At 34.3% G+C, this 72089-nt stretch overlaps 4 protein-coding genes and 4 long non-coding RNA genes across 10 annotated transcripts in view; 4 read left to right on the top strand and 4 right to left on the bottom strand.

Moving 5' to 3' along the window:
- LOC110920671 (heat shock factor protein HSF8) overlaps nt 1-814 on the top strand; it is a 3120-nt gene extending 2306 nt beyond the window's left edge. Inside the window, exon 2 of the mRNA XM_022164856.2 lies at nt 1-814. This exon is cut by the window's left edge and continues 531 nt beyond it. Within this exon, the coding sequence (XP_022020548.1) occupies nt 1-576 (576 nt within the window). The 3' untranslated portion in view covers nt 577-814.
- Nucleotides 815-2016: 1202 nt separating this feature from the next.
- Nucleotides 2017-7323, bottom strand: LOC110921473 (cellulose synthase-like protein D3). 3 transcript variants are annotated; one of them, XM_022165798.2, is made up of 4 exons: nt 7127-7323; nt 5344-6271; nt 4464-5271; nt 2017-3923 (listed from the first exon to the last, which is right to left on the bottom strand). In XM_022165798.2, exons 2-4 carry the CDS (start codon nt 6207-6209, stop codon nt 2163-2165), a joined length of 3435 nt encoding a protein of 1144 aa, XP_022021490.1. In that variant the 5' UTR covers nt 6210-6271; nt 7127-7323; the 3' UTR covers nt 2017-2162. The 3 variants fall into 3 exon arrangements, with proteins under 3 accessions (XP_022021490.1, XP_022021491.1, XP_022021492.1); XM_022165799.2 differs by lacking the exon at nt 7127-7323 and adding an exon at nt 6621-6769; XM_022165800.2 differs by lacking the exon at nt 7127-7323 and adding an exon at nt 6617-6728.
- Nucleotides 7324-26516: 19193 nt separating this feature from the next.
- LOC118489096 lies at nt 26517-28079 on the bottom strand. The gene is made up of 2 exons (XR_004886185.1): nt 27942-28079; nt 26517-26681 (listed from the first exon to the last, which is right to left on the bottom strand). It is a non-coding gene; the product is annotated as an uncharacterized LOC118489096 (long non-coding RNA).
- A 3716-nt stretch (nt 28080-31795) lies between these two features.
- Nucleotides 31796-33358, bottom strand: LOC110925953. Its single transcript, XR_002584881.2, has 2 exons — nt 33221-33358; nt 31796-31960 (listed from the first exon to the last, which is right to left on the bottom strand). It is a non-coding gene; the product is annotated as an uncharacterized LOC110925953 (long non-coding RNA).
- A 3222-nt stretch (nt 33359-36580) lies between these two features.
- LOC110923710 (kunitz trypsin inhibitor 4) lies at nt 36581-39129 on the bottom strand. Its single transcript, XM_022167771.1, has 2 exons — nt 38762-39129; nt 36581-36797 (listed from the first exon to the last, which is right to left on the bottom strand). Exons 1-2 carry the CDS (start codon nt 39127-39129, stop codon nt 36581-36583), a joined length of 585 nt encoding a protein of 194 aa, XP_022023463.1.
- A 22265-nt stretch (nt 39130-61394) lies between these two features.
- LOC110925577 lies at nt 61395-63890 on the top strand. Its single transcript, XR_002584576.2, has 4 exons — nt 61395-61808; nt 63095-63217; nt 63512-63585; nt 63702-63890. It is a non-coding gene; the product is annotated as an uncharacterized LOC110925577 (long non-coding RNA).
- Nucleotides 63891-63950: 60 nt separating this feature from the next.
- LOC110923709 lies at nt 63951-65698 on the top strand. Its single transcript, XM_035986139.1, has 7 exons — nt 63951-64056; nt 64143-64433; nt 64528-64576; nt 64672-64854; nt 64953-65063; nt 65154-65222; nt 65621-65698. The coding sequence occupies exons 3-7, from the start codon at nt 64538-64540 to the stop codon at nt 65696-65698; spliced, it is 480 nt and encodes a 159-aa protein (XP_035842032.1). The 5' UTR covers nt 63951-64056; nt 64143-64433; nt 64528-64537.
- A 30-nt stretch (nt 65699-65728) lies between these two features.
- Nucleotides 65729-66152, top strand: LOC110923536. The gene is made up of 3 exons (XR_002584142.2): nt 65729-65833; nt 65904-65960; nt 66043-66152. It is a non-coding gene; the product is annotated as an uncharacterized LOC110923536 (long non-coding RNA).
- The last annotated feature ends 5937 nt before the right edge of the window (nt 66153-72089 follow it).

The raw sequence follows: 72089 nt of genomic DNA, 5'->3' as shown, positions 1-72089 counted from the left end.
ATGCTTAAACAAATCATGAAACTCGATAATACGTCACGTTTAAATCCTTTTAGTTCGGGAGTTACTCTTCAAGATGTCACGCCACCAGCTTCGGGTCAATCATATTTACCAGCAGTGACGGATGTACTTTCGGCACCTCTAGAAGCGAATTCCGGAGTGGTCGCAGCAGATCATTTCCCGGATACAAGCCCGATACTCGACAGTCAAGATTTGTCCGATGTGTCCGAGCTCTCACAGTTGCAAGAAATGATGACAGACGTCAACATATCCAGTGACAGTTACATGAACGCCGAAGCACAGAATCAAGCACTGATGGATGAAAAACTTGCGTTAGATATAGGGAGTTTTTCTCCTGATGCTGACGTGGAATGGGATAGTAATTTGCTGACGGAAATGGAGAAATATCTGACCGCATATGACCCGTCTTGGGAGCAGTTTCTTGAACAGAAACCAGAGGGCGATGCGAATGATGAAATGGACTCAGGGACCGTGGCTGTGGATGATAATATGACGGAGGGAAGTGAAAGCAAGCTGTCGGAAACCGAGTTTGTTTCTTCAAATACGAAAAAAAGTTGACTGTTTTTCGAATATGATTTGGGGTATATGATCAAAGTAATATAGTAGATGTTCTACTCATCAGTCTGTTGTGTTTTTGTGTTGACCTTAAAAGGAAGCTAATGCTTGATCAGCATTTCCCTGTCTGTCCCCTGCAACTTTCTATTTGCACGAGGTAGTTTTATACTTGGTATTTTAGACTCGGGTCATGTCTTTCGAAAACACGTATGAAATCTCCTAACTTTTATGTTTGGAGTGATTGGCGTCCTAAAATTGCTTGTTTGAAAATATAACGGGTGAACCCATTTTGATACGTGTTTTTAAATGACTTTTTCAACCACAACCTATGTACGCGACCCAGAATGACCCAACCGATGATCCAACATGCCCTTTTGCAATGCTTACGGGTAACAATGTCGATAGCGACCTTCATTTTATTAGAAACATGCCCAGGTGTTCTGCTAGATGCCAAGGACCCTCTATTACATCATGTCTTTTAAAGTTGCAAGCCAACATAAGAAAAAGAAACCAAAAACCTTCACCTCCTTCAATCAAGAAAAGGATAATGTTGAAGTTATAAAAAAAAAGGATGAATCTCTTGTGTGCTAAAAAGTACCGTGTGTCATGTGTCATCTTCTCATTGCTTCCTATGCTTTTTAGGTTAGTAACGTTGTGTACATGAACTAAGCTCTAAGAAAAATACAAATAATGGTTCAATAGCATTAATTTATTTTTTGAATGTTTTATTATAATCATAATAATGGTAGTATAAAAAATTTATCTTGATTTTTTTTTTTGCGAGTTATCACGATTTCACAATATTTAGAGTTGTCGTTTGAAAACAAAGACACAAATATATGAATATAAATAAATAACTTACTTACGGAGGAGCTTTAAACAATCGAGTTCGAAACTAATTTGATTTTAAGCATCAACTCTTAGCTAAGTGAGCCGAACTCAAGATTAGTCAGTTTCAACTTGAGCGTTTTTGGACTTTTTTTTTCAACTCCGAAGCAGTCATTAACATTAACAAATACGTATAAAACCAATCTTCTAACTTTAAAGCGTCAGAACCTTTTAACGGAAAACTTACTAAACTTCATTAATACCATACTAATCAACAGTATTCGGTAAAAGTTAGTGATACAAGAAACTTCTTTTAAAAATTAACAAAGCACAAATTATGAAAAACAAATTATTAGTTAATAAATGAAAATGTCATCAAGAAACAATTATGTCCAAGATTTGTTAATCAAAGGTAACCCATGTACCCTCTAATCACCTTTGTTAATTGTCCAAGATTTTAATTTTAATACTCAAGGCCTTAAACCTATACATTTTCATGACACTTTTACCACTAGGATACAAACTCATTGGTTGTACTACAAGCCCTTTAAAACATCTCTTTTTTTTTTTTTGGTAAAAAGCACATTTAAGAAAAAAAAAAAAAAAGACCACAAATTAAACAACAAAACAAATCAACTCTTTTTGCAACCATTGTCTATCAAGAGTACAAAGAAATGAAGAATATGTGTAGCCCACCCACCCTTCTAACCACCAACAGTACAAAACAATAAACCCTAATTCACATATCTAAACCTTATATCTCAAGGGAACTGGAAAGACCCTCCAATTTCACTAGCACCCGCAGGCGGATTAATCGCAACCCAAAGAAGCGAAATCGTGATCGCAATCAGCCCGGACCAAACAAACACAATCGTCGGTGTCCTCCCTCTTCGGCCCATCAACCCCTTCGCAAACGGATACAAATGGGCCAACACCCAAAAGCTAAAGAACACCCCACCCAATAGTCGGCTCCACTGCGGTATAGCACTGTAGATCGTTCTACTCACCCCGACTGCTATAGCGATAAGATTCGTCATCATAATCACAATCGGTGGTATCATCAAAGACGTCCATTTTATGATGTAAAGATCAGCGAATTCATCGTCGTTATCATCACCGCCAGATTTTGACGTTAGAGTAAACGAGATCTCGATTCCAGCCACCACTTTAAGAAGACCTTGAAGAACAGCAGCGAGATGAGCACTGGTACCGCCAATGAGCCAAAACTGTTCATTTCTCCACCATTCTTCTAACTCGATACCCGACCATTTGATCTCGAGAACCGCCAGCATGCAAAGCGTTATCGTAATCGAAAGAAGGTAGACGAGAAATGTGACATCGAGGCTCTGAACAATGAACTGACCGGAGAAAAGCGAAAGAGCTGGGAGAAAGCAGTAAACGATTAAAAAGATGGAGGTGAACGGGTAAATCCCGACGTTAAGATAAGCGATTCGTTGAAGAAACTTCATTCTCGAACTGGCTAAAAGTGCGTTGTTTTTTGAGAAAAAGATTTCGACTGATCCGGTGGCCCACCGGAGCACCTGGTGGAGACGATCCGTCAGGTTAATTGGGGCGGTCCCACGGAAAGCGTCTCGTTTGGTCACGCAATAAATCGATCTCCATCCGCGGTTATGCATACGGTAGCCCGTAACCACATCTTCAGTTACCGATCCGTAAATCCATCCAACCCGGTTTCCCCATTCGGTTTTATCTTCATACCAGCACGAAATCACGCTAATCGCTTCGGCAACAGTAGATGCATCTAGAAGTTCTCTAGGAATCGTGAGTGCACCGGGTGGTCGACCGTTTTTAACCGCAGGGTGGTCAGCAAGCGGTCGGCCTTGGAACTCTGCTATCGGGATTGTGTCTATCAACAAATTCGAATTACCAAACTTTTTCGGGAACGAGGAAAGATTCATTTCATCGTCATCCGAATCTCCCATTCTCAAAGCTCGGTGTTCATCCGGTGCAGAAGCAACCGAACCGGAGCTTTTCTTGCGCCGAGTAAAACAACAGCTGCAACAGCCCGAATGGTATTCCTTTGACCGGGGCGGGTCAAACCCGTAAAGCGCAGTTCTACGAAATAACGTTCCAGTCCCAACATAAACCGGGCCTTGAAGACCGTCGAGCGCCCGCATGTTTCCGTCAAAGAAAACAGTGTTGTGATTGGCATAACGATCGGAAGGATCGATACCTTCAAACCTTTGTGGGAACTGTACGTAACAGATGCGGTCCCCACCTCGGTCCATCATGAAACACATCCCTTCTCGTATGGCTTGAGAGTTGTATATATAATGATCACAGTCGAGGTTAAGCATGAACGGGCCGTTAGACATGATGGCCGAGGCCCGAACCAGTGCATTCATGGCTCCAGCCTTTTTGTTATGATCATAGCCCGGTCGTTTTTCACGAGAAACGTAGACCAAAAGAGGAAGTCGAATATCAACTTCACTGAAATCAAGCGGATGCGCCTCGTCATCTGTGCCATTCAACAGTTCATCACTCGGTGGTTTCAGCATCACCTGCAATTTCACACACAAACAGTTTCATACTACCGTAACAGTAAAATAAAAGAGTAAAATGTCATTTTCGTCCCCCGGAGGCTTGGCCAGTTTTGTGACTTTCGTCCAGAGGTTTGTTTTTCCGCATCTGGATCCAAAAGGTTTAAAATCTTGCCATTTTCATCCGAATCGTCAACTCCGTCGATTTTTTCTCCGTTAAGTCAAGGGTATTTCCGTCTATTTTGTTAACTTAAAGGGCAATTCGGTATTTTTCACTTTATGTACAAGCATTTAGCATAATGTACAAGTATTCAAATGACCAAATTGCCCTTTAAGTTAACAAAAAAGACAAAAATACTCCTGACTTAACGGAGAAAAATGGATGGAGTCAACAAGTCAGGTGAAAATGACAAGATTTCAAACCTTTTGGATCCAGATGCAAAAAAACAAACCTTTGGCCAAAAGTCGCAAAACTGGCCAAACCCCAGGGACAAAAATGGCATTTTACTCAATACAAAATTACCAGATTACCCTCTATTTCGAATAAATTGTAATAATCACCTGTATGATGCCTGCATGATCACCCTTTGAGTGTTCGGGAGACGGAATCATCCAGGTACCGGGCCAATGAGTAGCATCAGCCATCCATGTTGCTTTCGGGATCTTAACGGGCTGCAAAAGTTCATCACCAACAGTTTCTTTTTGAAGTTTCATGGCTTTGATTTCTTCTCTAGCGTTATAAGCATCCGAACGTCTCCTAATGGAATCTGGAAGCCCGTTAATCCTCACCTTAAACTCATCATACTCCCGTTTAACTCGCCTGCGATCCCTCACAAAGTCCTGTCTCACCTTATTCTTAAACGGATCTTTTTTCAAACTAAAATAAGACTCGGGATTTCTCGGCTCAATAGCATGCTTCCGACAAAACGGGACCCATATGTTGGCAAAACTTGCAGCTTCCGCCATGGCTTCAAACGTTAAAAGGGCCCCACCGTCATCAGAAACATAACACGATAACTTATCAACAGGGTAATCAGCAGCGAGAATCGACAAAATGGTGTTTGCGGTAACTAACGGTGGCTCTTTTTCGGGATCTGCTGTAGAAACGAATACGTCTACCCCAGGAAGATCAGATTTTCCCGACGGGTTATTCGGGCTCGGGGTTTCGAATTTTTCTTTTAAAACATTTAAATCCGTTGCACGGTTAACGGGCGCGAGTTTCGGAAGTTGGTCAAGCAGCCAAGAAAACGCAAACCAAACTTCGCAGATAACCGACATAAACCACAGCCATATCGCGTCTTCATTCGGGTGAGTGATTCTCCAATGAAGGAATAATCCAAGAACGACCATCCGAATCAATGCTAGAAGCCTACATTAAAATAAAATAAGATGATGTCGTAAATGAGAACCGAAAGTAAGATGATGTCATAAATGTACATACCGATAAGGACTTATAACAGCAGCAGGTATCTTCAGTTTGCGAGTAAGAGGCCGCCAAGGTTTGTTAAGAAGTTCCAGTTGTTCGGCCCCACTTACGCCTGTTCTATCCTCGCTTATTCCTTCGTCTTTCGGCCAAAACGCATTGCCATAACCGTAGGTTCCGTTGGTCTCAAATAACCAACGGTTATGATCGAAATCACCCGTTTGGCTCCTAACCAAAGCTGACTTAGTTGACTTCATTAACGACAACCTCCTCTCCATCTTTGATGACAGCCTTCGCTCCATCTTAGAATTCAGAGTGTTTGACGGGAGAGATAAATGTTGTCGGGGGTCAACGGTGTTTTTATCGAGATCGGTTTGTTTATACGGCTCTTTACATCCCGGGCAGATCCCGTCACCGGTTCTCACAGCATCAACATAACAATCCCGACATATTTTGAAATCACATTCGCAAGGAAGGATATCGACACCCCGCTCGTCACTCATCACAATTCCATCGCATCCCGGTATTTGACACGAAGACCCTTTCGCACCAGCCATTTGAGGATGAGTAGTTTCGGAATCGATCACTTTGTCCATCAAGTGGGCCCGTGTTACACTGTTGAACCCACCTGTGAAAAGTGAACTTGAGACGTATTGTTCCTCTACCCTTTGTGAAATCGATGGGTCCATCGGTTGATTATCGGGTGTGGGCGGTATATGGACTGTGTAGTTCATGAATTCACCGCTGCCAATTTCGCTATCGAGATCTTCTCTTGAATAGTTTACGTATCGGCCCGACGAGGTCCTTCTCGCAAAAGTCACCTGTGGAGGAATCGCACCGCGTCCCTGTTGTAGCTCTACCGCTTTCGGCGATCTTGAAGACATCTTTCACTAAATTTTGTCACCAAAGTTCTAACATAAAATATCCCAAAAATTCCACAGATCAACTGAAATAAAAAAAGAAAACAAAGATACAGATCATCCAAAAAAAAAAAAAAAAAAAAAAAAAAAAAAAAAAAAAAAACCTATAACAAAAAGCATGCTTTGATCAGATACAAATATATAATGATATAAGAATGTCACACCAACCCCCCCCCCCCACACACACACACACACTCAGATCATGTGAAAAAAAGACCAGATTGATTCAAAAGCACAAAACACATGACAGATCTTTGTCTCATCATCAAAAAACAAGAAACCAACACACTTAAAAAAACAAGCACATCAACAGTTCAAAAAAAAACAAGAAAATACACAAATCAAAATCATTATGTGATATCAAGACATACATACACAATGACTAATTCAGATATCAAGCACCATCCATGGAAGAAACAGAGCAAGCAGATGAACAAATACCCACAGATTTCTTCATCATATATACAACTAAAAAAACATTATATTATTATATAATAAATTTATAAAAACAAAGAAGCCGCTTCCCACAGAGCGTGTGAGGAAAAATTCAAACCAAACACGTACAAAGACAAGAAAATATTTAGACATCTTCCATATTACAACTGTAATTAACAAAAAAATAAATAAAACTTTATATCATATTAATAATAATATCTTTAGATTACCTGAACCAACACTTCAAAAATAAAATAATATTATTATTAATTAATTAAATAGGTAATCACACTCATAATCAGAGGTTTAATGAGGTTTAAATATTCAACGAAAGAGACATAAATAAACATGAACTGGGTCAAACAATCGCCGGCTCCGGCACTCCAAATTTAAGGAAACAAAACCCTAAAAAAAAAAAACAGTTTGAATAAACAAGATTAAAGTACCTAAGTAAGCTTGTGTTGTTAAAGGGGTGATGTTGACAGATGTTGTCGGGATACTAATGAGATGGAATCAAGGATCTTAGGACGAATCGCCGGAAAAAAAGGATGATCCAAATGGCGGAATAGAGTGTCCGAAATAGGTGAAATGTGTGTGTAAGAGAGAGAGAGAGAGGAGAAAAGGAAGGGTTTGTGAAAAATTGAAAATGGAGAATGTTGGGGAAACTAGGAAGAGATAAAGGGAGTGGGCCTAACATTTTGCGGATTTCATGTTTCAATTTGATACATGATTACATTCTATTGTGATGTTATTTTAAATTTTTTTTTTAATATTGTTTGGAATGAACATGGTTTTGAGATGCCTGTACAAAAAGCTCACAGCTCGTAGTTTGTTTGAAGCTCGCTCGGATTTAGTTTAGAAAAAACTCGTTTGATGTGGTTTGGTTTGAAAGTGAGCGGTTAGAAAGTGAATCTAGCTCGGCTCGGCTCGGCTCGTAACAAGCCGGATTGGCTCGGTTTGGCTCGCATACCAGCTCGGCTCGACTTAGCTGGGATTTTTTTTTGATATATTTTATTTTTATATATATTATAATATTTCACAAAAAAATGATTATTATTTACATGTGATTAGGAGTATAATTTAATATTTATATCACATTTAAAGGTTGATTACCATGCTAATGAACTTATATTGTATTTCGTTGAAATTAAGAACGTATTTTGTGTTATTAAACTTGATTTTGGCTTTGTAATGTATTGGGTTGAGCTTATTTTGGATACGCACTTTTGAATTATTGAATAATATTTGAGCCAAACCAAGCCGAGCCCAAGCTTATATTTCTTTTCAAATCGAGCCAAACCAAGCCGAGCCCAAGCTGAGATTTCCAGCTCGGTTTCAAATCCGAGCCGAGTCGAGCCAGTTCGGTTTATAATCGAGCCGAGCTCAAGTTTTGCCCTAGCTCGGTTCAGCTCGTAAACAGTCCTAGTTTTGAATGAACATTCAATAGTGTGTATGTTAATTAAGTTGAACATAGGTAACTGAAATCAATTTATAAAAAGTTTTACTTGAGACGAACTTAAACAAGCTAGACTTGACTTTGAGCTTACTTGGATCTCGTTTTATCGAGCTTGAAGTTTATGTATATGTACAAAGAAAAAAAAGAAATTCGGATATATTAAACGAGTTAAGTATGAGTTAAACTTAAGCTTCTAGACACATGCGTGAGTTCAACTCAAGCCTTACATCTCCACAATTAAAATTTTATAAGTTAAAGTTTTTGAGTTTGGAAATTTGTCTTTTAAATGAGTTATATTGGATTTAAATAATCCTAATTTTTATCATTTGGCTGATAACACTTTCAACTTACGACTGTAACACGTTACTCTCAATTTTTAACTTATTTTCCTTTGGCACTCCCAAACTAACTAAAACGCGGTTAGATTTTTTGCTGATGTGGCACTTGTTTAGTGACGTGACATCTAAATGGCATTTTTTTGTTGACGGGACATCTAGCGTGGCTTTTTGATGACATGGAATCTTATGTGAAACTTGTTTAGTGACGTGCCATCTAATGTCAGCTAAATGGGTTAGGGCTTAGTTAGTTGGGAGTGTCAGAGAAAAATAAGTTGAAAGTTGAGAGTGACGTGGTATAATTCATAAGTTGGAAGTATTATCGGCTAAACGGTGAAATTTTAGGTTATTTAACTTTTATGATGAGCGATGTAGTATACTTGGAAATTTATGTGATTAACGAGGGGGTTTAACTTATATTTAGTTTAGAAAAATAAAATCTCACAAGAATAATTATGGATAATTACTAAATCAATATGATTAGGCTCTTGTTCAAACTTCAAATCAGTACAATATCTTTTCCCTCATTATGTTAAATAATTCAAAATTCTATATTTATTTAATTCACCAAATATCACTATTTTGTATTCAACGAAAAATGATAATGCAATTGACAATAGTACCCTTACCCTAAACGCAACTCTCAAAGGTTATGCGGACTACAAGTAGAGGTGTACAAATCGGTTTTTTTCAAACACCGGTTTCGGTTATTAACCAAACCGGTTTTTTCATCCAAAATGAAAACCGTTTTTTTTTATAACCGGTTTCGATTACTAACCAGTTTTTCAAGTCCAAAACAATAACCGGTGTAAGTGGTTAGGACTGGTTTTTTTGGTTTTTTCTGGTTTTAACCGTATTTTTTTTAAACCGGTTTCGATTATTAACCGGTTTTTCAGATCAATATTAGTAACCAGTCACAAACCGACGGTTTGGTTATAAAACCGGTCCGGTTATAAAAAACTGGTTAAAAAAAAACGGTTTCAGTTTTTTTTCCCGGTTTCGGTTCTAAAACCGGTTTTTTTGTACACCTCTAACTACAAGCATTCTCATAATACCCAAACTGCCCCTCATGTTTAAACTTTTTAAGCAAGATAAAAGAAAAAGAAAAAGAATTAGAAAAAGAAAACAACGGGCAAAAACGGACGAGAAAGCAATGTGGGGCCACCCAACGCGTTTAAAAATTCTTCGATTTCGCATTTAAAGTATCTCTTTTTTTCCGGCAACTTTGCCGACCGGCGGAATTTCCCTTTCAACTTCGATATAAAGTTACAATGTACTATTTATTCAATAGGGTAAAGATCAAATAGGAAGTTAATTTTCTCTAGGAAGGATAGGAAGCCATAGGATTATGACATGTGGCAAATTTTAAAATAAAGAGAAAGGGTATTTTAGTCAATCCAACTCTTTCTTCTTCCTTTTTCAAAACCCAGTAAATTCAAAAACCCATCATTTTCAAAATCCACCATCTTCAACTATTTCTTCACTTTATATCTCAATAATCACTACATTATAGTGCGATTTTCATCACAAATCAATGATTCAGAACCCGATCAACGTGTTCTTCAGCTTTTTTTTTGAAGAAAACCCAGTTTAATTTCATAAAAAAATCTCGTTTTTTCCGGTGATTTTGGAGATAATCACTCGATTCGTTCGATTCGAGCGTTGATAAGTGTTTCTATCATTCAAATTCCGTCAATTGATGAAGAAATCGGCTTCGATCCATGTAAGAAATTCTTTAATTTCATTTTCATGATCTGGGTTTTTTATTTAGTCATTGCGTTTTACGATCTTTGCGGGGGTCCGGGGGCGGCAGCCCCCGGTAGCGGGGTCCCAGGGGCGGCAGCCCCTGGCGGGGTCCCAGGGGCGGCAGCCCCCGGTTTTTTTTTTTTCTATTAAATTGCTGTACTAAAAACGCATCAGAAAAATTAAATTTCCATAAATTGGCTCATTTCGAAGACAGTAATTCGTAGACAATTCAGACAGTTCACAGTGACAGACAGTTTTATGTGTCCATTGCGTTTTAGAAATAAGACAGTTCACAGTGACAGACAGTTCACAGTGACAGACAGCTATTGCGTTTTAGAATGAGTCATTTTTAAGTGTTTTCTGGCCATTGCGTTTTACATATAAGACATTTCTTTGTGTTTTTGGTGCATTGCGTTTTAGGTAAAACACTTTTTTATGTGTTTTCAGTCCATTGCGTTTTAGAAAACAGACATTTTTAAGTGTATTCTGGCCATTGCGTTTTACAAATAAGTCATTTTTTTTGTTTTTGGTGCATTGCGTTTTAGGTAAAACACATTTTTATGTGTTTTCTGGCCATTGCGTTTTACAAAAAAGTCATTTCTTTGTGTTTTTTGTGCATTGCGTTTTAGAAAAATGTCATTTTTTAGGGTTTTTTTTTCATTGCGTTTTACGATACTGGGGTTTTTTCTATTGCGTTTTACGCAACTGGGTTTTAATTTTTTTTTTCAAAATATAGCAATAGTATACTCGTTTTAAAGATAAAAAAACACTCGTTTTTTTGGTGCAATTTTTATAAAAAAATAATGTCGTATGAAAGAGTTATTAACGTTTAAAAAATGAGGGGAATTGGAGGAGAGAGAAACTATTGGCTTGGATTGACTAGATTGCCCCTGAAAAAAGTCACGCGCCTCTTTTTTTACTTTCAATTTCCCTGATTTAATCTTAGCCCTTGATTAAGTAAATAGATGGTCAAGATCACTTCTTAGCCTTCCTAGCCAAATAAACTTCCTATTATATCTCCACCCTTATTCAATATTATTTTTCATAAGTATAAAGAGTACATGATGTATGCATTATTTTCCATAAGTATAAAAAGTACATGATGTAATAATGTATGCATACATACATATATGTGTGTGTGATATTTATGAGTTTAAGGTTTTTTTATGATAAATGAAAAAGGGAAAATTATAAGTTTTGTTCTTTGTCTTTATACCACTTTTCAGGTGGTGTTCTTTTTAACGAATGTTGACAGGCGGTGTCCTTTACTAGGTATTTTGTTGCAAGTTTAGTCCTTTACATCCAACCCAGTTAAAAAAACCTTGTTAATTTTTCGGACTTGCAACAAAATATCTAGTAAAGGACACTGCCTGTCAATAATTAACAGAGTTTTTTAACTGGGTTGGGAGTAAAGGACTAAACTTGCAACAAAATACCTAATAAAGGAAACCGCTTGTCAACATTCGTTAAAAAGGACACCGTCTGAATAGTGGTATAAAGATAAAGGACAAAACTTGTAATTTTTCCAATGAAAAATACGGCAAATCTTAAAAGTATAGTGTTTGAGATAAACTTAAAAGAAGTATTTAGGTGAAAAGCTATGGAGAGTGTGGGTGAATAAACGTTTAGCGGTTATAACCTATAAACTACGATGTTTGATAACTTCTTTCCTGAAATTATACTCACACAACTACTAACGCGCACGAGGAGCAAGTTTTAACCCATAACCTTTCCCAGGGATAGGGCTGGTCCAACATTTTTGGAGGCCTAATCGGACTAAAAAGTCGGGGCTTTATTAAATTGGTATAAAGAAAATTAGCAAATCAACCGTTTTATATAACTAACCTGAGTAGTGTCTTTCAAATAAGCAAATCACCAATACCTTTTTTGACTCTTGAATACTTGGCAACTCTAAAAAAATATCAGCAGAATCAATAATACCAAATCAAAGTCGCAAATATTATAAATTAAATCATTCCATTTGCAAAACTGAACAGTGATTTAGTGATTTAGTGGAGTTACTCAGTATATATACACACATACAGATTAGTAGATGATGAAAAATTAGTCGTTACCTGTTGAAAATCTGCAATTGAGATTGAGATTTGAGAAATTGAATAACTACGACGATTATTAGTTGAAATTGATATATGAAACTGATTGCATCGCTGCTTTTGGATTTGGAATGAAGCGTGTGTGGATAATGTGGACTCCAGGAGTAAAATCCTAAATATTGAGATTAGAAACTTTGTTTAAATGGGCCAAAAAGTGGACTTTTAGAGTAAAATCTTAAATAGTGGGACTAGAAACTTTGTTTAAATGGGCCAAAACATGTCTAATTAATGGAAAGAAAGAAAAGAAGTTAAAGATGACGAAAAATTAGCCATTTTGAAAATTTGTAATTTGAGATTTGAGACATTGAATAACTACAACGATTATTAGTTGAAATTGATATATGAAACTGATTGCATCGCTGCTTTCGGATTTGGAATGAAGCGTGTGTGGATAATGTGGACTCCGGGAGTAAAATCCTAAATATTGGGACTAGAAACTTTGCTTAAATGGGTCAAAAAGTGAATTTCTAGAGTAAAATCTTAAATTGCGGGACTAGAAACTTTGTTTAAATGGGCCAAAATAGGTCTAATTAATGGAATAAAAGAAAAAAAGTTGGAGGCCCTTGTTATTTGGTGATCCTATGCCTTAACGTAGGTTTATAAACCCAACGGGTCTGCCCTATTTTTTCCAGACCCGTATATCGACTCTTAAGTTTTATGATTCACGCTAGTGGTGTTTATTGTTGGTTTCTTCATTTTTTAAGATTTTTTTAGTCAAAAGCGGAACCAACTCAAATTCATGCAATTCAAACCCGAACGGAAAAAACTGAAATTCGAATTCGGTTTTGACCAAAAAAAAAACAAAAAAATCTTTAAAAATTAAAACTTTATAAAAAAACTTAAAATAATATTAAATATTATTTATTGTTCAGGTTTTGTGAAACCAAAAACCGACTCAAAATCCAAATTTGTGATTTGGTTGGTTTTAATTAATTTACGTTTGATTTTAGGTTCGATCGATATTTAATCGAATAATGAACCCTCCCTAGTTGTAAGTTTGAATGTTTAATGTGAATGGCTCCGAATTAACGTTTGTTATTAACTAAACTGCGTTTTTGTTCAACCATAATAAAATTTCTGAGTTAATTACATAGTTAGTCCCTGTGGTTTGCACAAAGTAACATACTTAGGTACTAATAGTTTAAAATCACATTCTAGAGTATTAACTTTTCATTTTGTAACGTTTGGAGGTATTAACGTTATTTGTAGGTTTAAAATCACATTTTATTAGTACCTAAGTATGTTATTTAGTGCAAACCACAAGGACTAACTATGTTAATACCCTAGAAGTTAATACCTCCAAACTTTACAAAATGAAAAGTTAATACCCTAGAAGGTGATTTTAAACTATTAGTACCGAAGTATGTTATTTTGTGCATACCACAGGGACTAACTATGTAATTAACTCTAAAATTTCTTGATGTAACTAATTTTCTTATTACAATACTAATTCATTATGTTTTTAACGACAAATTTATTTTAATTCTTGATGTCTGTTGGACCTGAAACCAATATCTACCATTCCTAAAATCAAGTGTTTAAAACTTTGTCTTTGTTAATGGACCACCGTCCAATTAGTAATATTAATTCGTCATGTTTGTTTTTCTTCATATTTGACTATAAATATATTGATTGTTTTATTTTTTAAGAAAAAATAAATACAAAGAATAAATTCAAACCTATAAAGAAGAATAAGATGACTCGTGTATTTTGTTACATTTCATAAAACAAGAGAGTAAAGTCTATTCTGCATTCGCAAACTCGTAAATACCGATTAGTTCTCATTCTTTTCTTAAAAAGAAAAACATATATTGGAAGGTGAGTTCATCTTGCAAGTACAACTACCACTTTTTTTTGAATGACAATTTTGGATCACTGACGGACCACTTGAGTATTATCATGTTATCAGTTGAATCACCCGATTATATTCATCTCCACTAGGCATAATGCCTATACACCAATTCAGGAGGAAACCCAATAAATATGGGAAAAAAACCCTTGTGGGAATCGAACCCAGGACCTATTGGTCCCAAAGTCTTATCCCACCATTAAGATACCACTAAGCTATAAAGCCATAGACACAACTGCCACTTTTGATGTTATATCTTTTGGGGGGACGGTATGGTCTCGGTGAAGGTTGCGGGGTGTTGGGTTGCCGCGCGGGGAAGGGGCTGCCAGCTTCAAATAGGTGAGTGGGGAGTGGTGTTTGCGGTGAGTATAGAACGATGTGTGGGAAAAGAAGATAGAGAGGAGAGAGATGGTGAATGATGGGCCCCAACCCCTTTCAACCAATCATATTTTTTTTTAAATTCTTTACCACTCTCCATGAGTTTGACCATTGCCAATGATTAAGTGCAAAATGGGAAGTGTAATGTGGACTTGACATGATATGACATGATATTATTGGCTAGAAAATAACTTAAACACTCACCAGTGATTGATCACTCCCTCCACCCTTAGACAAACTCAAATAGTTAGGAATTATATGTTTAATGTAACAATCTGCACAAAAATTCATCTGGAATCTCACTAGTGTAAACGGTCCCTCGGTAATTTGTGGGGGAGTTTGGATGTTTCCCTCCTCACGATTCGTCAACGAAAGTCATCTTTTTTCTAGTTTTGGCTACATGTCGTTGATCCGTCCGGTAATTAAAAAAAAAAGAAGACCGGCTGATGGTTCTACTTTCACTTATTATCGTTGTGGGATTTGTCGTTGATATGTCGGTAAGTACTGATGGATTGCAGGCGCTAGTGATGTGTCGTTGGTGATGGTCAGTTTTCTAGTATTGTAGTGATCACTATCTACAAACACATAATAGAGACGATAATATGTTATATTATGAGTGGCTAAACCTTTCTAAAGGCATAATGTTGCACTTAAATTGAAATCTTTTTGAATTTCATTATTAACAACCCCAAGAACTATTAATATGGATAAACCGTAACATAGTTGAAGCGTGACTTATTGAGAACTCTTGATGTTCTAGGTATTTCTGGTTCAAATACTCAAAATGGCTAATAAGATTATTTGTTGACACTGTCGTAATTAGCTTTGTGGGCCGAGTGACAGACCCTAAATGCTACCATTTATGATACCAACAATCGTGTTATTTGTAAACTCTTGATCTTGATTTTCTTTAGAACGACTAATTCACACACTCATTAATCGTACCTAAATGTATATCTTTTGTTTACCATGGTACTACCATGCTAGAAGTCTTTAGTTCTTGTTCTTGATATGTGTAGAAAAATATAAGATCTATAAACATGAATATTGATTTGTAATTTTCAAAAACTATGTAGTGCTCCAGTGGTGGCCATGAGTATTTAAGGTCCATCTATGGTGGCGTGGGTGAGTTTTCCTCTATAGGTCTCAGGTTCAAGTCTGTGTGATAGGGGTTTCTTATTGAAGAGTTTAAATTTTGGATCTATTGTGCGAAGGGGCTCTCTAACGCGGACCTGGTTAAAACAACGTATGCTAGATCTCCCGACATTCGTAAATAATTCATAGTTTTCAAAAAAAAAAAAACTATGTAATTATTTATTACAAAGAATTATTTATATAGTCTAGAGTTAAATGTTAAATGATAAATCTTTAGTGTCTTCTATATTAAATTAAGCTACCCGTAATGCAATTGACTTAATGAAGGTAGGCCCACCGAGTTAACGGAGCGACTTAGGGAGGGATAAAGGAAGAATATCCAAAACGCCAACGTGTCAAACGATAATTATTGCTCTAATCGCAACCAAGTAAATCCCAAATAATTTCATTCTTACACCACTCCTAGTGGGTTTTTTTTTTTTTTTTTTTTTTTTGGAGGTTTTTTCCCAACAATAAACGCCCAAACATGCCTCAAAACCGCTACATGGGTTTTTTTTTTTTTTTTTTTTTAAGTTGGACTGTACTTTTTTAAACGCCTTCACCTGTTTCTTTGGTCAATAAGACTATTGCTAACGGTCAAAAATAATGGCTAGTTATTTTTTTTGTTTCACTTTTATATATATATACTTCTATTACACCTCATTTTATACAAAGCAAAAAACAAAAACCTACACATACAACCTCAAACTCTAAACCATTTTTATAAAAAATGGATTCCCCCACGTCCTCGTCTTTCGCTGCAAATTTTTATTACAAAGAGTTTTTAGCGGATTAGAGTGACTCGACCGATAAGGAGGTCGAGCAAGAGGCGGTTACGAGTGCGTGCGAACACGCGGCGCGGTATATAAAGCATTGTGGGGTGAGGCATTATACCACTACACCCGTTTTAAGATTGGTTGGGGCATTATACCACTACACACGTTTTAAGATAATACCCACATGTTGACTAGACCACCACATAACACAAAACACCCCTCACACTACATTGTCTTATTTAGTTGTGCATAAAAAAAACTATAAATTTCATTCTTATTTAGTTGTGCATAAAAAAACTATAAGAGCAATGTTTTAAAGTATGATTAGATTTAGAGAACACTCACAGTCTAGTTCCATCCTCTTTTTCTTATCTAAACTAAGGATGAGCAAATGGGGAGGGGGAGAGGGGAGAGCTATTTGATACAAAAATCTCATTTTGGACAAAAATATTAAACATGTCCAAAACTCAGAGACGATATTGGCAATTAACTCTTGTTTTATTTTTAATCTTAGAGGTAATTTAGTCATTTCTGACACACTTAACTAAGAAATTTAACACATGTTATTGATAAAGATCATCCGAGTTTAAAAATTACAATTACTAGGATCACCTATGTGATTATTGAAGTCTCGTAACCAACTTTGCAAAAATTGAAAACCACACGAACCAACAAGGCATTTAACCCTCTAATAATTAAATAGAGATAGAAATAGGAAATGGGATATACAAGGTTTTTAAATTTATTAAAAATGATTTTTATTTAATTTATGGAGATGAGAATGAAGATTCCATTCCGGATGTTATTATGGGGTAATGGAATGGATGAGGTAATGTAATGGACGAGGGAATGCAATGGATTATTACCATTCCATGTCTTGTTTGGTTACCATGTGTGAATGAAATAAATTATTATTGTGTATTGTTCGATAGGCAAGAAAAACAGAGTAATAAAATCAGCGGTGAATGGTGGTGGTGGTCGGTGGTAGTGATTGTGGGTGGTTATAGGTGTCGGTGGCGACGATGGGTGCGACGGTGACGATGGTGGCAGTGCGGCGGTGACGATGGTGGTGGGCGGTGGCGGCGAATGACGTTGGCGGTTGGTCGCAGCTATGGGTGATAACGGTGGCGAGTGGGTGGTGGCGACGGTGGTGGTGGCTGTCGGGGGTGAGGTGGTGGCGGGTGGCGGCGGTGGCTGTCGGGGTGAGGTGGTGCCGGGTGGCGGCGATGGCGTCGGTGGTGGGTGGTGGTGGTGGTGGGTTGTGGCGAAAGTGGTGGGTTGTTGTGTTGTTAATGAATGGTGCAAGAGGGGATGGAATGGAAAAAAACATGGGGGTGGAAGGAATGATTTTGAGGGAATGAAATGCCTCTTGGAATGGGTGATTCAATTCCACTGAACAATCAAACACATTTTTCTTCATTCCCCCGTAATCATCTATTTCATTCCACCTATTATTCCTGCATATCAATCACTACCTTACTAATTTAACAATTGTAAGATAGTGTTAACCGTTCTTTTTTATTGGAAAACCTAGTTTACTAGCACATAACATTTAATTTTGTTTTTTTTACTTCCACACAACATTTCGTACATTTCGAATATAAATTTGGAATATGCTTATTAGTATCTACGTTTTGATATAAACTTTATTCAAAACCGAGCCCCTCTACGTTTCAATATAAATTTATTCGAAACCAGTCGGGTAAAAAACTTCATTTTTTAACTCGGCTTTCGTGTTTTTAACGTTTAAGCAGTCGGGTAAAATATGATATATTTTTACTTCATTTTTTAACTCCGCTTTCGTGTTTTTAACGTTTATGCTTACAACGACATGGTATTTTATGATTTTCAAATACTCATTGCGACATGTTTTCGATATTCAAAACTGAAGCATAGAGTCCTCGCTATATTACACTTTCTTATTTATAAGAGTACTCTATTTATAGTTGTTAAATATGTATACTTGGTTTGCAGTAAAATATAATATCTTTAAAGTGTATTTGATCTAATAAACTTTGTATCGATCATCCATCTTTCCTTTTTTTTCATCTCTTCTCTTGTATGCATTTCGTATGTCTACATTATTCTTACACATGTACTTTATTTTCTCTATATATGTGCAAAGTGTGCATTTTTTAAGTAAAGCATGACACTCTAAATATTTTTTAAGTGACATTGAACATAACATGGGCTGATTCAAATCAGAGGTGCTCAGGATGCCTCACAATTTTTTTGGCAAAGTGTATTTTTTTTCTCTAACCTTTGAATGTATGATAAAAAGAATATATCTATTTTTTTTTTTGTTTTATGAATGTACATTAAAAAATCATGATACCTCTGAATTTTTCTATAGATCTATCACTGGAACATAAAATAGCTATGTAAAAGTTGTTCATGAACTTTTATGAATTACGAACAAAATATTATTTAGCGTAGACAATGTCATAAATACACATAAACTAATATTTATATGGTTTCCACTAAAAAATAAGATAAGATTGTTATAAAATGATCTACTTGACATTACACTTTCTGTTCAAAAAAAGAAAAAAAAACCTTGACATTACACTTAGGGTATAAGGAGTGGTTAAACAGGTTAGAGTGGCAAAACATTGAACCGACCAATCAGAGCGTGCCATGTCAATTAGGCAAAAGTGTTTAAACTTTGGTGAAAAATGTTGGCAATGGTTTAAACACTTGGTGAAGTGGTAAACTATTTTTAAAAAAAAAAAGGAAAAAGGTGTGATTGGTTGAGATTGGAATGGACCCCACCCCACACCCCCCTCTCTCTCTCCCCTTCCTCCTTCCCCGCGTCGGTAATCCATCACCGCACACCCCCCCCTTTTTCGGTAAACTGAAAGCGGTAACACCTTGGCAATGGTTTACCGATCGGTAAACATTGTTTGCCGTGAATGATGTTTTCCCACACCGTATCCCCTTAAGCATTGGATACTAACCCAACAATTATATTGAGACTGAAAATATGACCTTAACCACATCGAATAAGAAACAAACATCATTTATGATCGTGCCTTTTGTTTCAACTTTAACATCATTTATTTTGTCTTTTCATAAAAATTGTCAACACCAACTAATTAAGTCACCAATTTAAACTCAGTGACTAAATATATTCATTTAAGAAAACAAATCTCAAAATACACCCATTTATAAAGTATATTAAAGCAAAACATTCTTATATCACTTGGCTTGTTAGTGTATTGCTTCTACTAAGGGCTGTTTGGTAGTCTCTTAATGGTCATTTAGAGGCTATCTCTTAATGGTTTAAAACCTCTGAATGAATAAGAGGTAACCTCAAGTCTGAATGGTTAAAAAGTAACCTCTGAATGGTAAATCATCACATGTCACATTCTTCTAATTTCTCATTGGTAAAATTTTTAATGGTTCCATTAAGAGATAGCCTCTTAATGACCATTTAGAGGCTACCAAACAGCCACTAAAGCTTTAAATTGCCAAACACTAATTTATATAACCCCTCCTTACACAGACAAAGAGAGAAACAAGATCTACATAGTTAGCTGATGTCAACTGCTACATCATTAAAAATGTCATGTCAGCTACCACATCATCTGCCATGTCATAAAAAATATCACGACAGTCACCACATCAACTGGTACGTCATAAAAAATGTCACATAGGCCATCTGTCATGTCATAAAAAAATGCTACATAGTCCATTATGGATGAATTCAGTTTCGCCGTTGAAAAAAAAAAAGAATTCAGTTTCAATTAATAGCCATTTATTGAATCGAAGTATTTAATAATAGTTTTTATTATCAAAATTAATGTCCAAACGCAGCAGGAATAGGAGTTGGGTTGCTTTGGCAACTTGTGTATTATAGTTGTTTTGCTTAAACGTGTTGGACTCGTGTTCCACTTTTGACATTCGAATGGAAACTGATCCGTCTTATTTCATGTTGTGAAGTCATAAAACTTGTGCATAATATTATTATTATTATTATTATTATTATTATTATTATTATTATTATTATTATTATTATTATTATTATTATTATTATTATTATTATTTTATTTAACTATCTACGTGTTGTGAAGTCATAAAACTTGTGCATATTATTGTTACTAGGTTAGAACCCCGTGTATTACACGGGTTGAATACATATAATTTTATATACTAACGGCAATAAAATAGTTACATCTTTTAAAAACTGGTGTATTGCACGATTTGAATAAAAACATGTCTTACACGAATAATGTAATCTGTTAAAACATTTAGTCATCAAAATGTGTTTACTAACAAAAGGAACTTTGAGGTACTAATTACTTATTGTAACATCTCACTTTATTTTTTATTAGGTTAGAGAGCTGTGTATTACATGGTTTATAATATTTTACTTTGTTTTTTTATTTATTATTAGATTAGAAACTTACGTATTACCTGATGTTGGATAATCAGCAGAAAAAAACAAAAGAAATATTTTTTTTAAATATTAAATATACAAGAGATAAGCTGGATATTATGATTTAATATTATTATTTTATTGGAGTGTAAAACGGGATAATGAGATCCTTTATTAGAAATATGATCCTAAATATACCATGTATAAAAAAATATATATGTTCTACATGTATTGAATAAATCCTTTTAACAAAACAGTTTATTAAAATAAATATTTTTATTTTAATATGTAATTATCAGTTATCCTTATCTTTATCGTCAAATACAAAAACAATTAAAACTACCAATTAAATAAAATCTTTATCTTTATAAATATTTAAAACGCTAATATATTTTTTTTAGATTTTAATAATTAATGTTGGTGCACTACATCTGTCGACTTCGTCTTGTATCGAGTCTTACATTGTTTTGTATAGATTAGTGCGCGTTTTACTAGAAAACTGGAGAGTATTTGTGTTTTGGTAGTTAGGACACGATCCTACAATTAATATATTTTGAGGTACTAATTACTTATTGTAACATCTCACTTTATTTTTTATTAGGTTAGAGAGCTGTGTATTACATGGTTTATAATATTTTACTTTGTTTTTTTATTTATTATTAGATTAGAAACTTACGTATTACCTGATGTTGGATAATCAGCAGAAAAAAACAAAAGAAATGTTTTTTTTTAAATATTAAATATACAAGAGATAAGCTGGATATTATGATTTAATATTATTATTTTATTGGAGTGTAAAACGGGATAATGAGATCCTTTATTAGAAATATGATCCTAAATATACCATGTATAAAAAAATATATATGTTCTACATGTATTGAATAAATCCTTTTAACAAAACAGTTGATTAAAATAAATATTTTTATTTTAATATGTAATTATCAGTTATCCTTATCTTTATCGTCAAATACAAAAACAATTAAAACTACCAATTAAATAAAATCTTTATCTTTATAAATATTTAAAACGCTAATATATTTTTTTAGATTTTAATAATTAATGTTGGTGCACTACATCTGTCGACTTCGTCTTGTATCGAGTCTTACATTGTTTTGTATAGATTAGTGCGCGTTTTACGAGAAAACTGGAGAGTATTTGTGTTTTGGTAGTTAGGACACGATCCTACAATTAATATATGATTATAATAATTAATATATTATTATCAATTATCTTTGTCTTTATCATTAAAATCTCTTCTAAAAATTTTAAATTTAATATTATCAATAATTGTTTTTCCATAATAAATATCTAGAAAAAATAATTAAGACTGACTCATAGAACGCCATGTGTCCCTAACATGGTTTCTTTTATTATATGTATAGATTGGAGTAAACTGCAACTTTATCCTCTGAGGTTTAGGTCATTGGAGTAAATTGCGACATAACATCAACGTTGGGGGGGGGGTGTAAATTGCAATTATTTCGCTAGGTGGAGTCAGTGTGCCATTTGACCTAAACCCCAAGGGGTAAAATTGCAGTTTACTCTAATAATTATTATTATTATATTAAAATAATAAAGGTATTGAAAAATATATATATGATTAAAATATATTAAAAACACTATTTATTTCATTTGCTTTATTAATATAAAGTAACAATAGTAATTATTATTATTATATTTAAAATAATAAACGTATTAAAAATATATATATGATTAAAAACACTATTCATTTCATTTGCTTTATTAATAAATAATAAATAAATAAATAGTAAAGTAATAGTAATAGTAATAGTAATAGTAATAGTAATAGTAATAATTATTATTATTATTGTTATAGTTGTTATTATTATTATTACTAGTGGGGTTTCTCCTCGCTTCGCGGCTAGACTTTAGCCGACATCGATTTGTTTCGTTATGATACAAGTACGTGCTACAACAAAGGAAAAAGAATCCAAAAATAAAGTCGAGATATACCCTCGTCACGTGTTATACGTTAATAGAAAATAATAAAAACGAATACCGGTTTCGGTAATATTATCAGTACCAATGTTGCACAATCCAATGTGTTTCGGTTTGTCGTTAGTCACGGTATCGATACAATAGTGACGCTCATATAGTTTACGATACAAAAGTATATTTTACCTCGGGTACAACTTCTTTATATATATATATATATATATATAATGTGTAGGAAAAAGTATTAAACAAAAATATGAACCTTATATGTTTTTGTATTGTTTAGATACAATTCAAATAACCTCATAATTATTTAATATCTTATTTATTTTTATGCTAAGCCACTTATTTTTGTTGTTTGACGATTGGTAACTTGTTATTAACTTATTTCAGTGCAACTGATTAAAAGATATATAGGAAAAAAACTTTTAAATTAAGGGTCTTAATAACTTCTTCTTTTATATATGCTAGTATTTAGGACCCATGTTTCGCTACGGGGCCGTTAAACAAAGCAAAGGTAGACGTAATAACGTTGAACCACGCACGCATGTTGTGACGTGTTAACTCTTAAAAAACTAACATAAAACTTAAAACATATAAAAGAATAACTAAGTTGACTTAGGATCCGCGTGTTGCAATGAGGCAATTGATGCGCAAAAACACAACCGTAAAAATGTTAACCTACACGCACATGTTACAACATCTTAATTGGCAAATTTATACCCACTTACTCGAGATAAAAATCCCCTACATTGGAAAATGAAATGAAAAAAGCTAAAAAGATTTTAACTGAAAATAACAACAGTAAAATAATAGTCAAACTCATTTTCATAAGAGTAAATTTCATTTTTTATCCTTTATGTATTATCTGAATTTTGAAACGTGTCCTTTAAAAGTTTTAATTTCATTTTATGTCCAAAAAAACACATGTTTTATATCACTTTAAGTCCTTTATACCAAACCGAGTTAAATTACTCAGTTAGGTTTTATTTAAGGCAATGACAAAAATAGTATTTTATAAATAAATTCCTAAAATTTAGAGCACAAATTGCTATAGCTTTAAACTCATCTTGAAACTTCTATCTGTCTTATCATAGTCATCTTCTTTCCAAGGTCCAATCCAAAACCAGACTCTCACATAGTCTCACGTTCCTTACTCTATCTCTCTCTACAAATCACCACACTAACCCCCACCCCCTAATCTAATGGTAGAAGCCTAGTCCTGGACCACTCGCCGGAGCAGCAACCCGAGGCTCGAAACCTCCATCGACATCCCCTCCACCCCCACCGGCGAACTCCGTTACCGCCCCACCAACAACTTATTCAACCCATCCTTTATCTTTCCGACAATCATAACCGCTCTTATTATAGCATCATGGCACTTCTCCAACATCGGTGTCCTTCTCCTCAATAAATACCTCCTCAGCTTCTATGGTTACAAGTACCCTATCTTCCTCACCATGTTCCACATGTTTGCCTGCTCTTTCTACAGCTTACTAGCAATCCGCTGGTTCCAAGTTGTTCCATTCCAACAATTATTATCACGGAGACAGTTTTTCAAAATCCTCGCGTTATCAGGTATATTTTGTTTCTCAGTAGTGTGTGGGAACACCAAACTGAGTTAAATTACATGTTTCCGGTTACCGAGTCGATGGTTAGGGTTTTGGACTTGCAGCTTTTGCAAGAACTCATTGATTTGAAACTGATTTAGGTGTCAATTTTGCGATCAAAGGGTACCTTGTTTCACCCCTTTGACCGAACCGACTTCAGGGATGCACACTTAGAGAGAAAGAGAGAGTACCCTGTTTCACCCCTTTGAAGAGAGATAGGTTTTTTATTTTAGATGTGGGATTTTTTTAAGGGAGAGAACCATGGGAGAGATGTGATGATTGATGGACAGAGAGTGTGTTCTTGATCGTGGTTATTTATGGCAGAAAATGTAGAAACAAAATAACTAAGGTGGAATACCAATAATACCCTTGCCTAGGGCTGGCATATCATGTATACCTGTACACGACAATACACGAACACGATAACACACGATACACGAAATCCCATACACGAACACGACACGATAAGGTTTCGTGTCCAGGCTTTCATACACGAACACGAAATATTTTTTAACAGGTATACACGATAATTACCTGTTAATACCTGTTTACGAATGTTTCAATAATTACATATCTAGGAACCTGTTTAGTAAATCAAAAGTTCACAATAGGCTTAATTAATGCATAAACGCAAGTTCACAGGGGTCTTTCTTCTCAATTCAAAGTTCACATGGGTCTTTCTTCTCGACGGCCGGTGGTTGGGGTGGTGTCACTAGGAGTGGGGCTAGAGAAGGGAAGAATTACGGTTTTCATAATATGTCCATTGGAATGGGAACGTGTCAGAATGGTTAGGGAAACTAGAGAGATAAGTAATAAGATCAAGTTTTCAAATCACATGGTCCCACTAAATTATATTTTTTATTATATTAAAATTGTTAACATGTATTAACAGGCAAATAAGTATTTTATCTGTTTAAACACAAAAATTAACAGTTATTTTCGTGTTTACATGTCTAGTACATGTTAGATGTTTAGTACGAATGAAACAAATCTTTCATGAATAAATTCGATCAATGGGATCTTATTATGATTTGGTAATACATATCGGATATATTTAAGATCTATAAAAAGTGAATCATGTTCATTTGACCCTAAGTAAAGACTACATTAATATATATACTATTTAAAACCCATTTAACAACTTTTGCACTTTTGGCACATGGTAGACCACTAGACGGTCTAAACCACCGATCACTATATGTGAATAAGCTTTTCTAACCTGCATAAAGTTCCGCATAAAGTTCCATGGACGACATCAATGTAGCTTCGAGAGATCCTCTATAGTTGAATTCTATGAAACTCTTTCAACTCCGATAACAATAGGCATAATATATTACTTATGTATCCTTGCACAACTAAACAAACATTAGCCACGCCGCAGAGAGGTCTCTCTACAACCTAATTCCAATGAGACAATCTGTGTGTATGTATGCCGTATCATGTGAGAGAGATTAAACGTAATGATTACAATGTAATCCTTCCCTGTATCTTAGATGACGTACATTTACTATTGAGAAGCCTAGAGTGGTTATGTGGCATGACATGTTGTCCCGGCATCCTAGTCAAATATTGTTACGTGGTTGTTCAAGAATGGTTAATTTGTTATCGATGATCCCCGGTTTCTTAACGTGTTTGTGACCCCGTTGATATGAACCGTTCCTTCAGTAAGCAAAACCACTATTATTCTTTGTGAATCATGTTTTGACCAAACATAACAATCATCATTCTTTCCCAACCATATTCACCGAACTGAACAAATAGGGGTGTTACCCCTTCAAGTCTTCAACACGTGTTCCATTTGAAACATGACTGAAATCATTTATGCGTGACCCCTAAATAACTAGGAGTGTAATTCATGTCGCTTTAAAGTGTTTAGTTGTTAACCCAAATACGACTCATAAATTTATTCATGTCAAAAGAATTTATTATTTAAAAAAAATATGTTCTTGCTTTTTTTAACATTTTTCTATTTTTAAGTTTTTTTCTTAATTTTTTGGATTTTGTATTTGTAACGCCCTAACACGTAATTGACGAAAGTCGCAGCGGAAGTCCTTGTCATAAAATTTCTTACATTATAAACCATGCTTCTTGCTTGAAATTTCACTTTTTAAAATAACTCTTTTATATTAAATACAACAAGCTGACTCAATAATAAAATAATTGATAGCTTATGTACAATAAATTACATCCTCAGACAGCCCCGTACAATTCCTCAAGTGACTCGATCCTTGATCTATATTCCTTGATGATCCTCCGTGACACGTACCACCTGCATTCACCACATACATTCAGAACATTAGCACACAATGTATAAACATGATCATTCACATACGCTTCACTTCTCGATCTTTATCAAATTTCAAGCATTCCGTCTGCGTATCCATTTCCTGGCGAGGCTACATAAATGTACCTGCATTACTTATCATTCTCAAGGTACACCAATATTAACGTTAGTCCTCAACGTGTCTAAATCATCCACATATATGTACTTACATACCCACATGCCTACACATCTGCAAACGTACATACACTCGTACATATCATAAAGCATAACTACTTATCCCACCACATGCGTACTTTTAGAGTTATAAATAAACATATATATATATCTACACACCTACTTACATAACTTCTACATACATATATAAATACATACGAACAACAAACTTGCTTATCCACATATGTGCATCCCTATATGCTCATAAGAAACTTACAAATCATCGGGATGCGTTACGGATCGCTTAGAAATACAAAATTAAGCAAAACGGAGAAGTGGGCTAAACAGCCCGTCGGCGACGGGGTGGGGACCCGTCGGCGACGGCTTCTTAAAACATCCGTCGCCCAAATTTTCCGTAGGCAGATAGATAGGCCGTCGGCCAAGATCCAATTCCCACATGCCGTCGGCGACGGCCCTTCTGGGCGTCGGCGACGGCTCCTCGTTTATTCATTTTCCTGCTGTGTTGTTTCATCGTTCGCATAATACTAAAATTCGCATAACTTTCAACCCGTTTACCCGTTTAACCTCCCGTTCCTTTCTACATGCTTGTAAATTCACCATTTATCATAAGAACCTAAAATCCCATATCCGGATTAAGGAAATTCTTAACTTACACTATCGGCTTATTATTCACTTATGAATTATTTGACCCGTTATGGGTATTTACACATTAAAAAGTCTATAACATACAAAACCTTATACTTCACTTTCATACTAGACAAAGACATTACTCTAATCGAATAGCTCACTTCCAAATGACTTTTAAGGTCGTTTACCCGAAATCCCCACCAAGAGCGTTTTTGTTAACTTTGCCCCATTATTAACAACAAGCACTACCTTGCATAAGCAACCAATCCTACTACCTAGTTACGCTTCCTAATCACGCATGCCTTGCTCGGATCAAAGCTGAGATCCGTTTAATACTTCATCAATATCATACCATTTGTTCCTATTCGACCTCAATTACCATACCAAGTTAAGTTGCATATAACCTTACATAAATAACTAAGAAGTGATTACGGAATCACTTACCTTGAGCGTCCATTTTCGCATTGGCTTCCTTGTCCCCTCTTGACCCGTTAGTCTTTCGTGCTTGAGTCCACGTCCACATGATCCCTAATGCTTTCATGTTACCGCAATCACATCCTTGTTAGTGTACACGATTTCACATATAATGATCATATCAAAAGTGCAACTCACATTTGACTTTCATGGTCAAGTCTAATAAACATAAAGCATACATCCAAAACCACATCTTTTAGACTCATGCAATCCATCATGTTAATGCATAAAACACATATTAATTTAGCACCTACCATACGACACTATGTACATTTCGTACTTATGATGCTAGAGTACTTACAACCACATGATCACATAATCATACTCGCATACACATTTGCTTACATATACTTTCACATATCATGCACCTTCGCTCTTAATTACCTTGATTCAAGCATATCTAATACAAGGTGAGCGTTACACCTTTCAAGCACAAGGTACAAGCTCCTAATGCATAAATTTGACCAACATATACTTTCAACCCGAATTTATATACGAGTACCATCTAAAGCATATTTTTCCGAGTTAGTAAACCACTACTTTTACCACAACCGCTTTCTATACATGTAAACTCACAACTTGCATACAATTTCACTTTCTAGCTTCACCTAGTCATTTTATCGAGCACTTGGTGTGCGTACAACCTACTATGCATAGTTTACAACTAGTTCAAGTTTAGTCATTAACTTCCAAATTCTCAATCACCAAGAGAGTGTTCAAAATCACATTCCATTCATACAATTAACCCTAAACTAACATCACAAACCCATTTCAAGCTAGTAACAAATACATCAAACAAGGATTGAACATGGGTAGAACACCCATGTCGCTACTTTCCTTCAAAGTTGTGGGTTTCTTCTTAAATCATCAAATTAACCGAAATCATACATAATACACGTTTTATATAGCGATTCTAACACATAATCATGCTTAATTTCATACCAATTCGTGGATTAATCAATAACCCACATCATGTAAGATCAACAATTCACGAAATTCAACTTACCACATGTTCACCGTGTCTAGATGATTAAGAATATAAGCTCATGCATCCGATTTCTCCCCAAATTCAGGTTCAATTCTTGAGTTCTTGATTGTTGTTGAAGGAGAAGGGTTTCCCCTTTCCCCTGCCCTTGTTCGATCGTACCACACACACACACACGCATATGTGTGTGTTTTTAAATTCTTATTTTCTTTTAATATTTCAAGTCTTACCATTTTACATGTTTGGCCCCTCAAGAATACTATTTGTATTAATATAACTAAAACTATCCTTACACATTTATAATTAGCTTGAGTTAACAACCTCATGGAATTTGGGGTGTTACAATTCTACCCCCCTTAAAGAAGGTTTCGTCCCCGAAACCTTTCTCATTCCTACTAAACCCATTCCACTCTTACCTTTTTCGCCTTAATCCTTCGCGAGGCTTACTACAACTTAAATACGTTCAGGATCTTGCCAGTAGTCCTATTCAAGCATAAACATAATTTTACATACTGTCCCTACATTCTTAAATTAAGCCACATAGAAAGGTCGGAACTTGTCCAGAGCTCTTATTAGTGTCTTTTACTTATAAGACTAGGTCTTAGCACATATCATCACTAGCGTTTCATTCGTCGGATTTATTCCACATGTATAAATTACAATCACTAATCGCATAGGCCTAAGTCTGCGGCTTGTTTCTAACTCCCTATTTAAGCATATCACATTCATATATTTGCTAATTCAAAATAAATCGATTTACTTTATACTACTCATTCATCATATGCCATCTTTCATTTTGTTCAAATGCATGGCCAACAAGCCGAGCATCAGAGTTAGCCTTTCTTAACGATACTTCCCTTCTCATAATTTCCATCAAAATTTCCACAGTTACGAGCATCCAGGGTCACTACCACCAATTCACATAAAAGTATTATTCAATTTGTGACTTTCTATTTAACATTCTCAAGTTAAACCATTTACTAACCTCGCTAATTTGGAACAAACCAACGTGTAACAACCCGAGTTGACTTGCTCCTTCATGAATCCATAACTTAATAAACCTGATCTTGTCCATCGGTATCATAAGCTTTCATTCATGGGCATTCTTTCGCCGTCCTAGGTAGTTTTATCGCATCGTGATTCCTGCCAATCTCATTATAAAATTAGGGGTTTACACACTCCATTCGATTTCATCCAGATATGATGTTTATCACATCGCCTTATTTATATATTAATACTTTCTCAATTCCTTCGTAAGGCATTAGTGTGCTAGACCTATTCATAACGGGTCAATACATGGCCATAACTCAATATATCATTCTTATTATTTGACACGTTCTTGACGGGTAGACACATAACCATTATTTCGTAATTCTATAACTCATTGGGTGTACTATTCTACACACTTCCTTTCTTCTAGCAGTCCCACTGTTGGAAATTAAGTTATTTCTTAGCTTCTGCAGTTTGACTTTTCAAGGTCAAACTGCCACTTATTTCTTATTATATATATGTATATACATGCGTATCGGAGTACATGTTTGTACCCCTTTTTTTTTTTTTTTTAATTCAGACATGCTTGCGATCCCATCGCCTCACCGTTTCAGTGTTTTCTTGCAAACACTTGCCCTTCCCGTTTTAAAAGTTAGTCATAATACTTATTTCGCTTATAATTCCAACATTTTAATTCCATTCACTTATATGCTTTTATTTCTTTTACGCATTCGATTACCCAATTAAATGGGTAATGGCATATACTCTCATAATGAGATTCAAGCATACCACTTACGACCCGGTCACATCGGGTTAATTGCTTTCAACATAAATCTTTCGTTCTATCCGTATAACGGATTGAACTTCATACATTTGTTATTGCATTCACGACCGCCCGTTCCAAACGGATGGTACCTTATCCTTACTCGACGTGTTCAATTTGAACCGGTCGGCTTGCATAACTTATCATAGCATTCGCCATAATAACCAAATCCACAAGGGATTTGCATCATTCTTATCTTTCATTCCTTGAATCCGTCTCGCGGATTCAAGCATTGCATTCATACCTTTCTTTCATGTTTCGAATCCGTCTCGCGGATTCTAACATAGCATTTCATGTTTCGAATCCGTCTCGCGGATTCTAACATAGCATTTCATACTCTCATTTTTGAGAGTCTTACATTTCTCTTCACCCTCACGTCCACCTACTACTTAATTCTAACGGACACACCTGTAACAATTATCACGGGCTCACGAAAGTCATGCGTTTCTTGTGTACTGGCCAGGTACACAATCCACACACTAGTTTCGCGTCTTCGTGTAATTGTCACCTTATGTCCGAAGAATTAGGTTTCGGCACGTGTAACATTTCCAAAACTTCATTACCATTCTTATCATTATTTTTTTTTTCACTTAAAATTTTCCTTTCACTGTTAGGTTTTACCATCTCATGCATTTACATATATTAAACATATGTACTTGGGTCAATATGTCAAATTACATACCTTGGCGTCGGTGCTAGACCGCATCCACAATTCGTTCTTTTCAAGCAACCATGCTTACCTTACACATAACATATAATTAGTTATCTTCCAATACATACTTAAGCACATACTTACCTTTGCTTCTACCTTTAGATCTTGGTCGAGTCTCGGATTGTACGGGTTTCTTGTGATAAGAGCACACAGGTTCGAGTTCAAGTACCTATCCTCTTGTACTTGATTCTCTCAAACCAGGGCTCTGATACCAACTTGTAACGCCCTAACACGTAATTGACGAAAGTCGCAGCGGAAGTCCTTGTCATAAAATTTCTTACATTATAAACCATGCTTCTTGCTTGAAATTTCACTTTTTAAAATAACTCTTTTATATTAAATACAACAAGCTGACTCAATAATAAAATAATTGATAGCTTATGTACAATAAATTACATCCTCAGACAGCCCCGTACAATTCCTCAAGTGACTCGATCCTTGATCTATATTCCTTGATGATCCTCCGTGACACGTACCACCTGCATTCACCACATACATTCAGAACATTAGCACACAATGTATAAACATGATCATTCACATACGCTTCACTTCTCGATCTTTATCAAATTTCAAGCATTCCGTCTGCGTATCCATTTCCTGGCGAGGCTACATAAATGTACCTGCATTACTTATCATTCTCAAGGTACACCAATATTAACGTTAGTCCTCAACGTGTCTAAATCATCCACATATATGTACTTACATACCCACATGCCTACACATCTGCAAACGTACATACACTCGTACATATCATAAAGCATAACTACTTATCCCACCACATGCGTACTTTTAGAGTTATAAATAAACATATATATATATCTACACACCTACTTACATAACTTCTACATACATATATAAATACATACGAACAACAAACTTGCTTATCCACATATGTGCATCCCTATATGCTCATAAGAAACTTACAAATCATCGGGATGCGTTACGGATCGCTTAGAAATACAAAATTAAGCAAAACGGAGAAGTGGGCTAAACAGCCCGTCGGCGACGGGGTGGGGACCCGTCGGCGACGGCTTCTTAAAACATCCGTCGCCCAAATTTTCCGTAGGCAGATAGATAGGCCGTCGGCCAAGATCCAATTCCCACATGCCGTCGGCGACGGCCCTTCTGGGCGTCGGCGACGGCTCCTCGTTTATTCATTTTCCTGCTGTGTTGTTTCATCGTTCGCATAATACTAAAATTCGCATAACTTTCAACCCGTTTACCCGTTTAACCTCCCGTTCCTTTCTACATGCTTGTAAATTCACCATTTATCATAAGAACCTAAAATCCCATATCCGGATTAAGGAAATTCTTAACTTACACTATCGGCTTATTATTCACTTATGAATTATTTGACCCGTTATGGGTATTTACACATTAAAAAGTCTATAACATACAAAACCTTATACTTCACTTTCATACTAGACAAAGACATTACTCTAATCGAATAGCTCACTTCCAAATGACTTTTAAGGTCGTTTACCCGAAATCCCCACCAAGAGCGTTTTTGTTAACTTTGCCCCATTATTAACAACAAGCACTACCTTGCATAAGCAACCAATCCTACTACCTAGTTACGCTTCCTAATCACGCATGCCTTGCTCGGATCAAAGCTGAGATCCGTTTAATACTTCATCAATATCATACCATTTGTTCCTATTCGACCTCAATTACCATACCAAGTTAAGTTGCATATAACCTTACATAAATAACTAAGAAGTGATTACGGAATCACTTACCTTGAGCGTCCATTTTCGCATTGGCTTCCTTGTCCCCTCTTGACCCGTTAGTCTTTCGTGCTTGAGTCCACGTCCACATGATCCCTAATGCTTTCATGTTACCGCAATCACATCCTTGTTAGTGTACACGATTTCACATATAATGATCATATCAAAAGTGCAACTCACATTTGACTTTCATGGTCAAGTCTAATAAACATAAAGCATACATCCAAAACCACATCTTTTAGACTCATGCAATCCATCATGTTAATGCATAAAACACATATTAATTTAGCACCTACCATACGACACTATGTACATTTCGTACTTATGATGCTAGAGTACTTACAACCACATGATCACATAATCATACTCGCATACACATTTGCTTACATATACTTTCACATATCATGCACCTTCGCTCTTAATTACCTTGATTCAAGCATATCTAATACAAGGTGAGCGTTACACCTTTCAAGCACAAGGTACAAGCTCCTAATGCATAAATTTGACCAACATATACTTTCAACCCGAATTTATATACGAGTACCATCTAAAGCATATTTTTCCGAGTTAGTAAACCACTACTTTTACCACAACCGCTTTCTATACATGTAAACTCACAACTTGCATACAATTTCACTTTCTAGCTTCACCTAGTCATTTTATCGAGCACTTGGTGTGCGTACAACCTACTATGCATAGTTTACAACTAGTTCAAGTTTAGTCATTAACTTCCAAATTCTCAATCACCAAGAGAGTGTTCAAAATCACATTCCATTCATACAATTAACCCTAAACTAACATCACAAACCCATTTCAAGCTAGTAACAAATACATCAAACAAGGATTGAACATGGGTAGAACACCCATGTCGCTACTTTCCTTCAAAGTTGTGGGTTTCTTCTTAAATCATCAAATTAACCGAAATCATACATAATACACGTTTTATATAGCGATTCTAACACATAATCATGCTTAATTTCATACCAATTCGTGGATTAATCAATAACCCACATCATGTAAGATCAACAATTCACGAAATTCAACTTACCACATGTTCACCGTGTCTAGATGATTAAGAATATAAGCTCATGCATCCGATTTCTCCCCAAATTCAGGTTCAATTCTTGAGTTCTTGATTGTTGTTGAAGGAGAAGGGTTTCCCCTTTCCCCTGCCCTTGTTCGATCGTACCACACACACACACGCATATGTGTGTGTTTTTAAATTCTTATTTTCTTTTAATATTTCAAGTCTTACCATTTTACATGTTTGGCCCCTCAAGAATACTATTTGTATTAATATAACTAAAACTATCCTTACACATTTATAATTAGCTTGAGTTAACAACCTCATGGAATTTGGGGTGTTACAGTATTTTTTTTATTTTATACTATTTTTTTATTTTGTTGGATATTTGATTTTTAAATTTTTTTGTTCTTGACGTTTTTGTAATTTTTAATATTTTTAAATATTTTGATATTTTTATTCTTTTTATTTTTTAATTTTTCTATTTTTTTTTGTTTTTTAAGGATTTTAATTTTTTTGGATTTTTATTTTTTTATATTTTTAAATTTTATTTATTTTTATTTTTTCTTTTTTTTTTCTTTGTGAAGTCATAGCTCTGAAGGCTAACGTCTACGAACACTTGAACACGATGAAGAGTCTGACTGCGATGCTCTTTTTATGGTTACCCACTTACCCAGCGTCAAACCCGTCCTGTTCCAAAAATTATTTTAAATAGATATCTTAAAACCAATCCTAACCCATCCTTAATTATTTTCTCAACCCATCCTGACTAATCCTTATTTTTAAAATGACCCAAAATAACCCAAATGAGTTTTTATTTCCAGGTCTAAGATTGTATGTTTCAATAATGAGTTTATATTCATAGACAAGCGGAAACCATTATTTGTCCTTTTGATCAAGAATTAAAATTTGATTTGAAGAACTTCATTAGAAATTAACAAGTTCTAACATAATTTTTTCAGATAAGTTTACGAATCACAACCATGAAATAAACCAAAAAAAAAAAAAAACTGTCTTGAAGTAAAAAAAAAAAAAAATCCAATAGCTCTCTTGCTTAACGTTTTCAGCCGTCAAAGAAGTCCCTCAAATTGTCAATCGATGTGATCTTTTATATCATTCCTCGTCCAAAACCCTCGTAACCTACTTTATTCCTCCACGATTTTTTGGGCTCAACAATAGCCCAATACCAAATCATGGGGGCCCAGAACAAATTATATCCATCTTCCCAGCCCACTAGCTTGCTTCTTGATTGTGGTCCACTAAAAGTTTTAAATAAATATTCCAGCCCACTCCAGTTGGTAGCAATTAAATTCACTAGAATTTTTATCTTTATAATAATTATCAGTATAGTACTCGGTATAGCAACCGAAAGGAACAACATAAAATCATTGGAGAAGGAACATCGGAACGTCCATGTATGTATACAGAAAGACGCTAACAAACGAAATACTAAAAGAAAAAAAATCGGTTCTGATAATACCGATAGCAGAAACAATATTGGTCAGTTGGATTGGCTTTGGTTCATCACGTTAAGGAGGAAAAAAACATGTATATCAACAAAATTAAAGTAGATGTACTAAACATATATATAAGCAAAGTTAACTATTGGGGAATAAAATTTATTAAGTTGAGGGACTAAATATGTATATTAGGAAAGCTAAAGTAGAAGGACTAAATACGTATGCATAAAATTCTTGTGGCCAACCACAAGACGACACTTAGCTATGTCGGATTGGCCCACCGACATAGCCTTTTAAGTATATATATAATTGAGTAAATTGTCATTTGAGTAAATTGCCATTTTGGTCCCTGTGGTTTGGACACTTTTGCCATTTTAGTCCAAATCTCAAACTTTTTAAATCTGGGTCCCTGTGGTTACACTTATATTGCCATTTTGGTCCAAAATTCAAAAACTCTCATTTCTAACTGTTTCAACATGCCTATTTTGTCTTTTTGTGCAGGGGTATTTTTGTCAAAGTGCTTTTCATTTAACATTTTGTTAATTATAAAACTAAATTAAATACCCTTATTAATTCTCGTTTCCCCATTTACATCATCTTCAACCCCCAAATCTGAAACTCAGTCTCTCTCTCCTATCTCTCTCTAAACTCACCAGCCTTAACATCCATCATCTAACATAGTATCATCTCCGTTAATCACGCCTCTAAACAAAAGACCCAAATGGATCGGAACCGGACGGAGAGTCCGGTGTACACCCGACAATGGAGCAGCGCCGGTTCATCTTCTCCGGCGATGTCACCGGTGAACAGTTAGAGAGAGAAACAAAGGGTTTCGTTTCGCCGGTGAACAGTTAGAGAGAAAAACGAAGGGTTTCGCTTGTACCGGAATCACCCACCACCACCGTCTCCCCTCCACCACGATACACCCACCACCACCGTCTCCCTTCCACCACCGTACACCCTCCACCACCGTACACTCTCCACCACCGTACACCCACCACCACCGTACACTCTCAATACCACAGCCTCTACCCTCAGCCGGCATTGAAGCCCTAGTACGCCGCCTATATCCTCAGATCTAGTATCAGAAAACGCATCAATCCACCTAAAAACGCACAGGTAGTTGTCGTCATCTAACGAACCCTTATTTTCACATCGAAACCCTTTAAATCCCTGTTTTCTCAGCCAAATAAACCTTCATTGCCGATAAAACCTTGATTGCTGATAAAACCCCAAGTTGCAGATCTGTTTGTTATCGAAAATTGAAGGATTGTAGGTCTAGGATCTTTACGATTGAACATTCAGAGATGAAGTTGTTGTTGCGTGATAGTAGTTGCAGAGAGAGAGAGAGAGAGAGAGAGAGAGAGAGAGAGAGAGAGAGGATGTGTATGAGAGAGACAGGTTTAGTTGTTTATATATAATTTGTTTAGTTATATATATTTATTATTAATTAATAATTAATAATTAGTTATAATAAAAGTATAATGACCAAAATGCCCCTGAAGAAAAGGACAAAACAATAAGCTTTCAACAGTCAAAATAGGGGGTTTTTGGATTTTGGACTAAAATGACAATAAAAGTGAAACCACAGGGACCCAGACTTAAAAAGTTTGAGATTTGGACTAAAATGGAAAAAAGTGCCCAAACCACAGGGACCAAAATGGTAGTTTACTCTTGTCATTTTAATCTCTGAGATTTGTCTCAAATTACCATTTTAGTCCAAATAGTTTTTTTCTTCTCTAGTCCTTGACAAAAATTGGAAAACTCAAGAAATCAGAGAAGAAAAAAATTATTTAAACTAAAATGACAATTTAGTCAAACTTTAGGGACTAAAATGAAATTTTACTCTAATCTTATTTCTTCTCCTTCATCCGAGACCCAAATCCCTTTTTTAACCAACTTTAGAGTAGAGATATTATTTCTTCTGCTTCATCCGAGACCCAAATCTCATGTCACTGTTGCGTGATAGGGTGTTGAAGAAGTTAGGGCTGTTTGTTTACTCTTTAATCGGGATCTTAATAGTTCAGACCTCTTACTGGTTTATCACTTAATAGTTCAGACTGTTTGTTTCGTGAGTAGATATTTGAATGGTTCAGACATTTGTCTCTGAATGGTTAAACATTATACTGACTCTGAATGGCTAAGATCTCTAATCTGAATTTGTCAGACATTTGCCTCTGAACAGTTAAGCATTATACCGGCTCTTAATGGTTCAGACCTCTTACTGGTTCAGCACTTAATGATTCAAACCTCTGGTACAACACTTAACCATTCAGAAACTGCTAAACACCTCCTTAGATCTTGAATAAGTGATTGGATTTGATCTTGAAAGTGGGATTTTGTTTTTGAAATGTTGACTAACCTGAATTGTTAGCTAATTTGTAATAGTTGAACATATGAAATATATGTAGAAGTTAACATATAACCAGGTCAAATGGGTCAAGCGTGTTCTAATAACCAGTGCTGACTCAGTGAAACATGAATAAAAACTCAAGACTATTGATCTACTCTTGGAGAATGACATTTTAAAACACCTTACAATTGATATTGTGACGGATTTAACAATTACATAGAAAGAGATACGTTTTGCACAACCTTATTTATTCATCGCATCATTTACCAGATCGGCTAAACGTGCTCACTTTAGTCGATATTTCGCTAAACGAGCTCGTTTTAGCCGACGGCCTAACTGTGCCATAAGAATTTGTAAACACTACAGGAAAGACCGCATCGGTCCGACCAAGATACCGATTACCATCGGAGTCAGCAATGACTCCGATGTTATAACAAACAAGACCGGTACTACTCGACCCGCATTTAAACGGGCAATTCTGAATCTGATAACTTTGCAATCCGGGCATCATATTATTTTCAACAATCTGAAAACAACTTTCCGGCTTGTTAAACTTGCCGCCTGTCGTCACAATTTGAACCGGAGGCCTATCTTTATCATCCTCATCGTCGTCGTCATCATCATCATCATCTTTCTTCTTCTTGTCGTCATCTTTCTTCTTCTTGTCGTCGTCATCTTTCTTCTTCTTGTCGTCATCTTTTTTACCCGTCACAAACCCGTGGTCATGGTTTTTCTCGGTCGTTACCGTCCATATCGTGGATCCGGTGCAAGGGTTGATGACATCGGCCTCGATGGCAACCGGATACGCCTCACGGATGACTTGTGCGTCGAGAAGAATGGGGCTGAAGGTGAAAGGAACCCCATTGTTCACTTCGAATGGCTCTTGAGTGATGTCAAGTGGACATGCATTTTTGTGGCTCTGGGAGGAGACGGTCAGTCCACCTCCAGAGCCACGTAGGAGGGGCACAATATAATAAGAAGTGCCCCTCAAAAGTTTGTTGCCAGAGGAGTCATAGATTGTGGCTGAAGTGGCGGAGAGTAGTGAGAGTGCGGTGATGAATATGATTGAGAAAGTTATCTTCATGATGTTGAAATAATTGGAAAAGTGGGAAATAAATAATGATTGATGCAATAACTTTTGTGGTTGGTTTATAGGTAGAGAAATAATTTCATTGTTATGTTTATATATTTATTTGAAGATGGATGGATATAAACGAAATGAATTTAAAGAAAAGTATGGCCAATATGATTCCAAATGGAGGCTTCTGGGAATGTGTGGTATCTCATCCACATATGTACATGTACATTGGTCCCATACACGAAAATAAAAATGGAGTAGGTTAGATGGTGTCTTTTCTTTTCATATGAATTTTGAAATACAAGTTGTATTTATTTAGGATATAGGCTTCAAAATGATAATGGTAAAAGCATCCTCAATAACATGGACGGTTTTTTATTGTATTTCTATCTATGGAGAGGTTAAAACGAAAATGGAGCCTTAGTTTAAAAAAGCGTGAGCACCCCGTTGAAGCGAGAGCTTCAAGTACACGAATGGCTTAAAATAAAAAAAAAATATAAAAAACATTTGTACACATTAATATGATATATTCTACATGTTAATCAATAATAAACACAAAAAAATGATTAATAACACACTTAACACATAAAAAACATAGTTAAAATATAAATTAAAGTCGAAACACACGTAACGCTAAACAAAGATAACGTTCTTTTTTTAAGTTGTTGGACCTCAATTAAACCTTATTGGAGATTATTGGGCCCAAATAAAAACCCAAATCTGACCTGATTGGGTTGGAGCGTCACTTCAAACACATGGCGTTTCGGGCTTAAAGCGGTGCTTCAAAACGCTTCAAGTAAATTATCACTTCAGACCAAATAAGCACTATTCCAAACGCTTCATCGCTTCACGCTTTAAGTGCGCTTAAAGCTCGCTTTTTATACCAAGGATGGAGCAAAACGAGAAGAACCGGTATGCGAAGAAGGCGTAGGTCAAAGTCGAGCCCGCATTGGCATCATGGAATCAACGTTTGGTTGCAGGTATGGGTGTTGGTCAATGGCATTTTGGTGTTAGTTAACGCAAGCCTTGACTAGGTGACTGTTTTGACCTTTGAGCAGGGATAAAAATGTCTGAGCCCGAGGGGTATACCCGAAGCAGCTCGGATGAGTATACACGATACCCAACGGGTATGGTAGTGGACACAAATATTTTACAGTTATGGGTTAGATGATACCGACCTGATTGTCAAAACTGTTTACCTATTTACCCGAACCATAAATAATGTACGCCAAAGTAATCACTCCCTCCTACATGTGTGCATGGAGATTGTATAGAAATTATGCCTTACATGCTTTGCATTTCTTCCATCAAGAGCAGCACATTCTTGTAACTCATGCATGAAGATCTGTGCCTTCTTCTCAAATAGATGCAGTGGTAAAGCTTGAGATTTCCGACGAGTGTTGTTGAAAACGTATATACCAAAAATTTCTATAGAACCAGGGGGTCGAAAACGTATATACCTAAAAATTTCTATACAAAAACCACATATATTACACAGTTCCGCTACACACACAGTGACACCGTCGTCATCCTTGCGGGTAGGCTAGCGGGTTGGCTAACCCGGGTACCCTATGCTGCGTACGAATTGAACGTTGTTGTGATGATTTGACCGTTGAACGGTCATGTTACCGTTGGAAGCCAGAAATAAAAAAATAAAAAATAAAAACCTTTATATATTAAACCACTAGGTTATAGACCCATGTGTTACATGGATTTAATGATAGGAAATTAGAAAATGAAAGGCTTTAAGATAATTATGGAGTTAATCGAGTTCTTTGGAAAAAAATACGTGTTTCAGTTTATACAAACTTGAATGAGTTTTTTTTAAAATAAATATCTTATTGTTGAGGTCGGTTGCGTTTGAAAGACATAACAATTATAAATTTTGATTTTTTTTTTATATTTCATATTATTTCTTGCATTACACAAAATAAATATTAATTTTGATATGAATACATATAACCCTAATATGAACTATACATACAAAATTAAAGAAAAAAGTATAACATTACTCATTTTAAATGATGCGTTTACAAAGTAAGAATTTTGTTTTTGAATACAAAAGGATTAGTATATTTTATTTCAATTTAATATCTTGTTATTTTAAAAAGTGTTATCAAAGTAAAAGATGGAATGGAATTAGTTCATTATCTAGGATTATATATATATATAGGCAGATTAACGTATAATGGCTCTTATCGTACAAAACGTACGCGATCATTCCAGTCGTACGATCTGGTGCGAATTCACTCCTGAACATGCGGTTTGTGCTGAAAAACCAACATGCGAAATTGCTTTATATACCAACATGCGAAATTGGTACAAAAACACCAACATGCGATTTCATAAAAAATACCAACATGCGATTTCCAACATGCTTTTTTATAACATTGAATTTCACAATCGCGTACGAGTGTACGATAAGCCCTATTGTACGTTACATTTTTTCTATATCTATATATATATATTGTTTGTATAAATGTTTAACATTTGTGAAAATGATAATAACAAATTATAAACATGATGAGGTTTGAAGTTTTTGGTTACATCAAATAGTGATGGATGGATGGATGGATATATTTCTGGTTATCTCATCTTCTTTTGATAAGTATGTTTTTATTTATTAACGTAAAGATATTATATTAAAGTATAGGTAAACAGATAATTAATATTAATAATATTGAAGAGATATAATCATGAATATAAGATTATTTTAATATATATGGCATGGCTCTATAAAAAACTGTATCTTTTTTAGAAAACTATGCAAACCCATTGTCATCCATTGATTACCTTTCATCTAACTTGATCAAAGGCTCTCATAATTTTGGTAAGAATTATATTTAAAAGAAATCTTATAATACATATTAGTAAAGGAGAAGGGCATTTAAGGCATTCAAAATTCTGACTTTTCTCTTACACACATCAACTTTATTTCTCTTACACACATGTTATCTCTCTCTCCTCTCACCTCTCTCCTCTCTCTTCAATCAAGAACATGATGAACACCAAACACAAGTTTCTATCTTCAAGTTCAGATCTACATCGTATGAAAGAAAAAATGTTTGAAGATTGTTGTTTTAGAGAGAGAACGACAGCAGGATGAAGGTTTTTAGAGAGATGAATTTTTTGTTTTAGAGAGAGAAACAACAATCTTCATCATGTTCATCTATAACACCAAGAACACACATACAAGTGTGTGAGAGAGAAGAAGTTTGAAGTATGTTGTTTTAGAGAGAGAACGATGACACACGCACGAGTGTGTGTGTGAGAAGAAGGTTTGAAGATCTTCTTCGTGTTCATCGGACGGTTATAGATCCGGTAAGTGTTCTTGAAATATCATTTCACACTTGATTTTTTGTTGAAATGGTTATTAATATGTTTTTGTGTGCTGAAAGTGTTTTAGTAATGGTTGTTAATATGATTTTGTATTTTAAATAAATCAAAAACTTTAGGATGAGATTTTGAACGAGTTTTTTTGGTGGTTGGTGACGCCGGAGTTCGAAACGTCGTCGGAGTCAAGATCTAGTAATGGTTAATGTTCTCTCTCTCCTCTCCTTTGTCTTCAATCAAGATCTAGTAATGGTTAATGTTCATGTATTTTAAATAAATCGAAAACTTTAGGATGAGATTTTTGAACGGGATTTTTTGTTGGTTTGGTTGCTTGTTTGGGGATTTTGATCTTAACAATAATTGTTTTTTTTTTTGTTGGTTTGGTTGCTGGTTTAGCCTTTTGATCTGAACAGTAAGTGTTTTTTTTGTTGGGTTGTTTGATTTACAGAAACAGACCCATAACATGTGTTAAGCACCTGTTAGAATAATATATAACGTGTGTTGATTTACAGAAACATATCCATAAAGATATTCAATTGACAAGCTGGATGGATGCGGGGATATTGAACAAGTCAAATCTTTTGGGAAAGAAGTTTTCGTTCGTTTATAACATGTGTTAGTGGTTCATGCTGTAACAGATCCATAAAGAAGTTTTCATGCTATAACAAGTTTTCGTTCATTTATAACATGTTTAGCACATTTTGGAATGTATAACATGTGTTAAGCCTCTGTTATAATCTTTTTGTAACCTGACATGTATTTATGTATAAGCTAGTGGTTTACAAAACACCATGATGTGTATATACTGATCTAACATGTGTTAAAATTTGTCTGTTCGGAACATGTAATTGCTTAACATGTGACAAGGGTGAAAACAGTCGACGGGGGGGATGAGTTTAATGGTGAGCTTAGTTAATATCGTAATCTTGTTGTAACCCCACTTGTATACATATGATAACATGTAAGTATCCATTATAACCCAACTTGTATTCATGTATATGAAAGTGGTTTGCAAGTTAATATGCGTACAAGTTAATATGGAACATACAAGTTAATATTGTATAACATGTGTTAAGCCTCTATTATAACGTGTGTTAAGACTTCCAGAATGGATGCATAAACTCCAATAGTAACTTAATAACATAGTATACCTGATATAACGTGTGTTAAGCCTCTTTTATAACGTGTGTTAAGACTTCCAGAATGTGTTAAGTCCATACCGTTTTAACATCATGTACTAGACAAAACAAAATAAGAGTCTCACATTACATATTACTAGTAAACGAAAATACATAGCACTAAGAAAATGGCGGAGCTTCCTTTGAAAATCTGCCTTAGATTTTCAGCGGCTACCGTTGCTGCCTTAGCTTTTCAGCGGCTACCCTTGCTTTATTGTTTGGGTCGGTCTTGAAACGGTTTGTAAACATGTGGGTGTGCGTATGCCAGGGAAGTTATAAAAATGTGTTTTCATGTCACATGTAACACATGCATGTCCGAGAAGTTCAAACTATAACACGTGTTAGTTGTGTTGTGCTGCAATATAAACATGGTCATGATCCTTGAGTATCTGATCCACGTTTGACGAAACCACAATTGAATATCTTTATTGTTCTGCTTCTGTAAAGCAACACACGTTATATATCATTCTAACAGGGGATTAACACATGTTATGGGTCTGTTTCTATACTATAACGCACAAAAACAGTTACTATTCAGATCAAAAGCCCAAAACAAAGCAACCTAACCAACAAAAAACAGTTACTATTCAGATCAAAAAGCACCAAACAAGGCAACCAAACCAACAAAAAAACAGTTACTGTTCAGATCAAAATCCCCAAACCAACAAACACATTGATTTAACACAAAAAAACTAATACATGGATCAAAATCAAACGAGTTTGAAACCAAAACAAGTAATCCATGAATCAAAATTTATAAACACCAGGAGAATGAAAACCAAACTAAAATCAATAGTATTGAAATTTATTACCTATAAACGTCATTTTTTTTGAAACAATAATCGATGGTATTGAAAAATAATTAATCTTTTGGCAACGTTCTTAATTCTGGAAAAAATAAAACCAATTGTGAAGAACGAAAATCAAAGTAAATGACAATTAAAAATCAAAACCAACTTATTATTGACAGGATCTTGATTCTTCGACAGTATCTTGGTTCTTCGATTTCTTTTAAGAAATTAACATTTAAAGTTGAATTAGGGGTGTAAAAAAGAAAAAAAAAACTCGAACCCATAAAAAAAGGATGAAAAACCTTGATCATTCTTGTCCTCTTCAGTAGGGAACTCGTTGTGAATGACGTTCCCGTCAGTGGGGATCTTTAAATGGAGGTTTTGAAATGGTGGATCTTGAAACCGAAATGAAGTTCATGGAAATGGATCTTGGGTAGAACTTGAAACAGATATGAAGTTAATGGAAAATGGAACCTGTTGGGGAAACTATGGATCGGCGACATTAACTCCAATGTTGGTGGATTTGTCTCCATGGAAATTAATGGAGAAAGCATGAACTTGTTGAGAAAGATGTTAATGGAGATATGTAAAGAGAAATTATGAAAAAAATATGAGGATGGGTAATTTGTACACTGGAGTTGATGGGCATTAATTATTAAAGTCAAATCAAGATGGGAAAAGTATCTTGGGTTGGGACAATTACTAATTTACCCTTCTATTCAAAAAGGTAATTGAAATGGATATGGATACGTGGACATATGAGAGCCACATGTTGAGTTTACTAAGTTTCTTAAAAAAATGGGGTTTTTTATAGAGCATTATCCTATATATATATATATATATATATATATATATATATATATATATATATATATATATATATATATATATATATATATAAACAGGATCAGGAGAACACGGCAAAAAGTATGAGAACAGTGAGAACGCATCCTTGTCGAACACGTGGCGTGGGGCTTGATCAGAGACGGAGGTTTTTTTTTTTTTTTTGTCTTTTTAGTATTCTTCTCCTTTCACGATTTTCGCGTTTGACATGCTTCTTTATTTTTTGCGTGCAAGATAATTTTGGCGTTTTGTAGATTTATTAATTATTTGGCGTTTATTGTTTTTTTTTCTTAGATTTCTTCTCTTTGAGTTAATTCTTTTTCTGTCACATAGTTAATATTTTGGCGTTATGGCTTTTTCCATATTATTTTTGGCGTTTTGTATCTTTTTGTTAATAATTCATTACTATAGATTAATATTTTAAAAAATTACAATAACTCGAAAATCAAAATAATCTAATAGTCTTCCGTAGGTGGGATTACATCGGAGATGTACCCATCGCTTTGTTCTTCACTTTCTTCAGATTCTTTATCATCGAATTTCATTTTTGCGTATAACGCCATTAGATCGTCTCTTCTTTGCTGCAGCCTATTCAAGAATATTACTGCATCCTTGGATTTTGGATCGTTTGTAGGTGTTAAATCACAGAGTTGTTCAATGATAGATAGCAACCATGTCTTCAACATTTCTTCCATTGGTCTTGAATATTGCACCCCGTTTTTGTAAGTTACTTCAAGTGTTCCTTCTTCCTCAAGAAATACCCAACTGCTAAGTTTTGGTATTTGTGTATCTTCAATATCATCATTATCATCTTCATTATCTTCTGCTGGAAACTTTTTCTCAAGTCTTCTTATTACAGTTCTTGTTCTTTCACAATCGTTGTCTCTTGGAACCCCAAGGGCTAGGATATATTTTTGAATATTTTCATTCATTCCCATCATGGCTTTTATTGTTCTTACCTTAACCCTTCTCCTGTCAGCGAACTTTATGATGAATCTTTTTTCTTTCCTTTCAAACCTCCATGCAATAACCTTAGCCATTTTTTAAATTTTTTTGGCGTTTTGGAGAATATGTGGCGTTTTAGTTTTTTGGCGTGTTTGAACTTGGGTTCTGATGTTCTTCTTTTATATTGAATTTTTTTTCCCGCGTATGTCAGGTAATTATGGCGTTTTGAAAAAGAAAAATAAATTTAATATAATAAATGTTAGTAATTATGTTTTCCGTCGTTTCATTTTACTGTTTTTTGCAGTTTATCGTGTTTTGTTTTCAGACTCTATTGTTTTAATGGTGTAACACGTCAAATCTTTTGAGGGCTGTAATTATGGCGTTTTGTTTTCCAATGGCGGTTAGATAACTATTGAACTTCTTTTTTTTTATATTCTTTTGCACATTTTCACTCTTTTTTTATAATATTAGTTGTTCAAATTAATTTTATTATAGTTTGGTAGTTTATTGGGGGGCTTTTGTATGTCATCATGGCGTTTTACACGTATTTGCTAATTTTGGCGTTTTATTATATTTTTCGTTATAGCATTAATACTATTTTGTTGTTTATTAACTGACATTACAAAACAAACAATAGACAAATAAAATTAAAAAAAAAGTAAAAAAAAAAACAAAGTAGAAGCAATTTATTTTTTTAAATCTTCATTGTTATCATTCTCTTTTTTCTTTTGAAACTACAAGAAATGTGACAAATAAATGGCATTTTGGGTTTGACGTTGTTTATTTTCTTTGTTCATGTGTTGAATTGTCTTTGTTGATGTTTGAGTCATAGAGGGACCCCCTGTGGGTGGATGCTATCTGCCACTGGTATAGGCCTCTTCTTATCATCCAAACCTTCTTCAGGAACAAATATGACAGTATGACATACGGGTGTCATCAGTCTCTCTTTTTTCAATTTTGTTCATCTCATGCAGCAACATGTTTTCTTCACTCGCGTAAAAATCATTAAATGAAGCTTCATGCAGAACTTTTATGAGGATCAAAGAAAAAGATGTTTGTTGTCGTTGTATTTTTGGCGTTTTACATTGAGTTGTAAATTTTTTTAGCAACTACTGTGTGTTTTTTTGGTGTGATAAACGGAAGGTGGTGAGACGTTTCTATTTATAGAATTTTTTGGCGCGTAGGTTAGGCGGGATGTTATTTTTATAACCCAAAATGTAAATAACATTTATTCGGATGTAAAGTTTGACGTTATATATAATGGCATTTCATATTTTATGGCGTTTTTGTAGCCAGAGAGCTTAAATAAAAACACAGAAAAAAAGTACCCAGTGATAAAATGGGCGTTTTGTATTTATTTTGCGTTTTATTTTCAATGGCGTTTTATGTGAGGAATAGTTTTTTACCTTTTTACCCTTAATGACGTGCGTCCACGTAATAAAATTGGTCTTATTTCTAAAATGTCGCGCGCCAATCTAGTCCATAGATTGTTTTGATCGGATGATCCATAAGCGTTCTCTCCGTTCTCACACTTTTGAGCGTTTTCTCTAAATCCTGACCCTATATATATATATATATATATATATATATATATATATATATATGTATGTATACTCTGTATATAGGTAGAGGATCCTGTACATTAATCTAAAAGTGAGAGAAGGGTGAGAAATATTGTGGTGATGACATGTGTCCTCAATCTAAATTAATTCAAAAGGGTAAACAAGTAATTTTCTTATTGATTTAATTAATTGATAACCTTCCATAACCGTCACCGTTAATTATAGGAATACAAATTAAGAATTAATTTACGAATTTGTGTCATCTCGCTCAGAACTGTATAGTGTTATATATTTTTATATAGTGTTATATAGTGTTACATAGTGTTATATGGTGTTATATAGTGTTTTTTGGTGTATATAGTGTTATATGATGGATGTATAGTGTTATATAGTGTTATATGGTATTAGATAGTGTTATTTAGAGTTATATAGTATTATATTTGTCTAATAGCATCAGCATGTCTATGATAGATGTATAGTGTTATATATTGTTATGTAGTGTTATATAGTGTTACATAGTGTTATATGGTGTTACACGGTGTTATATGGTGTTATATAGTGTTATATGATGGATGTATAGTGTTATATATTTCTTGTAGCAGTTACATATTTCTGGATTTTTTAGAATGTTCGAATTTTAAAATAAGTTTAAAATTGAATCGCTAGAATTTAGGAGTGAATCGCTAGAATTTAGGAGAGGTTACCTACTTTGAAACATATACAAAGACACTATTAGCCCTACAATTTTCAAATCAGTCCAAATAATTAAAATAAAAGTTATAATTTACTCCATATTGATGTCAACCATTAGATCAAAGATCTAATGGTTAAAAACACTTCTCACACTTTTGAATTAATGTACACTATCCTTACCCTATGTATATATATTAAATTCAATCATTTAATAGTCTTTATACTAATTTACTTATTATTTATTATGATTAAGGTAAATGATAAATTAACACATGGCTTTTTAGTAAAATCTTTTATTATAAAAAATGCCATATGGCATTAAAGGGACCTTTTTATTAGTATTAGATTTCAAATCTTTTCTTCAAACACTCCACTTCACACTCACAAAAACACATATTTTTTTCTCATATAGCCATGGACTAAAAAAACAAGTGGTTCAAGCAAAAAAAACCCAAGGGACCGGCTTGAGCAAAAGAGGGGGCGATTCGACTAAACAAGTTGGTGGTTTGAACTCACGAGGGGGTGATTTTGATGGTGACGTTTATATACCACACCCACCCACACAACCACAACCACCGCCACAATATTATTGTACACACCCACCACTAAATTATTATGACCAATACCCACCAAACTTTCTTTCACAACCTAATATGATTCTACTCGTTCGACTCGATTTCTCTGAAGAAGTTTTAGATAGATTCGAGCCCTTTGGTACGTATTCGGGATGTTGATGCATGGAAGGTGGTTAAACAACATGAGAAATGGAAGGTGGTTAAACAACATGAGAAATGGAAGGTTGTTGATGAACGAGGAATCTGGTAGTTTTGGCAAGAGAAAATCATCGGATTCTGCCAACTTCGTTGAATCCGAAGATCGGAGGACGACTGATATGTCGATGCCGGATTTGAACGACTAATTCGGTCCTACAACACTAAAGAAAAAGGGTAAATAACCCGCCGGGTCGTCAAACCAAAGTAGTGGATTGGGCGACAAACTACACGCGTACACGTTAAAGAAGGAGGTGATGATTCAAGTTTTGGTGGATGCTAAACAACAAATTTTTTTGGAAGCTAGAGCGTTGATTAAGAAACAACGTGAAAGTGTCGTACAATTGACAATAGACAGAGACTTTAAGACGTATACTCGGTCACACGAGCATCTACAGTACAAGGTGTAAAAAGTCGCTATATCCCGCAAACGACAGCTTGCGGGAAAATATAATTGGCCGAGTAATCATTAAAAGATATTTAGTTTTTTTTATTAAATTGTCGTATTTATTTTTAAGTATGAAATTTCGTATTATAAGTTTTTAGTTTGATTTGTTGTATTTTATTTTTCTGTTTTTCAATTTATGTAACATTTTAAGTTTTCGTGAAATTTAAAATTTTAATTATATTTAATTATTTAATTTAATTAAAATTTTAAACAAAAACAAAAAGTTATAGGGTACTTATAGGTAGATGTTTTTAGTGATATCACATGCTGTGGGCGTCGAAATATGGCATTGTTGCAAATCCACGCCCACCAAACCACCCCTTGCCCCGCGTTGTGAACGCTGTTGTGTGTGGCGCGAGTGATTTTCCACCGGCGTGGTGGGCAATCGAATAGACAGTGTGGACAGTTGGCATTGGTGAGTTTAAACTAGTCATTGAACGACTGGCTTGAGCAAAAAAAACCCTATATATAATCACATATTTCTCCCAAAAACCACACACCAAATCATCCATTTCTCTCTTCCTAACTACATATTCTCTCCCATTTTTAACAAAACTTTTAAAAATGGAAGGCTCAAGTTCTTCATATTCATCTTCTTAGCCGTTGAGCTTGAGAACTTTATTTTATTCTCGTCAGATGACGATGACGAGGGGCCGACACTTCTAATTACAACGGTTCAAAAAGTGGTTGAAACTATAATCGAAGACGAAGGGTGCTCCTCAGAACATAAGAAGAGGAAATACATAGTACGCGACCGAATCGTCGCACACGATTTATTGGTAAGTGATTATTTTTCACCCAATCCGACTTATGATGATAGTACTTTTAGGCATCGATTTCGTATTAGCCGTGAATTATTTCTTAGAGTATCAAACGATTTATCAAGTGAATATGAATTTTTCGACAAAGAAAGAATGGCGTGGTTGTCTAAGATTTACATGTTGCAAAAAGTCACGACCGCGTTTAGACAATTGGCTTATAAGATGGATTTCGACATTATAGATGAATTTATAAAAATGGCGAAACGAGTGGCTAGGGAAAGCCTCCATTATTTTTGTGAGTATGTCATTGAACTATATTTAAAAAGATATTTGAGAAAACCTACATTTAGTGACAAACAACTCTTGGAGGCTCATGAAGAGCGGCATAATTTCCCTGGGATGATCGATAGTTTAGACTGTATGAAATGATTCGAAATGTGATGTACGCGCGCATTATTTTACATAACATGATTCTAAAGGATCAGGGACGCGTAATTTGCGAATATTATGAGGAGTCGAGTCAACTAAACACCGTAGAATTAAGTAATGAAGAGAGATAAAAGAACTTACAAGAAAGTAAGCATAATACAACATATCATAACCTTTGAAGACAATGATTAATCTTTTAAGTATTTTTATTTTAATTTTATCTAATTTTTTAAATAGATTTTTAAATAATTTTAATATAAAATAATAACAAAAAGTGTGTGCCACGTGTCGAATAACGTCACTCTTCCACGCCCCGTCCCATACCTCCCGTTTTTGCTCCATGCCTCATTTCTGACGCGTGCTTAAGTGTCGTCCACATGTCGCATAACACCCCATTTTCAAGCCCCTCTATACCGTATAGTCTTAGTACTTGAGGGAAGATTTCACATGATAGTGGCATGATTGAATAAGGCATGGGTGTTATCCATGGGTGCCCCTTCCACCATAAATATGTTATTTCACCTCCTATTTGATGTTCAGTTAACATGAAGATAATAGGAGGGGCGCAAATGAAAATTTTAATAAACCGCACGGACTTAGATGATGAAAAAAAAGGATGTACAGTGACCCTGTCATACAAACACATGACACAAAATTGGGTTTGAAAAAACAGTTTAAAATAAATTTGTGAGTTAAATGCCTGGTTGGCGACGGTTGGGAGGCTGGGGTTCACATCAGATTTGACAGTGAGGTTTGGGGTTTGAGGTGGAGGTAGAGGTGGTGAATTTTATAGGTGGGGGGGGGGGGAGAAGATGAATGCCCCACCCATTTTTATATATTTTTTATTTTTTTAATTGGTCAGGGGTAATTTAGTAATTTTGCACATACTTAACTGATAAGTTTAACATAGGTTAGCGATAAGGATCACCCAAGTGTAAAAATGACAACCACCAGGAGGATCAAGTGTGTAATTATTAAACCACTGGACCAAGTCTGCAATATTTTCTAACCAACCAGGCAATTAACTCATAAATTTGAGTACCATAAATGAGTTTTTATTTGACTTTACTAGGGAGAAAGCCCGTGCGATGCACGGCATGCATAATAGCTATTGTTTGTTCGTGGTAAGACGTCTGACACAGCCGGTGCATAACATGTAAGACAATACGCCTACAAAGGGGCGTGCTTAAACTTTATTAAACCATGGACCATAAGTTGTTTCCTTGGCAAAACTTGCCGGCCAAAAAGAAGTAGTGAAAAAAGATGTCTTCCAAGGAGAAAAAACATGAAACAGAAAACGGAAAAGGAAAAACGCATAAACTCTCGCACGCCTTCCTATCTTATTGGATGACACATGGACCAAACTTTAGCTAACGCATGTCACCGTCATCCCCAATCCCATCACCAGCCAACTGACTGCAGTCAAATAACGAAAAGAAAACTATTAAAAATGGTATAAAAGTGTTCTCTCATGAGTAGCTGGGTTCGTGCACACAATACCGCAACCGTAATAAAGTGTTATGTAAAGACAGTTTTTTGGTCATCCTCATTGTGCAATAAAATATCAAGTAGTGTAGCCTATGAAAAGGAATACCATACTACCAGGATTATGTTAAACATACTTTTAGTCTGTAAATGAGTGCTTTAAAATAGGAAAATATCCTTTAGCAAGCTGTTAAAAACTAATGTTTAGAATCGAACTCAGTCAGATATAATACAAGGGTATGTTTATTAATAGAGGGTGCATTTAGCCAACCCCACACCATATTCCTTATGTATCACCTTATTCTATACAATACAACACACTATATGTGATGTATATCATTGTTGTGCTGGTATGATATTAATACAATAAGCCACAACTATTACGTGATTTATATAATTGTATCTTTTGTCATGTAAAATGTGGTTCATGTGTTTCTAGCTAACATGAAGGTACTTTTAGTGGTAGACAAATATGTGCGTGTGATCACACTTCACCTTCTTCATCATGTACATCTTTCCATACATCCGCTGTTTGTATATCTGATAAAAATAAAATAAAGGGTCCACATCAAAATCTGCAACGAACTAAAAACAACAGTTCCTGACAAAATTCACACAGTATAATTGCAAATAACAAAATTACACTCAATCCATCTTAAAAACTGAAGTCAGAATTAATAAACCTATGATAACAATATGCTATAGAGAAGACTCTTTTAATAAGCTCAACTTGTTCTTGTAGACCACATATGACGTGCGGAGCGTAGTAACAATTTAATACATAACCAAAATACAAAATACACATGAATGCAATATGCATATTAGAATACTAATAAAAATAAAGAAGGATTACTAAAAACTAAAGTTAGAATTACTAAACATTTGATTATTACTGGGATAACTATTTAACTTTATGAAGACTGTTAAGACTTCCTACATTTATGATTACCTTTGTATGTGTTGGTTGTAATCCCCTAGGCTTATCATAGATAGTTCATTTAAAAAGATGAGTTCTTTCTCTTTCAATAATATATCTATTCCTTAATTGTGTGAAACAATCTTCTAATAAGAGACGCCGATGATTATTTTTAGTTCTAAAATCGTATTTTCAATTGATGCCCTAGAAACAAAATTCTTTTTTTTTGTGTACGTAATCCTTAATCCTTCCTCTTCTCCTAGTTCTCAAATGATTCAACAACGTTATGAACATAAAAAACTGAAGAGTAAAGCTCAACATATTTGACTATAAGAAGATCGACCAGAATAAGGTTGTTGTTGTTGCTGCCCATAGCTGTTATTCCTTCTTGAGGGATACTGAATACATCCTGCACAATCCAAAAAAAAATAATAATAAATAAATAAACAGACACGCAAATTAAACATGTTTAACTTTTTACAATTAAACCATATCTTTAAGAGCTTCAAATAATATATAATAAACCATGTGCATGAATTTTACTTGAATTTTCATAAGATATTATGGAGGTAAATCAAACCTCACAATTCTTTGTATCCTTTGCTTCTTCCTGTTGTCAGAGTTATATCCAAGTCAATACTCCATGTGCATGCTTGATTGATTTTTCTATTGATTAGACCATGCCTTTTTGCAAGTCCTTTTTCATCTCTGTTGACGGAACAACGAAAAGTTAAAAAAAGGAAGGAAACAATAAAGTTGATAATTATTAAAACCCATTTCTACACACTACCATGCTTGACTTTTGTAAAAAAAAAAATCCACTTAAGAGTTGGATAACTCTTATATTATACACCAAGATAACAACACAAAACAATCCCTCACATTTCTCTCTCTGGTCGATGTCTCTCTAAACACCCACACTTTTCCTTTTGTTTTTAACATAAAATCCTAGGATCCAGAATCAAGTTCAGGTGTTCTTTCTTTCAAGAGATTCTCAAGAGTTCAAGTTTTGGTTGTGAAGGTTCAAGACCTTCCCTCTCTCTCTCTCATAAGATCCAGCCACCGGAGCCGTTCTTTGGCCGGCACTCCGGCGCTGGACCTCCGGCACGCCACACCCACACCATACTAAATAACCATTTCTCTCTCACTCCACACTCTCTCTCTCTCTGTTAAAGAAACGGCCGACCACCACCATTTGGTGGCGGCGAACGGCAAGCAACGGCAGCGAACCACCACAGGTGGCGACGCTTTGGTGGTTGGCGTTGGGCGTTTTGGCAGCGGATAACGGCAGCAACAGTAGTGGCGGTGGAGAGGCGGCAGCGCCGCCACTCCAAAAACCCCGACGACCCTAACGGCGGCGGTGATGGTGGTAGTTCAATTCAGGTTCAGGTTTTTGCTTGTTAGAATTAAACAGTTTAAGGTTTCAATTTGTTACCTTCTATAAAAGCAAAAGTGTGTCAAAAGTTATGGAGGTTACAGAGAAGACACGGGGAGCACATTTAGGTCGTCACCGACGTCGGGGAAAACAAAGGGGTATAGCGAATGATATGAGAGGTTTCAAATGTTTTGGCAAATGCTTTATATACACCCTAAATGATACTTTAAGACCAATCAAACGGCTGCAAATTGATTAGACTCTTCGAATTCTCTCTTATGTATACTTATTTATGAATTTAATTGGCTCACCGTTTAATATTAACCTCTTAAATCACATAAAACCAAATTCAATTACTTTAAATGCCTAAACTTAATGAATTTTCTTTAGAAATTTTATATGTATTTAAGAGGCTCATAATGAAGGTTGTAAAAAAGTTGATGTAACTAAATTTTTAAGTATATATAGATTAGTTGACAAGAGTTCCCCCAAATTGTTATTTCCCCCCATTTCATTTCTTGAGAGACAACAAAACGGTTAAATCGTCTTCCAAATTGTTATTCACTCTTCCACCAACTTTTGTTCGTTCATCAGATCAGGTAACCATAAACAGTCTTTCATTTTCTTAACATTGGAACAAAATGCTTCAATCGTCTTTCAAATTGATTCTCACATCTCACCCATTTCTGTTTTCGCAGACTTCGCCGGCCGGACTAGTTTCACGACGTTCCTCCGCCATTATTCAAATCGATTTGCTTCGTTTGTTCGTTCAACCAAGTAACCAAACACTGTCTTGATTGTTCACAGTATTATACGCATGTAGTTGTCGAAATTGTAATTTGGAACTCAAGAAAAAACCAATTCTTGGTGTTTGCATCTAAGTTACCGGCACAGATTTTAGTCAGTTGATTATAGTATTTTTGTTTTCGTTTACGAAACCTTTAATTCTTGATATGTTTTCGGTTTTACTTGCTGAATCACAATTGATATGTTTTTTTTAATATTTCGTTTTTGAGTAGTTCTGAAATTGTAATACAAGTTGGGTTGTAAATGAACCCAACAAATAGTTCGTGAATTTTTCGGCGGGAAGTTCTAATAAATGAACGCACATGAACAAATGTTGTGTTCGTTCGTTTACGTTCGGTAATGTGTTTGTTTATGTTCGCACCTTTATGTTTATTTGTGAACAGTTCATGAACAGGCTCATTCGTGTTCGTTCAGTTCGTTTACAACCCTAATTACCAGTTTATGTTATGGTAAATTACAATTGATAAGCTTTTTTAAACTTTTTAATATCGTTTTTCTTGAATAGTTCTGAAATTATATTACCGGTTTGTGTTATGCAAAATCACAATTGATGTGTGTGCGCGCGTGTGTGTGTTTTTTAATTGTATTAACATTTTGTTTCTTGAAAAGTTCTAAAATTATATTACCAGTTTGTTTTGTGTTATGCTAGATTACAATTTAAATGACTTTTTGTTCTGTGGTGAATCAAACTGGTATAGTTATGGCTCCTAAAATTAGGCTCGTAGTTGAATCAGACTGTTCGGAAATCAAGTTGGATGTCCATATTAAAGCTAGTGAATTAATTTCTAAGATAACAAATGGTTCCAAATCATGTGAATTAAATTCTAAGAGAGCAAATGGTTCCAAATTAAGACCGTTGCAGGTTCCGAGTGTTGCATCGATGAACTCTAGAGATCAAATGGTTCCAAATTAAGGGTAGCAACACTGGGACCATTGTAGGCTCCGAGTGTTGCATCAGTGAACTCTAAAGTATCGGGGATCCAGGCCTCTGGGCTTATTGCAGCTCTTTCCCATCAAGTTTCTGCAGATCGCATGAAGAATGTGCATGTTTCTGCAGGTCACGAAGTTATTCTTGAACTCTCGTGTGGCACTTAAAATACTTCTAAGTTCAGCCTTTTGGATGGGTTTGGTTATGTATAGCAGCGGAAGTCTTTGTTTGTGAGGATCACAAGTACGATTTTGTAGTTGAGTACTACAACAAAGATGGTTATGTATTACTTGAACAAAGTTACAAGTACAAAGTGTTTACAAGAAGTTGGGTTATGAATGAGTTATGAGGGGTTATGTGGGGTGATCTCAAAATGAGACCTTCATCACCTATTTATACTAGTTCATACTAGTTCTAGAGAATTCCATACATATACCTAGGATATTTATGAGCTGAATTCTAGAGAGTTCCTTCAAAATATCCATGACTTCTAAGTGTTTTCATGGTCATTCTAAAGTGTTCTTGGCTGATCTAGAGTCATTCGATGGTGCCAAGATGTTCCAGCAACTTGTAGGTTGTTCCGGAAACTTCCGAGCAGCCCTAGACGCATCTTTAGTGTTCCGTAACCTTCTAGAACTCACGAAGAAAGTTGTGTATTTAGGCGGATTATGACATTCTCCCCCACCTAAATTCGCAACGTCCTCGTTGCGATTTTGGGTTATGCTTCGCTGTGATGAATGACTGGTTGATCTTGTCTTAGAACCAACCTCCAGTTGTATTGATGTTATTGACATACCTTGACGGCCAGTGTCCTTCTCTGTCTTCATTTTTGAACTTGGTTTCCTTCTATGATGCAAAATGTGTTTGCAAACGGAATGAGAAAGGCCTGTTCCTTTTCGAAGAAATCATGGCCAAGCAAGAAGTCATGTTCTTTCATTGGCACCACAGAAAGGTCAATCTTACCTTTCCATTTGCCGATTTTGGTTTTGACACCGTATGCCATCCCTAGTGTTGGTTGGATGGGTCCATTTGTGGTCTTCATCGTTGCGTTTTGTTTTGTTACTCGAACACTGAGTTTTATTGCTTCATCTATTGAGACGAAATTATGGCTTGCTCCTGTGACAACTAGTGCCTTAACGGGTCTCCCGTTTACCACCATGTTGATGAGTTGAAGTCCTTCATCCGACGTCTTTTCTGGTTTTGTGGTTGTGGATCTTTTCTTTCCCTTGTTCGGGAGCTTTTTGATATTATGTTTTTCCCGTGTTTTGGGAGTTTCTTGCGTGTTTAAAGTATTAAGATGACTTACTTGCATGGACCCCAGACATGCTTCTGGTTGTGCCTTGTTGGTGTCGATCAATTTTGCTTCTAACTCAGCAAAGTTTTTGTGAAAGTTTTGGATCTTGGCGTCTACCTCACTCCACAACCTTGTGATTTCCTCCTGGATCATGGCTTGCATCTCGAGGCGTATGACGTCGATAGCGGTTTTGAAGTCTTCTTTGAGTCCTCTTAACTCATCTCGCAATGTTCCCAATGTGTCTAGCTTTTCCAATGAACGATTGACAAGAATTCCAAGTTGTGTGACCGAAGCTTCGACATTAGTTTTCATTTTGTCTTAGGATCCGACCAAATACATGAAAAACAAAGATACAAACTCCACCTACTATTTTACGTGTTGAATTTATATATATAGGGTGAGGTTCCTCTACAAAGTATGTTTTTTTTCTACAAAGTGTAGGAAGTATTTTGTGCCATTGGATGTGTTTGATCAATGGTTGAGATTAGTTGACTGGCATTTTTGTAATATTTGTGTTTTAATTATTGTAACGGCTCTCGCAAAAATATCCTAAAACGCTCCGTAAGTGAAAACCCGAACTCGTACATCCCTCCTATTTACAAAAATCCAAGAAAACAAGAAAAATCAGTCTGTCGCGGGGCGCGACAGACTCAAGGACATACATCACGGGGCGCGAGAGCCTGGGGATTCTCCGGATAACGATCAGGCCACGTGTCACACACGTGGCAAGCCAAGGGGATGACACGGCAGCCCTAGCCGTAGCTAGGGTGGCTCTGGAAGGGCGCGGCAGATCGCCTTCAGGCCATCGCGGGCCGCGAGAAAGCTGCTTTTCAGCTATAAATTGGACGTTGCATGGCCAGTTCAGTCTGCTCGAAAATTTTCACCAAAATTGCTTTCTTTCTGCTCAAAATAACAAATTAGAGTATCGAGACGCTGCTACGATAATGGGGTAATAACTCGATCACTGCTACGATACAATGTCCGATTGATTAAAACCGATCCGATAGATGTTCAAGTGCTGCCTACATTGGGCTATACTTTGTCATTCATCGTGAGGGTTTCGATCTCGTGAATTATCGTAAATCTTGAATTAAGTTACTAACCTAGTTTCGTTTGCATTGTATATTTAACTAGGTTTACCAGCTTTATCAGTAGGCAGGCTCTGACCGTTTAACCTTGCAATGTGAGTCATTCTATTTTTATCAAATTGCTTTACAAAACCCTAAATGCTTTCGAGTTATATTTATAGGGATTAAGTCTTTGTTATCTTTATTACTGACAGTACGTGGGGTTTTGTATACAATACTTATTTAGCATCACTTTTAGGTGAACGGACCTAAATAGTGATACGTCACTTTTGGGTGAATGGACCCAATAGTGATATGACCACAGTCACAGATCCGGTCAAGTGACAACTGGGTCAGCTAATTTATAAGATAGAAGCAATTGTAATCGCTCTTAATACTGTAAATTATAACATTGTGCCTTTTGTGCAAATTGAATGCACTCGCCAATATTTTTCGCTGATCAAATCTTTTTAAAACATGTTGCGGGTGATTTACTGTGAGGAAAAAAGGGAATAGTGTCGCGTAGCACTCCAGCTTAAATAAAATGGCTCAGTAAATAAATAAACATGTTTTCTGTAATTAGGGGATTTCCCAGTGAAATTCCTTTATTGTAAAATACGGGGTTTGTCCCGAAACTTATAATAAAATAATTCGGTGTTTTCTGTTGAAACGATCCTGTTAAAATTTCCACTGCCAAATTAAATACCAATACCACGAGTTTCTGTCTCGCAGCTTTCGAACCGGGCAAAACGGATCGGGGGCCGTGACAATTATTAATTCATTTAATGGTCGAGGGGCATTTTAGTCATTAATCGTGTTTTAAATAAAGAAAGTAGTATCAGTTCCTTTATTCTAGTCATTTCATCATTAATTAACCACCAATCTCTAAAATCATGGATCTAGACATCCAAACTAAAGAAGATTCATTCCAACATGATTCAATAACATTCAAACAATGGATAACAACAACACTATAATCTATTCCAAAAACAATGTTCATACGTTTTATTTTTATTTTTTGCGATCTAATCTATTAATACTAGTGTGTTGTACGGAATGCAAGCTTTTGTAATGGTGTGTTATACATAATCTAAGTTGTTTATATTGATGTGTTATACTTGAGATCGAAGCTATTTATACCGGTGTGTTATACGGAATCTAAGTTGTTTATACTAGTGTGTTATACTAGCGATCAAAGTTGTTTATACTGGTGTGTTATACGGAATCTAAGTTGTTTATACTGGTGTGTTATACTGGCGATCGAAGTTGTTTATACTGGTGTGTTATACGGAATCTAAGTTGTTTATACTAGTGTGTTATACTGACGATCGAAGCTGTTTATACTGGTGTGTTATACGGAATGTAAGTTATTTATATTGGTGTACTATACAGAATCTAAACTAAGTTGTTTACACCTGTAATTGATAAAACACAACGTCAAGAATTTGTTCATGAGTGATCGCATGTCATGTTAATTTGTTATGTATAAGTTCTTTGTATTATAAGTAACTGACAATTTTGAATTATTAAAAAATATGTTGTTTCCTTAAAAATCTCCTTATTTTGTTTAAGAAATAAATCTATATATATATATATATATATATATATATATATAAATGAGATGGATTTGGGCTATGTGTCCTTTGTCTTTGGCCATCTAGGTTGATGTGGCAATTTGGTTTAGGAGGGAAATCCCAATTAGCTTTCAACAATCACGATTCCAAGGAAAAAAGGCGGGATCCGAATTGAGTTGGGTCGGGTCAACAGAAAATGGATCCTATATGTTATTTTCCAAAACCCTAGACACCACATTCATCTCCATTTTCCTTTCATCTCCCTTCTGGTTCAAGCATACGATTCAAGCATTGCCATTCCGAGTCAATAATCTTCATTCTCCTTCATCTTTATTATAAGGTATCTTCGATCTCCCTAAAATAATACCCGCAAAAATGGCCAAAATTGTTCACCGAAATCATACCTACCGAATCTCCCTTCTCTATCTTCTTTTTCTTCTACAATTGTTCATCGTCTCATCGGATCTTCAAGATTTTATCAAGATCAAAGGTAAATATACCTAATCGGACCTAGATCTGCGTTGTTTATGTTATTGTATATACAAAGTTGTTTTTATAAAGATTGTTTCGATTGCTAAAAACCATTTGTTTTCTCATTTCTATAGATCCGATAAAAGAAATTAAAGGTGTGTTGTTATTTATGTTATTCGATTGTATTATACAAAGTTGTTTTTATGAATATTGTTTTGATTGCTAAAAACCATTTTTGTTCTGATTTCTGTAGATCTGATTAAAGAAATTAAAGGTATGTTGTTATTTATGTTGTTCAATTGTATATAAAGTTCATTTTATAAAGATTCTTTCGATTTCTAATAACGTTTTCTTTGTTCTGATTTCAGTAGATCCGATCAAACTTTATCTTTTTCTTTCTTTAGATTTCTAATAATCTTTGTTCTGATTTGTAATAACTTTTTCTTTGTTCTGATTTCTGTAGATCTGATTTCGGACTCCGATAATTCGTCAATCAAAAGAGGTTAGTTAAGTGTTATAGTTGTTTTATCTTTTTTAAGTTTGTAATATGTAATTTTATATCCTTTCTGTTCATTATTCTTTTACTTATTAATATATGTTCTGAATGATTTATGGTTTGTATTTTCTCATGGTGAACCCTCAATCTTTTTTGAAATTCGGACTCGGATTGTTAGTCTACCAAAATAAGTTATGTTGTTCTGAATTTTGTAGATCCGATCATAAAATTGAAGGTATGTTGTTTTAGTTTGTTGTTTATCTACTGTGCATCTTTAATCTAAGCGATTGAACATTTATATTTTTTTTGCAAACAATATCAAGATCAGAGGTTTTGTTATCATCATCTACATTCTCTGATTTATGTAGTGTCTATGAACGTTAATCATGTATTGGACATTTATCAAACTCATGTATTGGACATTTATCAAACTTACTGATTTTTGTTTATTTTGATTTTCATGTGAATCCCTAAATCTTGGATAACAATCGGACTCCGATCATTCAACAAGCAACAGAGGTTAGTTGAATGTTATAGTTGTTTTCTCTTTTTTAAGTTTGTAATATTGTTTTGTCAGAATCTTTGCTCCACGTTTCTATTGTTTTGTTTGAAGCTTGATTGAATATCATATTTGTTCTTGGAGTTTAATGGTTTGATCCTTGATGTTTGACAATTGAATTTCGGATCATGATAACGGTTCGGTGCTATCCATCCGTTTGTTCCAAAATTATTATTGTTAATTTTTATTTCCTTATTTAGAGGATATATAATAACTTGATTTTAAATTCAAATTTTTGATTTGGAGTATAATATGGAAGTAAACGATTTGGAGTTAATAACATTAATTGGATTTCCTTTTTAGGTGAGTTCAATGTACCTAGACATGTTAATGGTTTAAAATTTAGAGTTTTATATATAATTTTGATTAAATTCTTCCAACATATTATAGTAATTTTAAATTTAAATTATATTTGATTTATTTTTAAATAAAGTTACCTGAAATAGAAGTTGACTACATTCATTTTTTATAATTGCTAATTATCCTAATTTTTAATAACCTCTAATCGACAATTATTGGTTTCTATATAACTAATTAGATTCAAATTATTCAACAATCATATTAAAAAATTTATTGGTTTTTACCGTATATGCTTTAAATAATTAAAATAATAGATACGGAATTGAGTTTTGAACTTTCACTGTATTTTAGATGATTATGTCCTTCAAGATGCTAACATTTGTATGTTTTCTAATATCGTTTTAATTATTAGAAGCCTGTTTTAAGAATATATTAATATTTTTTAAAAACGTCAACAAATGTGTTTTTAGTATATTTGGCTGATAATTTCCTTATTTAGATGATAGATAATAACTTGATTTAAAATTCAAAATTTTGATTTGGAGGATATTATGGAAGTAAACGATTTGGAGTTAATAACATTAATTGGATTTCCTTTTTAAGTGGGTTCAATGTACAAAGACATGTTAGTGGTTTAAAATTTAAAATTCTATATATAATTTTGATTAAATCTTCCAACATATTATAGTAATTTTAAATTTAAATTATATTTGGCTTATTTTTAAATAAAGTTACCTAAAATAGAAGTTGACTATATTCATTTTGTATAATTGTTAATTATCCTAATTTTTAATAAACTTTAATCAACAATTATTGGTTTCTATATAGCTAATTAGATTCAAATTATTCAACAATCATATTAAAAATATTTATTGGTTGTTACATATAAGTTTTACATCATTAAAATTAAATTTTAAGCTTATATGTTTTTTGTTTCGATTCATAGGAAATACCGTATGATTTTGCAAGCTTATTGTGGGAAGGAAAAGTTCCATATGGTCAATGTCTTGAACTTATTGATGATGACTTATGCAACTGCATGAGTCTGAATCTTTTTCGAACACAAGAGGTAAGTTTAATTTTATCGTTTTTTGGTGTTTTTTGATCCGGTATAATGATAGTCAATTATTATTTTAAATTTATATTTTGAAGTAAACCAGTATTGTGTGTGATTTTAAATTTTTAATTTCGAAGCCAATCATTATCTTAAATTTAAATTTTGAAGTTTGCCATTAATGTGTTTGATTTTAAATTTGGAAGTCAATCATTTTTTTAAATTTAAATTTGGAAGTAAACCATTAATGTGTTTCATCCATTTAGTCATTCCTTTTTCAATTAACTTAATTCATCTTTAATGTGACAGAATTGATGGAGTGATATAAGAAGGTTTCTTTGTTAATTGATTATTCTCTTCCGCTTACAGGGGATAGCGCTAAGGTAATTAACATCAAAATTCAATATTTCTATTACTTGAATTCTTTTGCTTTAAGAAGGTTTCTTTGTGAAGGTATATTTTAAACTTATTTTACCGAGTTTTTTTATTTGGATTGCAGAATAAGTGCTTTGATGAACTAATAGGTGTTTGAATTTTGTGTTTACTTTGCTCTGCATAGGGCTCCTTCAGTTTTTTGTATTCTTTTACTTCGCTCAGTAATTATTCTATTTTCAAGATAAGAATACAAGCTGCATCTGCATTGGCTACCCTACCAACAATAGTGGGTGAATCAGTAATAACAAAACTATTGAGATAAGTTTTAAAGCTTATTGAGAAATATTGCTTGTGTTTCTATAAATACTTTACCGTTTAATTTTGTAAAAAACCTTCATATTTAATTTTCAGATATGGATCCAATGAACAACAGTCCTTCATTTTTAAAGCTTATTCAGGAAGATGACCAGATATTTTTGGTACGGTTATTGGTATTCTAAATACTAATCATATTTTTAGTAAACTGATGTTTGTCTTTTTTTTTTATTTTTTTTTAAACTCATAGCAAATACCTAATGACTTTGCTTCAATGATTTGGGGAGACCAACCACCTTACAAAGATTCAGTTAAGATTGTTGATGGCAACAAGTTATGGTTTGTAAGACTGAAAAAAACTGATGTTGGCCATGTTCTTGCTGATGGCTTCACCAAAGTTGTTCGGGATAGTTGTATATGAAAAAATAACTATCTTATGTTTCAGTCATTTGGACAATCATCATTCTTTCTAATGGTGTTTAAATCATTTGTTCATCAATACTGCTTTATATCCAAAATCACACCTGACAAAGACGTTATTGTAAGTAGTATATTATACAATCAGTATGATGAATAATGTTTTCTTTCTGTATATTGGTTTTTAAATTAATTTTTAATTATCACTGCCTATGCAGGTCATGGCTGATGAATTTTGGAGGCAATTTTATGGGAAAAATTTCAAAGGTGGTCAATCAACTCTTTATTTAGGAGATAGATTTTGGAATGTTAAGATGGACGGATTAACTGACAGCTGTGTTTTTACTCATGGATGTTCTAAGATGGTAAACGATCTTGCCTTAGACAGCCGATCTATCTTTGTCTTTTCAATGGTTGGAAATAAAATTTTCGAGCTTTCAGTCTTTAATCATCAAACCAGTACTCAAATTCAGAACAACAAGGTTGAGTTAGTTGTTTTGGATGACTCCATCTATGGTGATGATGGTGATGATTTGGTTATTGCGGTTAGAATTATACATCTATACTATTATTTAGTTATTAACGCGAGCTTACAAGTAGATCTTGAATTTCACACATTGTTATTTTTTATCTTTTTTTGTAGTCCGAACATAAGGAGAAGTGTAGTACTGCCGAAACTGACTTTCAGGAAAGTGTTGTTGTGGAATGTGAAGACGACAAATTTCAGTTGGCAAGTTTTGAGTCTGTGTTCAATGTAAACCCCTATATTTTAATCTAATTTATTAAAACTTATCATAAATATTTTTTTTTGTATTTATACATTTTTTTATTGTTAATTGTGTAGGATATTGATGATTCGAAGTTTGATAACTTTTTCTCATCTCTACTTGAAATGGAAGACCTTAAGAAGAAGGTAATTTTTTGTCATTGTTTTTTTTCGTATTTTATTAAATTTAATTATTATTCTTATTATATTGTTAAACACTTTTCCCTTATATGTAGTTCAAAGATGATTGAGATAAAAAAACCGATCCGATATGCAAAGCAAGTGTTGTTTGTGATAAAAATCAAAGTTTAAAAGTTTATGTTCATTTATAGGAGTTTGTAATTAACTGAATTGTTTTACCTATATTTTTTCATTTTAAACCGTTAATGTTTTATGTTTCTTACGATGATCCGAAGGGGAAAACAAATGTTGTTGTTGATGAAAATCTAAGTTTAAAGGTTTTGGTTCAGTTACTTAATTATATTTTTATGAATTTAAGTTGATTACTTTACATTTTTTTTATTTATACGTTTACCTTTTTTCAGGACAAAAGCAACTTTGAGATGGACCTGGACAAATTTTTGATACCAAAGAATAACTCCCATGTATATATGATTATTTAAGTATTATATAATTCAATGTATTAATTCATTCTATATTAATAATTTTTATACTCTTTTGTTTTATAGGTTGATCCTACACGAAAAACAAATATTTTTATTTCTGAACCGAGTCTGTCCTCCATAGTTGTTTCTGATGTGAGTATTTCTGATTCGATATTTTGTTCGAATTATGATAGTTACTTATGTATTTATTTACCTGTTTTAGACCATTCCGAAATATAAAGTTGATGTTGGTCAAATTGTTTTGCCGATAAAGAGGAAGGTATAGTATCATATATAACTTTTTTACTTTTAATTTTATTTCTTAAAAAAGAACTAATTATTATTTTATTTGAACTTATTAGGCCACTCAGAAATGTAAAGCAGTTATGTTGGTGTCCGATGAGTCTCTTATCGCTCATCGTACACGTTCAAAGTTTAGAAACAAAAATGAATCTGTGGTTGTTGATAAGTTTATGGCTGCTGAAACCACATCTGTTAGCCGTAAACGTTCTACAATGAAAAGGTCGAAAACAATTTCAATCATTGAGTTCACCAAAGTCGCCGAGAACAGAATGGTATGTGTTTTCATATTATTAAAATTTATATATTTTATTCAAGTAATAAGCATATGTTTTAGATTACTTTGACAATTTTTTGTTTTGTGACTTTCAGCGTTTACCGTCTGCTATTTCCGATGAGTTGTCTCTTTCTTTTCACAACCTCCGTGATGTTTCAATCCAAAACATTAGATGTGAGGTAACAAACATGAAGACGATAGCGGAAAAGAATGGAGATGGTTACAGGTATGGTTTTTCCAAGTGGTCGGCTTTCTTGAAATCAAATCAAATACACATGGCGCTACTCTTTTCTTTAAATATGTCAAGTCTTCGCAGCTTTTGGTTTTGACCAAATTTGTACACAAGACGACAAAGAAAAGAGGCCGTCCGTGACTGTTTGCATTTGTGGTTGTTAGTTGGTTTTGTATATGTTTTCTTGAACTCATAGTTATTAGTTGATGGTGGGTTTACTGTTGTTTGCATAGTTTCTACTTGATCTTCGTATGGCCCAAGTTGGTGTCAGTTATGTTTTCTGTTTGGACAATTAGTACTTAAACATGCCCTCTTTTGTAAGAAAGTTTACAAGTTAATTTTTGTTTTAATTTAAAACATAATTTTGGTACTACTCTTTTTTCCAATTTTATTATTAGCTTTTCACAACCAATCATATTACTTTTTTAATATCCAAGTATCCAACGCAAACATCCGAACCTCTACATATATTATTTTAATACGAATATATAATTTTCAATACGAATGTTAGTTTTATATATTTTTATTAAAAAATATAACAATTGAATACTCCCTCCGTCCCATTTTAGATGTCATGGGACCCACATTCACACAATTTAAGAAATATTTGAGTATTTTATTTTTTGAGTTGTAAAATGACAATAATGTCCTTAGAAATGACAATTAAATTGGGACAACAAAAAATGGAAGTTTGTAATGGTAAGGGCAAAACTGGAAATTATATTTACATTTTTGGAAATGACAATTAAATTGGGACAACCAAAAGTGGAAATTTGGACATTTAAAATGGGACGGAGGGAGTATATCTTACACACGATAAAACATAACAGTCAAATTACCAAATAAGTTGATGTTTGAATTTGTATGTTGACTTATTTCTAGATGTATATCTTATATTTTTATTAACTTATTATTTATTTTAGGAAACTTATAAATATTTATAATAATTAACAAAACAATGATAATTTATTTATGTTAAATTATTTGGTCGATTTTGTCTATTCGTAATTTCCAAAGTTTTGTAAATTAATATTTCCATTTATAATGCAATAACATATCCAAATTAATTTTAGATAAATTTGTTTCTTTATTAATTGACAATCATTTTTAAGTAAAATGGAAACTACAATAGAATGACAAATAATTTTGATGTAGATATTTTATTTTTTATCAAAATAAATATAATATTTGTTTTGTTCTATGGTATTACACTTTTAATTAATTATTTAACGATCATTTGTTGAGTACTAATAAAAAATCCTTATTTTTATTGTCACAGTTTTCTATTTGAAAATGAGGTTTTGTTTTGATCAAAGTTGGGTTATCCAGGTAAGTGCTAAATCTCATGTTAATTTGAAAACGTCTCAATCTTAAGCTTCAAGATCTCGATTAATACAATTTACATTTTTTTCTTTATATTTTATAAATATTACCTAATTTTGTTAATCTGAAATTAATTGCCTATATTCTTTTTTTAGAGATGTTGAGGTTGATTTAACTCTTTGGGATGATTATGCGAAGGACATGTGTTCGTACATGCTTAGTCAAGATCTTGAAGCCCATGTTGTCAAATCTGTTCATTTTGGTGCTGTTAAAACCTAAAAAGGTATCTTATTAAGTCTAGGATTTAAAAATGTATCTTATTAAATTTCTCATCATAAAAGAACATTCCATTTATAATATCATTTTATATAAATTACAACATACATCTCCATTACATATTTTTATTATACGTTTCCATTTTACTAGGTGTTTCGTATAATGGATCAAATTCCGTTTGATGTTGTGATCATGGCAATTTTTGTATCAATACAGACTAATATCATTTATGTTTTATTATACAAAAACAAGTCATTTGGATACAACGTTTTATTTGATCAATACATGAATATTTTTTTACACAAACAATTTGAATTTCCAAATTAATTTATTTTTAAAAACAAACAAATTGAATTTAAAACCATCAATAACGTAACTGTGAGTACTTTCTTATATTTTTAAAATCAAAGTAGGTAAAAATTTAAGGTTTCGAATTTGTTAATAAACTAAACATTAATAATTTATATTTTATCTTTATTTTTTCCCGTTTGTTAATATCAATTTATAAAATATTTTGCAAATCAAACAAACTATTGAAATTTGTCTCTGTAATTTTGAGAATGTCGTGTATGTTTACCAATGCATACTCCATTGATAGATTTATTTTATAATTTTGAGTTAATAATTTTGTTTACAAATTGACAATCTATTATTATGAAGTAAGATTTTACCTCATATGTTTAACTTTTAAAGTTTCAAAAACCACTTTTAGTATGTTTTGTAAATAATAATTAATAGGTCAAATATAATTACGTAAATAATATTATAACAATAATAAATACATTTGAAAACTATGCATTTGAAATTTGGATTGCACTAAAGTCAACTTTCAACCTGTTTGGCCTATATGTGTGGTACTCAACCAATGTGATTGTGCATATCAAAAGATATTGTGTTTGTGTGTTTCAAAGGTTGGTGATAATGGTGGTGTTAAAGGCTTGGAGAATTCATTATAGTTTTTTTTTATTTTTTTGTACATGTTAAGTGTTATAATAAAGAACGGACAAAATATTAATAAAGTTCTAATAATCTGTTATAATAAATAAAAGTTTTTTTTTGTCGTGGGTCATTCAGTGAGGCAAATTTCTGCCTCCGGTTCTTGCCCAAAGTTTCTAACCTTACTCGCAACCCTAACGACTACAACTTTTAATTCAAAACAATTAAAAAACAAGTTTGTTCTCAACCCTAATGACTACAACTTTCAATTCAAAACAATTATAAAATAACTTTCTGACATAGTTTGATTAATATAAAGTAAATTTTCCTACCCGCGAAGTTCGCGGGTGATAACCTAGTCTTCTATAAATAAGTTAATTATTCAATTACCTTTATGCTTTTAATATAAAATCTCTAAATGCCACATGTCACCCTTAGAACACTTCCTACACTTTGTAGAAAAAATGGACTTTCTAGCCAACTCCCACCATATATATATATATATATATATATATATATATATATATATATATATATATATATATATATATATATATATACAATGTATATCGTACATTACGGCTTAACAGACTTCACGTACAACAACGTGCGTGATTTGTTCTATAACATGCGTAATTAATGTTTTCAATATGCGTGATTTTCGATTTTTGAGTTATAACGCGCGTGATTTTAAAATGAACGTGTGTAATTACCTGTCGTACGTGATGTACGTTAAGCCGTAATGTACGTTAACCTTCCTATATATATATATATATATATATATATATATATATATAGGTGTCACACCCCGATTTCCACGTGTCTCACCGGTGGGCCCGGTGGGGGATTACCGTGACGATGTTGGCAACAATATAGTCAAACCACACAATTATATAATGCACAGCGGAAGCATAAGATAAATATATAAATTTCAACCTCTGATCATAATATCAATGTATTACAGAGTTGAATATCCACAGTGGATCGAAAATAAAGATAAAGTATTGTTCCATTAGATACTGCAATCAAGCTTGCGAGGCTTATCCCGACGCTAGGGAGCTAATACCAGCCAATTACGTTTAGGTACCTGCACTTAATCTTTTTGGGGAAAATACGTCAGTTTACACTGGTAAATACATTCAACTGACACATTTGAAAATGTTTATTAAAATTGATTTGAATGCACAAGGCACAAACTCTTTTATAACTTGGGAAAATTCATAATAATCTTGTGAACGTTTTACATGTTCTTTTATGCGTTCAGTAGCCCGGGTCGTGCCGGGTTAAAGATTTATAGACACACCACGTTTGCGTAAAACCGTAGCATAAAAACCAACGGCTACGTCTTTTAGTTTTAATGTCGACACTTTATACCGGGTGTACGCCTACACCGGGATGTCGATGGTCGTGGCCATTTCGTAAAATGATGCCGAGGATATCCGGGACAACGGTCATTAAACCCCCCAAAGGCTTATAAGCAACAAAACTGTTTAAATGAGCCGATCATATTATTTAGTTATCCACCTAAGCGATGGATGAATATAATGCTCAATCAAGCGGTATTAATATACCGTAACCCAAGCCCATATAGGGGAAATAAGTCAAAAGTATTTACCTTTGCAAGTATAAATCCTTAATTAAGATCAAGTCACCGATAGCTTTTACTGGGGCTCCTAATCTGGAACGAAGGTTTTAATTAACCTCTCAGAATCCTAACGGTCCTTGTATTAGCCGTAGCTTAAACCGGTTGATTCCGATATATAGATATGGTTAATTCGCACGAAAAGGCGAAAACCGGGAATGGAGTATGATTTGGACCCAACAAGTTCAGAGACTTGTTTTATATGGGTTTATAGTTCATACTCTGGATTTTTGGGGTTCAAATAGTATACTTTGACCCATATCGGCTATTGCACGAAAACTAGTTCCGTGGGCCGTACCGTGTGCGCAAATAGGCGAAACGGTTAACCATAAGAGTCGTACGCTTATTTCCTAAGTCAATATGCCTTAAAAGTATTTTGGTATCAGTAGGATACCTTCCGTAATGCCCGTAACAAGTTTAAGTTTATATTATGCCCCGTAGGGGCTTTTCGGTCATTTTAAAGACTTTAATAGGGATTTTCGAGTTCTACAGGAAATCTGAGTTCCCGAACAGCTTATAAAGCTTAAAATACTTTATTTATTATTTAAAACCAGTAGCAACTGGAATCGGGTCAAAAGACCTTGTAGAACTCCCGTTTTGGCCAAAAAGGGCATATTCGGTATTTACCGAATCGTAGCCATAACCGCAGGTTATGAGCAAGGTAAAAATTATTAAAAATCTTTAAAATTCCCAAAATATTATTTTACCACAGTGGGTAAAAGTTTTGGTGACGAAAACTTGGGTTAGATGGGCGTTATGCTAATTGCGCCGTAAAATACAAAACTTTCTTAAAAGTGCGCCTTTTAGCATAACTCTCATTCTCGACCTCGGATTGACGTGAAACTTTAAGGACATGCTTATAATTTAACAAGCAAGGTTTTGGTCCGTTCACGTGTCCGAAATACTCGTTTAAATTTTAAAAGGCCGTTACGGTCAACTTTTAGGCGAATGACGGAAATATGTAAAAGACTCGGATAACTCATGAACCGACCACAGAGGCTTATACCAACATGTGACCTGGTCCTAAGAGAGTCCTAAGGTATATTTATACCTCACTAAAATGGGTCAGAACTGAAGTCAAAGCAAAAGTCAAACTTTTGCGACTTTCGGCTCCGAACCGGTTCTATATAGTAAATGATCGATTCAAACGAGCGCAAACATGTTTATATACTTATTATCATGTTTTATGATTGTCAAAACAGGTTCCATAACATATACATTACAGATTATGCTTAAATCGCTAAAATAGCTTTCTGTTGACTTTTTAACCGCACGTTTGACTCGATAATTGACATAGTTAGAGTGGTGATCAGGGGGAACCATTTTAGAGGTTTATTACCCACATAATTACCAACTCATAACCATTTTTGATTCGTCATAAGACTGAATCATCACTGAGTTATTTTAAAGTCAAACCGTACTT

This window comes from Helianthus annuus, chromosome 17 (genome assembly GCF_002127325.2).
Source record: "Helianthus annuus cultivar XRQ/B chromosome 17, HanXRQr2.0-SUNRISE, whole genome shotgun sequence".
Taxonomy (NCBI): Eukaryota; Viridiplantae; Streptophyta; class Magnoliopsida; order Asterales; family Asteraceae; genus Helianthus; species Helianthus annuus.
The sequence above is the reverse complement of the archived record's forward strand: the minus strand, read 5'-3'. Positions and strand labels throughout refer to the sequence as shown.

Excerpts from the sequence above, each read along its gene's own strand:
- LOC110921473 (XM_022165798.2), bottom strand. The coding sequence starts at position 6,209 with ATGTCTTCAAGATCGCCGAAAGCGGTAGAGCTACAACAGGGACGCGGT. Across the intron at positions 5,272-5,343 it reads GCTGTTATAAGTCCTTATCG|GCTTCTAGCATTGATTCGGA; the intron begins GTATGTACATTT and ends ATTTTAATGTAG. Across the intron at positions 3,924-4,463 it reads ATCATGCAGGCATCATACAG|GTGATGCTGAAACCACCGAG; the intron begins GTGATTATTACA and ends GTGAAATTGCAG.
- LOC110923710 (XM_022167771.1), bottom strand. The coding sequence starts at position 39,129 with ATGAAGATAACTTTCTCAATCATATTCATCACCGCACTCTCACTACTC. Across the intron at positions 36,798-38,761 it reads GAGAAAAACCATGACCACGG|GTGGATTGATGCGTTTTCTG; the intron begins GTTTGTGACGGG and ends GTGCGTTTTTAG.
- LOC110923709 (XM_035986139.1), top strand. The coding sequence starts at position 64,538 with ATGAATTTTGGAGGCAATTTTATGGGAAAAATTTCAAAG. Across the intron at positions 64,577-64,671 it reads TTATGGGAAAAATTTCAAAG|ATGGTAAACGATCTTGCCTT; the intron begins GTGGTCAATCAA and ends GGATGTTCTAAG. Across the intron at positions 64,855-64,952 it reads GTGATGATTTGGTTATTGCG|TCCGAACATAAGGAGAAGTG; the intron begins GTTAGAATTATA and ends CTTTTTTTGTAG.